The sequence below is a fragment of the Amblyomma maculatum genome, chromosome 6, assembly GCF_055883805.1.
Source record: "Amblyomma maculatum isolate TAMU_Amacu chromosome 6, ASM5588380v1, whole genome shotgun sequence".
NCBI classification, from domain to species: Eukaryota; Metazoa; Arthropoda; class Arachnida; order Ixodida; family Ixodidae; genus Amblyomma; species Amblyomma maculatum.
Window position 1 is genome coordinate 13,181,197 of NC_139349.1, and position 71,801 is coordinate 13,252,997.

Sequence of the window (71,801 nt, forward strand, 5' to 3'; positions counted from 1 at the left end):
ACATAGCTTTCACTGACTACGAGAAAGAACTTGACTCAGTCGATATCTCAGCCTGTCATGCGGGCATTGTGAAATCAAGGTGCACATGAGCTATATGTGAAAGTACTGGTGGATATCTATATTGGCTGCGCTGAAACCATAGTTCTCTATAAAGAAAGTGATAAAATTTTACATAAAGAAAGATGTTAGGCAATGAGAGGCGACCTTCCCAGTACTGTTCACCGCTTGCTTAGAGGAAGTGTTCAAAGACTTGATATTAGGAAGAATATCCCAGAAATCCGTAATATGCCGATGACACTGCATTGCTAAGTAACTCAAGTGACGAATTGTACAGAATGATTAATGACGTGGACTGTAAAAGACGAGAGGTCGGCCTAAAATTAATATGCAAAAGTGTAAGGAAATGTTCAGCAACCTCGGAAAGGAACATCAGTTTACAATAGGTAGCAAAGCACGGAAAGTGGTAGGTGAATACATACTTGCCTACTTAGCACAGGTAGTAGCCGTAGATCCGGAGCACGAAAGGGAAAGAAATAGGCGAATAAAATTGAGATGGAGCTCATTTGGCAAGTGCTCGCAGACCATGACTAGCAGCTTACCGGTGTCGCTTAATCACTTAGGATGAAAGTATATAACAGTTTCATGTTACAGGTGCTTAACGTACAGGCTGAAACGTGGAGGCTAACGAAAGGGTTCGACTTAAATTGAGGGTCACTCTATGGAACAAAAATATGGTAGTTGTACAGTTAAAAAATAAGGAGCGTGCAGAGTGGGTCAGAGAAATACCTCGAGTTAATGATAGCTATATTGGAAATCAAGAAGAAATGGGCATTGGAAGGACATGTAATGGGAAGAGGGGATACCTCCGGTTAGCGGATGGTCCTAACGAAAAAACTTCCGCAAATATCCTCACTAAATTACGTAGGTATTTTTGCAGTACATTATTCTTAACGGAGATTTTTCTCCACAACATAGGTCGTCGCTTTGTTGTTTTCGAAGTTGCTACGACATCCCCAACCATGTAGGCTATATCTTAATTCTATCATCCCTGTGTCTCCGGCAGCCGAATAGCTATCAAACAGTCGTCGAGGTAGGAATCTATGCGTCTGTTTGAAAGTCATTCCAGCGCAATGCATATGGTTGGAGAATTCGAGAAAACAGAACATGTTCTGTTGTCTCTTCAGCTTGCTGGCACATCGCACACATCTGGTCTGTTCGGTCTGCATTCCGTCGGTCGCTCTTCGCCAACCGAAGCTTTGTCCGTAGCACCCCTGCGTGAGCTTCGAAAATCAGTAAGCTTTCGACGCAGTTCTCATATAGAGCTGCTCCTGCTTGATCTCCGTCTTCTCAGGCCGTTACATGCGGAGGGCCGACTTCTTCTCGACTGTCACCTTCCATCGTTGCGCCTCAGCCGCTGAAACTTGTTCACGCAGTTTGTCACTGCTCAGGCTTGTGACCTTCAAGTCGCACAAAGCCGGCAAGGGGACTTCGCTCATGCACTGTCTTCTTCCATCTTGAGAATACTCCGTAGTACAGGAGTCAGTGTTGCACCCGATTCCCTCAGTACTCTTTACCAAGTCCCCAGGACCGGATTTCAAAATCAAGTTTCGCCAGCGCCTCCCTGGCCTCAAGAGGTCTACCCGATGTCTCCTTGCACTACCTCGTTGGATGTCGATCGATGGGCATCCAAAGCCTGTCTGCCTCACGTTGCTGCCGCTCAACAAATTATCGGGTAATCGACGACAGGCACAATTGGTGAAAGTTGAGTCCAGTAACCATCACTGACATTCACAGGCTCCGAACCACTTCTATGCGATTCAAGGCCCGTAAGGCACGTGGCTTGAATACCCGCTGGCATTGCAGTGTTTTTTCACAAGCCCGTTGTTCTAGTGTGATGTAATTATCCCTTGATGTGAGCTGAACTCCCAGGCATCTGTATGACGACACTGATGGTATTACCCGGCACTGCAACGTTAGTGGTTGTCCCTCATCTCTGTCCTGGGGAATTCCCAAGTCATTAGTGCCCTCTTCTTGACACTGAATTGCATTCCCAGATGACCGGATCGTAGGTCACTCACGCGTAGGAGCTGTTGCAGCCCCTCTCTCGAGTCCTCCAAGAGTAAAATATTGTTACGTGGAAACTCGAAGTATTTACAGTGTATTTACAACAGCCTCAACTGGCATAGCAGCAAGCAGTAACGTGGAACCAGTCCCACTTCTTCGTCATCACCTTGTCCCTTCCGCGAGGCAAGATAAGGATATAATCGGCATACAGATGTGGTACCTTGCTCAGAAGCCTCCATGTCGCACTCCTAGTCGCTGAGCATGCAGCATGAACAAAAGTGGGGATAGAGGGCCTCTCTGTTTCAGGCCGCATGCTGTACTCACAGGTTCTGACTGAAGGCCCAACCTCTCTACCACCGCAGACGCCGCTGCGTACAGCGTCCGCAGTCTATACACCACTGTCGAGGGCAGACTCTTTTCAAGTTGTTTCTGCCAAAGAAGAACATGGCTAATTCTATTATATGATTTGTCTAGGTTTAGAAACGCTGATCATAGCTGACATAGTGGGGGCAGTCCGCCTAATGGTGATGGTGGACCTGGGAACAGACGTTCCCAGCTAAAGCAAAGGACGACTGCATGACGCAAGTATAGCAGTGTTCTTCCTCGAACCGACAGGGATAATGGGCACTCGCTGCTGATAGTCCTCAAGAACAAAGCAGCAAGTGACCAACCCTTTAAGGGGGCTCTTTTTGCCAGTAGCATCGACCGCTCCTCATGACATCGTGAGCAGGGTCCTTGCACTTGCTAGCGTGACGTCGCAGGTTATCTTAGATGAACAATGATTCATCGCGGCTGAGTACTGCACCTTGTGAAAATAGGGCGACGCTGTTAATTGGCCGAAGAGCCCATTTTGAGTGGCGTATTCCACTCGGTTGTTGAGTTGTATGCGACTATTTTGGGCCTTGTCCAATGGAAGACTAAGCTTAAAGAACGGCAGGGAAGCCATAATCTCAGCAAGGGGGACCGAAATGCGATATTGAGGGCTATGCGGCGTGCGAAACAACCTCTGTATCTCGCTCGATGACAACATATTAAAACAGAGTGCAATCTTCTTTCGAGTTTTAAGGATAAAATTTTGTGCATTCTTTTTGCCCTTTGAAATTTCATTCGATCGAGTCACAGCTTTTTCTTCGTTGCTGCGCTCACCGGTTACAGTCTGAGGATCCGATTTTAATAGCAGATTTGAGTTGAGGTAACTTAAAGCAGCTGATCTGCCACGACACATGCATCAGGCATGAACTGCCAGGTGCAGTGACCCAGAAAGAAGGCAACAAGCAGAAACTGTGGCATGTATTGAGCGCGCGCTCAATACATGCCATTTAAAACATGTCATTCGACCATTATTAACCAATAGCGTGAACGCCTATGCGCCACACGTATGAAGCAAGACTCAATGGCTGAAAAATTTATCGCTAGATAAGGGAGGGGGATGTGTGGGTGGGATCTCTAGTCTGGGACTCCAGCGGCTACCGCTGTTACGCGCGCGAGTGTCACGTGGGACCTCTGGGCCTCGAGTTCAGAACTGGATAATGCAGCCTCCCACCCCGCAATGCAGACACATTCTAGCGCATATGAACAAGGACGAGAGAGATGTAGACAACACGAGCGCTCTCTTTCGTCCTTGTTCATATGCGCTAGAACGTGTCTGCAATGCACCAACTCGCCCAACAATCTGTGCTCTTGAACCCCGCAATAGTTGGCATTGAGTTTGTGTCATCAGGTGAGTTGTTTGGGCAGGTCCATGCCATGTGGTGCAGGCGTGTCTTCTCCCCGCAAAGTTTGTATTCGAGGTCGCAGTACCCGGGGTGTAGTTGGAAACCCTGGTGAAGCGTCTCCTGGCGGCAATCGGAACATTCTCTATAGCCGAACGTCCCTCTTTCACCCTTATCGTTACGCGTTCCCGAAGGATAGAAGATATACCGCATCTACAGCTCATCAAGCATAGAAACTTGCGCGCACGTCATTTTGAACCAGTGTTTTTGTTAAAAAGGGAAACAACATTTAGTAAAGGAGAACGAAGGCGGGGCGGAAAGGTTTTATGAGCGGAGTTGTAATTTGGTTCTGCAGTATAGAAGGAAGTTCGGTGAGAGAAGGTGCCGGAAACTCCGACGGGCAGACATGTGCGTGTAATTTGCGGCGCCGTTGCTGACTGAAAACTATGATGCTTTTTGTATAAGCGAACACAGCTGACTTTAAGTCGGTCCTTTAGGCAGCTGGTCCCCCTGTTTCGTCTCCTTTACTTATTGATAGTGTTTGACTTGCGTTTAGTGGTGTTTTCATGGAATAAAACGTCTAACGTACATTCTCGAAATGGATATTAGCCCAAATGTTGTGTTAGTCTTGCCAAATATTGTTTCTGCTGCTGTGTTTTATGTCAATCTGCCAAGTTTTAACATGTACAACATTGCAGATATTGAAGACCAGTATGACTACGTTATCGGTGAGTCGCATGAGAATTTTCGGAGTGCGCAACACTGAATAATTTTCTCCTTTTTATAACTAACCAAAACAAATACGACTTGGCAGCTGAAAAAGTATACACGCACTTCCTCGAAGAGTTTTCATTAACAAGTGCCACGCGGCCTTGTGCTTGCATCCACTTGTTCGCACCTGGCAGCTGCGAGTAAGTGACACTGAAAGACAGCAATCTATTGTGCGATGTGCTAAGGTGCTTATGAACATATTATGCAAAATGATAAAATCTTTAATAAGCCTATGAATTCCAACAGTCGGGCAATTAAGTTGCATTTTTAGCACGTGAAAATAAATTGATCGCAGTCGGATCAGTATCACTCGTATCCGACGAGGAGATCGCGTGGGAGACATCTGGATTTCTCAAATTCGGAAAACGTGTTTTCAGCTCCCTAGGAATTTTTTTTCACACAAGCGGTAAAAGTTCTCCATCAGCAGCAGGTACACGTAATGCTCCATGGAAGGCATTTTTATGTGATCAGCTGATGAAAGCATACTTTTTTCCGTATGACTAAGGCAAGACAGGTTTTGTCAGCTGTACTGATCGCGTGCTGACGATTGTTTAAAACTGGCATATTTTTTTCACCACAACAGAGCGCAAAATAACCAACTATTGCGCCATGCTCTGCAGTCTACATTTCATGATGCCTTCAATACAGGCTGGCTTTCGCTCCTGAACGGAAAGCAATGAGCTGCTCACCAGTTGGACTCGTTGGCGATAGTTTGAACCGCAGAGCTTTTTGATCACACCAGTTGGGACGCTCGGCTTCGAAAAGTAGCTTTCGTAGCAATTTTTCGGGTGATTATGGATTATAGCGTCATCTTGAAGCGGTCAATAAAAGTTATCTCCAATTGCTGTGATTTCTTTCCGAAAAATTGATTTTATTCTTTTTTAATTATCTATAGGGCTGTTAGGTTTAACAATTTTTGATATATGCATCTCCTCAAATGCTTTTGTTTGCCAGGTGGTCGTGAACTTATCAGCAGTTTGAAAGTTTGCAATATAGACACAGTTTCCTTTATCGGGCGTCGTCACTGTCCGTAAAAACCCAAATTTCGACTTCGACTGATCAAAATCGCCTTTTTTTATACACAGTCGCAACGGGAAATTTTACAAGTGGTCTTATTAAAGAACTCTGGCTGACCTGCGGTTGTCGCCTTGCCAAACGAGTCTCTGGGCAAGTTGGAAGGCTAGCTGCAACGTGCACTGCACACGCAGGCACTATATTTAGGGCTAGTTTGGTAGGCTCTAGTCGATGCTTCCCTTTTTACATCGAAGTGATAGGAATCCGTCCCTGACCAAAGCTACGGACAACAATGTGTCAGCTATACAAGATTGTAAGACCGCATACACAAGCATTTTATGTCTGACTGAAATTCCGTTGCAGCCTTACAGACGCATATAAAGAAATCTATAGTACTTCGAGTTAAGTTTGCGGGCTTCGCACAGAAGCGAGATTCCGAAGGGGCGACCAAGGTCAAGGGGCAGCTTGACGCGGGCAGATTTATGACGATCGCGCAGACGACCGCTTCTCGGAAGTGAGCCCAGAACACATGGCAGCGGGCGACGCCGCCGGCTCTCTCCGTCCCGTGCCGCGAGGGAGGCAGGACAGTGCAGTTAGAGCGCACAGCATAAGCGCGTGGTTGTGGGTTCGGCGCTAACTGCGGTGTCTCCCGGTTCGAGTGGAGAGGGCGCGGAGGCCATAAATCCCGAAACGCGGCGTAACACGGGCCTTGGGAGAACGCGCTGTTGACACGTCTTCCCGTGAAGACGCCTGTGTGTCCCTTTGAATCCACCGCCCGCGCGCAACCGGCCAAGGGCAGGGATCGGAATGTGTTGGCCTGAGGTTTGCGCGTGTGTGTTTTTATGTATTTCCGGAAGTGTAACCGTCGACGCCGTTAGTCTTTGCGACTGCTTGGCGCCTCTTGCGTGGGAGCGTTGGAGAGTTGGGCTTGGAAGACAGTTGGGCTCGGACGAGAGTGGAGAGCAGACGGGTTGTTCGAGAGGGAGGCTAGGCTGACGGAGGTCTCAAGGGACTCCGGCCTAAAGTGTAGCAGGAGGCCAAGGCCTGATTCTGCTAGCCTCTGACCTCAGATCGTTCACCAGTCGCAGTTAGCCCTCTGTTTGATGTCGCACCCGACGACAATATTGTAAATACTAAGTTGTAAAAAGGTGTAAATAAACGTGTACAGTCCGAGAAGAGAAGTCGTCATCTCCGCACCGCAATGTGTCACTGAGCCACGGACGCAGCGGTGGTCACCAACACCACTCGGTACGAGCGAAGGCAGCAGAAGAAACAGCAAGAACACCTGCCGTATAGGGAAGGCCATCTATCCCCCAAGCCTTCACTGTTTAACTGGCGCAGTCGAGACAGGATCGGCTCAGCGACTTTCTGCGGAGTGGCGAGAGATCGACGACGCCGCGGACTGATGTACACGGAGGGTGGCACACTACCTCGGTGAGCCAATGCCGACCAGGTAGAAGACAGAAGTCGGGGTGCCCCGTGAATCGACGCTACCGGCCCAGAGAGGCAGCGACAGTGAGGCGACATCCAAGTGAGAGGCCTCAGAAGCCAAGGCTTCATTCAGGACAGCGCCGGCGAGCAAGAGGCCGCCGTGAAAGTGAACGGAGCGCTGCGACAGGGAGACGACGGACCCCGTTCTGCGCGGCACCTGCGTGTGGGAACTTCCCAAGCTCCCTGGTTGACAGTGCCGACTGAGTGAGTTTCTCCGCTCTCACTTTACTTGCCTCAGCGTATGCGCATGAGTCGCAGGGTTAATGTAAAGTAACGCATAATGGCTACATTGGGTTGGTGGAGTGATTATGACTGTGCATACGACGCTTGGTATGCGCCGATGTCAGAGGCTGAACGAATTAAGGAAAAAGAGGAAAGGGAGAGAAGGGAGAAAAGAATAGCGCAGATCCACGAACGCCTGCGGGAGTTAGCCATAGCCAAGGAAGAGCTAAGGCAGGAAAGGGAAAGGCTCGAGGAGGAGGAGCGCTTACGGAGGGCAGCGCGTGAACCACCGGAGCCGGTACAAATTCAGGCGTACACTCCCGCAAATGGCACTGATCAAGCGCTGATCGAGGCGGTCGGTAAGGGGAGTGCAGTTGAAGTTCGCGTTGAGGAGACGCGAGTTGTAGAATCAACCGATGTTGAGAGGGAGGAGCAGTCTCATATCCCTGAGGTAGAGGTGTGCTCTACGGAGGCGCCTGTGACATGGAATGTCATTAGCCAAAATGAGCAGGTCAAGTCTTGCGAGGTAGCCGAATGTGCTCACCATGCTAATGACGCGAATGTGAGCAAGGACGCGAAATGCTTGGTTGGCGCGAGCGCTGAACTTCTGTTCCCGACCGAAGCGGCAGAGTGCCAGGCAGGCTGTGTCGAGAGCGCCTCAGTCCAAACAGTGATCGCTACACCAGTAGTAGCGTCCGAGGAGCCAGCAGCCGCAGAGCTGGTTATGCGAAGCGATTCCGAGCCGAAAAACACGGGTTCGTGTGAAGATGTAGATGAGCGCAGTATGAGGCATGGTCTGAGCGATGGCGACGGAAATTGCGTCCCACGCTTAGAAAACCGCAAAATAACATTGTCACATGCAGCGATGGACCATGACCAGCGTTGTGACCTCGGTGCGCATCTGCGTAAAGGAAGGACTGCTAAGGCGGAGCCTCCGGAGAATGGGCTTTTTGAGACAGGCGCAATAGTCTCAGAGGCGCCTTTTGGGGGCATTCTTGTTCGGGCTTCCGAGGAAGCGCGTGTGTCGTGCACGCAGGCAGCTAGCGTCTTATGTGATGCGGGAGGGTGGCACAACCAAAAAGCACGGCGCGTGCCATTATCTTGCATGCTGCGGCCCGTCTGTGCCATGCGAGCCGTCCAGCCATTTGATCCAGGTGGTAAGCGCCGAGCAATGTTCACAGTCTTAACCCACCCTGCCACTGCGAGTTGTGACAGGCGTAAAGATCCCCTGTGGCTCGACCACGCGCTGAGGCAGTGAATGAGAGGGGGAAACGTTGACGCATCACGAGACTTTGAGCACGGAGTGGACAGTCATTCCTGTGCCCGACTATGTGTCTTGTGTGAACTCCGGCTTTGTGCTCTGTCATGCTGTGTTTATTGCCTTGTTTCGTGCTGTATACGCCAAGCAGTGTTACCTTGTATTGCTTTGTGTGGTGTCGTATACGCCACGAGTGTTGTTCGGAGTTTTGGCGCATGCATTACTTACCGTTTGCGAATATGCACACCGGATATTGTCGTTCAGGGCGCGCACGCCTACGTACGGAGCGGTGCACTATTGTTTGCATGCTGCGTTGGTTTGTTTCGTTTGGTGTACGCCACACCCCAATCCCCCCCCCCCCACCCCCCTCTTCCCACCGTTAGAGGAGTTTTATGTTGAGCGTACAGCAAGTGTACGCGCAACATTCTCGATGGGGAGGAGTTAAGTTTGCGGGCTTCGCACAGAAGCGAGATTCCGAAGGGGCGACCAAGGTCAAGGGGCAGCTTGACGCGGGCAGATTTATGACGGTCGCGCAGACGACCGCTTCTCGGAAGTGAGCCCAGAACACATGGCAGCGGGCGACGCCGCCGGCTCTCTCCGTCCCGTGCCGCGAGGGAGGCAGGACAGTGCAGTTAGAGCGCACAGCATAAGCGCGTGGTTGTGGGTTCGGCGCTAACTGCGGTGTCTCCCGGTTCGAGTGGAGAGGGCGCGGAGGCCATAAATCCCGAAACGCGGCGTAACACGGGCCTTGGGAGAACGCGCAGTTGACACGTCTTCCCGTGAAGACGCCTGTGTGTCCCTTTGAATCCACCGCCCGCGCGCAACCGGCCAAGGGCAGGGATCGGAATGTGTTGGCCTGAGGTTTGCGCGTGTGTGTTTTTATGTATTTTCGGAAGTGTAACCGTCGACGCCGTTGGGTTTTGCGACTGCTTGGCGCCTCTTGCGTGGGAGCGTTGGAGAGTTGGGCTTGGAAAACAGTTGGGCTCGGAGCAGAGTTGGGCTCGGACGAGAGTGGAGAGCAGACGGGTTGTTCGAGAGGGAGGCTAGGCTGACGGAGGTCTCAAGGGACTCCGGCCTAAAGTGTAGCAGGAGGCCAAGGCCTGATTCTGCTAGCCTCTGACCTCAGATCGTTCACCAGTCGCAGTTAGCCCTCTGTTTGATGTCGCACCCGACGACAGTATTGTAAATACTAAGTTGTAAAAAGGTGTAAATAAACGTGTACAGTCCGAGAAGAGAAGTCGTCATCTCCGCACCGCAATGTGTCACTGAGCCACGGACGCAGCGGTGGTCACCAACACCACTCGGTACGAGCGAAGGCAGCAGAAGAAACAGCAAGAACACCTGCCGTATAGGGAAGACCATCTATCCCCCAAGCCTTCACTGTTTGAGTTTAACTCTTCGTTTCTGTTCAGTTATTTCAGCGCTATAAGCGCGTAAAAAATAATCATGTCAACAACTACGTAATATATTTGTGGAAACAACTTGGTGAACCTATGAATGACCAATTTTCTGCGTAAAAAAAAGAAGGCATTTTTTTTTTTTTTTACCATAGGACTGAGTCATAAATCAGCGCGCTGGCACGGTTCTCAGGAATGTCAGTTTTCAAATAATAAATGTATGCAGTAGTAATAAGAAAAGCGAGGAGGTGCTACCACTTGTATCGGTTCATGTCCGAGGAATAACCAAGGTCGAATATTTTTAGTTAGAATACCACGGGGACAAGGGTGAGGTTCCGGTGACTTTTCCCGCATATCACACCGTAGCCAGTGACGTTTTCTTGGACGCTGGAGAAGAGCTCGGCTACGAGTAAGGCGACTACAATGGCGAAAATCAGAGATGTAAGTGTTGCTTGGTGGTTTACTGACGTCACCACACAATCCGATGAGCAATGCGTGCCTGTCCATGTCACCTATGCCTTTATGCTTCATTATTTGAAGCATGGTGAAATGCGTATGATGCGAAAATAAAACATGAAGTTATTTCCAGGCACTTTGGTCATTCGATCAACTGTGAATTGGAATGGTCGGGAAACTGAAGGCTGCTAAGCGTCATTAATTAGAATCCCGGACAAACAATACCTGCTTAAGCAAAGACGGAAGAATGAAAATATTGTCACGCGACTGCTTATAATTTGACCTTATTTTACACATTACGAAAAAACAAAAACAAATCGAATCACAGTGAACTTCGTATCCCGCATCTGCTGTTTTAAATGTAATCTGAGCCATCGGACCGCCACGGTGCAAGGATGTACCTGGCTAGCAGAGCTAATACGCGGCGAATACGAAGACGAGCAGTGTGCTGATATTTACCGCGTAGCTGGTGTGTCAGAGAGGTGCAAGGAACTGCGCTGCAAGGAACTTGGCGGGTCGAGGCTTTGGGGTAGCAGATTCCAGGAGCCTGCAACCAGCACCCGAGCTCGGGCCAGTCAGCTGCCCTGCCACTCGCTGTCTCAGCCAAGAAGAAGACCTGCGACCTTTTCTTCGTTAGCAGCGGATGAATTCCCGTCACGCGCAGTGACGCGCGAAGCGCAGTTAGGCACGGCCAATGGGCACGGCAGACTGGGGGCAGCCACTTTCTCTTCATCCCTTCCGCAAGCTCTCGGAGCTGTGCTGTGGAATACTCGCCCACGCCACTTATACAATGCAATGAGGAGACGACGATGGGACAATGACGCTTCTCACGAACTAGATTCAAAACATGAACCGGTAACGAGGCTATGTTGAATAGAAAATATATACCTAGTCGAAAAAAACTACAGAACTGTGTCAAAAATACGACAGAATATTCTGTTGTTTTGTCGTAAACGTCAGATTTTCCTGTAGTTCTGTAGTACTTTTCTGTGGTTCTGTAGTTTTTCTGTAGTATGTTTCTGTTGTCTGTAGTTCTGTCGCACTTTTCTGCTGTAACTGCAGAAAGCTCTGATGTTACTACAGAAAGTTCTTTTGTCACAAAAGGTTTTCTGCCAAAAACTGCACAGAAATTCTGTCGTAACAACAGAAATTTTTCTGTAGTTTTTTTCGACTGATGATGAGTGCCTAATTTTTTTTTCAGCTGTTATCTTTAGCAAGAGGCTACGGAACTCTTATGTGGTGGGTGAGTTTGAGTGCGTTTCTTTGGCGAAAGGAATTTTCCGAAAGTAAAATGCGAAATTCCGGTCATAATTTGTCATTGTTACGCTGCGTGTTCGCCAAACATGACGCGGATGCGTAAAGTTCTGATTGTGCAGGGTTATCTGTATCAGTGGCTACTACGTGATATTTGTTTTTTAATGCATAAGCATTAAGTGGGTATGTTTTCAAGGTTGTGTCCCTAGAAGTTTGTCGACAAGATTACATGTGAACGTAAAAAAAATAAGAAAATGAATGATTGCACTAGACAGAGGATGAAAAAAAAAATATGCCGCATGCGCAGTAATTACTTAAATAATCATGACCAATTAAGTCAATAAGACGTCGGGTATGTCGTGCCACCAGCGGCAGGATTACATTCGAACGAAACGAGTGATAAGAAAACGAAAGGTTTCACTAAAGGAGGATGGAAAAATCTCACAGGGGAAAATATTTGGTGCTTGTAGAGTAATTAATTATTAATTAGAGCCGATTAAGTCAATCATATATCTGGTATGCTCGGTCATCTTTTGTTAACTGATGTTTAGGCTAGGACACATTCATTGTGACGGCCCGATATAAAGGGAAGAGCCCCATCAGCATCGCCGTCGAGAGAACGGAATATCGCAGCACCTGGCACCCAACTTATGAGGCGTTACGTCATAGTGTGACGTCACAAACCCGAAGCCTCTTTTTCTTCTTCCGTGTAATTTCTTTCTTTCACAAAGAATGCTTGCCATTCCAGCACCTCCCGCCCACTAAACCTTATTTTCCCTCTTAGCTATATATATTGTTACTTAGCGCTATTCGCTGGTCGTGCTGAGCCAGCCATGCGCCCAGCAGCAGTTACTCCGACAGAGGTATCTTGACCAAACGCTTCAATGAAGTGGCTAGCACATTTTTTTCACACACATACACTGGGCACACCAATAATATATGGTGCACAGTCTCGGGGATGACACAAGTTGAACATTCCGGGGAGTCTACCTGTCCAATTAAATGCAAGTACGATCACTGCCTTGTCGTGGCGGAGGGGCTTGCGAAACTCGATGAAGTCGTGAGCTCTGCTGTGTAGGGCCACCCAAGATAGACAGGTCACGGCAGAGAGTTCCGACAAAATGTGATTCACTGGAGAAGGTAATGGCAACCCACTCCAGTATTTCCTGCCAAGAAAACCCTATGGCCAGTCACAATACCATTAATGATATGGCGCCGGAAGATGAGCCCCCCAGGTTGGAAGGCGTCCCATATGTTACTGGGGATGAACAAAGGGAGATTCCTAGTAGCTCCAGGACGAATGAAGCGGCTGGGCTAAAGCCAAAAGGACGCTCAGTTGTGGATGTGTCGGGAGGCGACCGGAAAGTCCGATGTTGCAAGGAGATGTATCACATAGCAACATGGAATGTAAGATCTATGACGCAAGGTAAACTGGATATCGTCAAGCGAGAAATGGACAGATTGAACATTGATATCTTGGGTATCAGCGAGCTCAAGTGGATCGGAATGGGAGAATTTAACTCCGGCGACCATTATGTCTTTTATTGTGGGCACGAATCCAAGAGAAGGAATGGGGTCGCTCTCATAGTAAACAGAAGAATGGGCAAAGCAGTGCTAGGATACAATCCCAAAAACGACCGAATGATTTCACTTCGGATCCAAGGTCACCCTTTCAACATAACAGTTATCCAAGTCTATGCACCGACCACTACTGCTGAAGAAGCTGACGTTGAGAGATTTTATGCGGACCTACAATGCCTTTTAGACCGCACCCCACCATCAGACGTCGTTTTTCTCATAGGAGACTGGAATGCTAAGGTAGGGAGTGAAGAAATATCCGGAATTACAGGCAAGTTCGGTCTTGGTGAGCCAAATGAAGCTGGGCAGAGGCTAGTAGAGTTCTGTCAAGAAAACAACCTGACCATAGCGAATACTCATTTTCAACAGCACAAGAGGCGCCTGTACACATGGACTTCGCCGGACGGTCTGTACAGGAATCAGATCGATTATATTATTTGCCGACAGAGATGGAGAAGCGCTATACAAGCAGTAAAAACAAGGCCTGGGGCCGATTGTGGCACCGATCATCAGCTTCTTGTTGCCAAGATTAAGCTTCGATTGAGAAAAACGCAGCAAACTAGAAGGCCTTTCAGGTATAATCTGGATCAAGTTCCATTAGAATATGCTGTGGAAGTGAGGAATCGATTTCAAGAATTAGATCTAGAAGAGAAAGAGCCCCAAGAGATGTGGACTGATGTTCGTGATATAATACAAGAAGTTGCTACTAAGGTAGTTCCAAAGCAAAAGAAATGCAAGAAAGCAAAATGGTTATCTGAAGAGGCTTTGCAAATAGCTGAGGAAAGGAGGATGGCAAAAGTTATGGGGGAAAGAGAAAGATACAAGGTTCTCAATGCGGATTTTCAGAAAATAGCAAGGAGAGATAAGAATACCTTCCTGAACATACAGTGCCAAGCAGTTGAGGACAACAGCCAATTAAGGAACACAAGAGCTCTGTATAAGACAATCAAAGATATCAAAGGAAGCTTCTGTGCTAAGATGGGCGTGATAAAGGACAAACGAGGCAAGGACCTCACTGAAGCCGCAGAGATAAAGAAGACGTGGCAGGAATACACAGAAGAACTGTACAAGAAGGACCCGAATGTGCAAACCCAACATAAGACGGTTGTGGTCACTGATCTCGAGCCGGGCATCCTGAAGAGTGAAGTTGAATGGGCCTTAGCCAGCCTTTGCTAAGAACAAAGCTAGCGGAATTGATACAATTCCAGCTGAGTTGCTTCAAAACCTCAACCATGACGCTGTTAACATTCTGCATACATTATGTCAGAAGATTTGGACAACCCTGCAGTGGCCACAGGATTGGAGGAGGTCAGTTTACATCCCCATTCCAAAGAAAGGCTGTGCCAAAGATTGTTCCAACTACCGCACGATCGCGCTTATTTCGCATGCTAGCAAGGTGATGTTGAAAATCCTCCAAGGTAGGCTGCAGCAGTATGTGGATCGGGAGCTTCCGGACGTGCAAGCTGGGTTTCGCAAGGGCAGAGGAACTAGAGACCAAGTTGCCAACCTTCGCTGCATCATGGAAAAAGCAAGAGAGTTCCAGAAACCCATCTACTTCTGCTTTATTGACTATGCGAAAGCGTTTGACTGCGTAGATCACAGCAGATTGTGGCAAGCTCTCCAAGAGATGGGAGTTCCAATTCACCTCATCTGTCTCCTCAGGAACCTGTATGAAGGGCAAGAGGCCACAGTCAGAACTGGGCATGGTCTTACTGATTGGTTTCCGATTGAGAAATGAGTGAGGCAAGGCTGCATACTGTCGCCCTGCCTATTTAACCTATATGCAGAGTGCATCATGAGGAAGGCTGGTCTGGACGAGTCTTCAGCTGGAGTGAAAATTGCTGGAAAACGTATCAACAACCTTAGATATGCGGATGATACCACTTTAATGGCAGAAAGTGAAGCGGAACTCAAGAGACTTTTGATGCGCGTACAAGAAGAGAGTGAGAAGTTTGGGCTTAAACTGAACATTAAAAAGACAAAGATCATATCTTGCCCTATCAAGTCCTGGAGCATCAAGGGATAAGAAGTGGAAGCTGTGACAGATTTTCTCTTCTTGGGCTCCAAGATTACCTCGGAAGGAGACTGCAGCCATGAAATTAGGAGACGCCTGCTTCTGGGAAAGAGAGCAATGGTTAGCCTTGAGCGCCTAGTAAAGAGCAGAGACATTAGTCTGCCAACCAAGATCCGTATAACTCGTGCTATGGTCTTTCCAGTTGTGATGTATGGATGCGAGAGTTGGACTGTGAAAAAGGCTGACCGCCGAAGAATTGACGCGTTTGAATTGTGGTGCTGGCGAAGACTCTTGAGAGTTCCTTGGACTGCCAGAAGATCAAATCAGTCAATATTGTCGACCATAAACCCTGACTGCTCATTGGAGGGTCAAATTCTAAAGTTAAAGCTCAGCTACTTTGGTCATCTGATGAGAAGAGAGGAGTCGCTGGAGAAAGATTTGATGTTGGGAAAGGTTGAGGGTCGCCGGAGAAGGGGTAGGCAGCGAACGCGATGGTTAGATGGCATCCTCGAGGCACTGCAGATGAAATTATGTGATGTTAGGAAGATAGTGAGAGACCGGAAAGCGTGGCGTGACATGGTCAATAGGGTCACGAAGAGTCGGACACGACTGAGCGACTGAACTGAACTGACATGCGCGTGAAAGCCACGTTTAAACGAAGTTTATGTACCAAGCATGCATGATGACCCAGAATATCACGCGAAACATAAAATTTTCTATGGGGGATTCCCCTAAATATTTGACCGACCAAATTTTCAATGTTCCATAGAGACTTTTAAGACAAATTGTCGGGCGTCAAATCCACCGTGACACCTTAATATATAATGTACTCACCGTAAGCTTGATGCTGTTGGTGAAATTGAGCGTTTACTTTGCTCTAATGTTCTCGCACTACGCTGGTTGCATGCAACCGTGGATGCAATGGGGTCTCCAAGAAACATAGCGTAGATTTTTCTGTCGCTTTCTGTCTCGAGAATGAATGTGTGCTGCGAGAAACAAAAAAAATGAGGACACAGAAAGACTTAAGTTCCGCCTTTGAAGACATGCCGCGAGAGCATTAGTTACACATGCGTCTGCGGCCCCTCTTCAGGATCCTCGATGGCGTACATGCACTTTGTTACTCGCTTAATCACTAATCCCTTAATTTATGCTTATGATATCTCGCAGATACTCCGTACCATACAGTCGTAAACTAGCACCTTATGTAAAAAATTCCAAGTGTTCAACGCTGCTGAACCAAATATTGAGCGAGAGCATTAGCTGCGGGTGACCGAGCGTTCTTCTTCTTCTCTTTTTCTTCTTCCTCAGCCCACATATAATGCCTCGCTTTAACCAAGCCGTATGAACGTACCTTAGTGGCCTATAGGGGTAACGTGAATGCCAGGCTCCTAGCAGGCTGATTCTGACATAAACATCCCATGTGAAACTAGAGACCCAAGTTGGCAGCTCCTACCAGCCCTCATCGCCTAGTGTCACATAGGGTGTGACGTCACAGCGTCGCGTGAGTATGACGTGGCTACCGGCCGCGCTACGCCGAAGGCTCAAAACCTAGAGTAGTATTGCTTTCGCAATAAAATATCCACCACCAGACGTATACACACCACTCCGCTTTGACCGAGCCGCACGAACGTGCGTGACCTAGAAGTAGCTTGACTGACTCGAGATCAGGGTCCCGGAGGATGCATTTTCCATATCACCCACCCACTTCAAAGGAGGCTCCTAAGTTGGAAACTCCTGTCAGCTTGGCCATGCCTCATGGTCTCGTGACCTCACACGACCCGGGGATCAATCAGTGCTCGGTCGTGCCACCTGCCAGCTATCACCTGCCAGCTGCCAGAGGTATGCTCGTGATTTTTCATTAAGAACGGCGGAAACGCCGATGCCGTTTTTTTCTTCTTCAAGAGAACGGAGGATTTAACGACGTCGCGCTAAATGAAATTAATTCACTTAACTTTACGCGTGGGCTGTAATGCGAGGACAGGCATGTTCCACTCCAGATTTTGTCTCTGGTTTGCTCTCAGAAGCACTGAATGCGCTATTAATAATGACACCAGAAATACAACCCTATAAACAAGTTTCGTGCGAATAATAGAGGCACACGTTATAAAAAAATAGAGGCAAGCATTATAGATACACTATAGTAAATGCACGTATCATAAATGATTAGCGATTAAGCGAGTAGTAAAGCGTGTGTACGTGCATGAGGATCTTCAAGGAGCCGCAGACGGAAGCCATTTCTGCTGTTGCGTCAAACTTTTAAGTGTTTTAGCGGCCCCTAAACTTTATGACGTTGCCTGACATTCCCTGCAACACCCGGATAAAAAGTTATGAAGGTCACTTAAAGCAATAAAGGAATAGACATAATAGACATCGTAGATTTGTTGAGTAGTATTTTTAGAATGATGCCCAGGATATTACAAAACAAGATCAAGATGTGATTGAGCGAAAAGGGTAGTAAATAATTCATCACTAAAATCTTCTTTTCTCGCGCAGTTTCGGTCTCGGGTGCATACGCCGAACTATGGTTGTGATGTCCAAGGCGCGTTTAGGCCATATGTGGCGCAAAAAAAAAAAATACAGCAGGATTACTGCTTTGTTCCTTCTAACTTGAAACAACCATTATGACAGCCTGCCAAGAAGTTGAATAGCAAGAAAAAAATTAAGAAGCAGATATCATACGGCAGTTTGTTTTCATATGCCGTCACCTGAACTTGTTCGTGACACCAGAACCAGTCAGAACTCTTGTCGAAATGTTTAAACTGAAACCAGAACTGCATGACAAAAACGATCAATTATAAATTATTTAGTTGGTGCAGGTGAATTCCACATCCTTCTTCATGTACGCTGTTGTCTTGCGCATTATTCGGACAAATAAAAACAACAACAAATAAGCAATTTTGGTGTCTCTACGCCTTGAAAACTGCTTACGTGTTATGAAATAGAAAGCCTGAGGTAGATTTAGAGGGGAAGTTAGGTAGATTAAGAAATAGAATAAGTTGGGTCAAGATAGATTAGTAGCAGTCACGCGCATGTACTGCAATGACTATATATATATATATATATATATATATATATATATATATATATATATATATATATATATATATATATATATATAATGTATGTATAGTCATTAGAAGGCTATTGTAATAGAAGGCTTTCGTCTTAATAAATACAAATTGCAAGGAATGCACCCATTCCGAGATTACGACGTTACCTTGAGGGCTCAATATTAACTCGAAAGTGACAGCCTTCGTAGGTGTTGAAAACATGGCCGAAAATGAATACACTACTGCGGTGGGCGCTGACGTCAACCTAGTTTGTTTTTGTAACAATTCGCTAAGCCTACTGAAAATTAAGAAACACATTTAGCATGCGACGGCGGGCATTAGGCCGCTGGAACGAAGAGAATGTTTCATAATAACACAATCACGCACAAAAAGAGGGGTCCACGAGGCAAGTGAAAAACGACGCTTTCTTGAGAGCTAATAAGGCGTACTAGGCGTAAAAACCAAAACGTTTACTCTAGGAAAGCTAGCGAGCCCTTTCTGTGTTATGCTGCTCTCCCTTTTCTCGGCGCATGTTAGCGCGTAGCCAACGGATGAATAACGAGAGTGCGGCAGTTGGCGGCGGCGTTTTCTGCTGGAGAGAGGGAAGTTGTGTGCAGTAGATGGTGCTCATGGTGGTCAGCCAAGAAGATCTCAGCGAACACTGAGCGCCGGTGATCCGCTGTTGCCTTAAGGTCGAGCCCTCGAGGCGTTAAAACAGGCATTTGCAAAGGTCCGATTTCACGAGACTACCGACACTCACGAGTGCGTCTCAGAGTAGGAGCATTCCTTCACGCACGGGCCGGTGCGTCCCCTCGAGAGCTGTGTTGCTTGTCTAGCGCAGAACGCAGCTCGGCTGACTTTGGGCGCTCCATTGTATTCAAATGCACTGAGGTGGGGGGATTCCCTAGCTGGCCGAGCGCTTTAAGGCGTCAAGGCTACCAACGGCGCCGAGTCCAGTCGGCCGCTCACGCCGCTTGTATACACTGGTGTCGCGCCCCTCGTGTGTGCGCTATGTCTGCCGTGGCCGCCGTCAGCTGGAGCTTCTTCGCGCCCTCACGCTTCGACGCCGCGCTCCTGTCGTCGCTGCCGTGGGTCAGCGTGCTACTGTCATGTGCGCTGCTTACCATGCAATGCCGACGCTGGTTCCACACGTGGAGTGCACTGCGTCCCGTGCCGGGACCCGGCACCGACTGGATGCCGCCGCTCTTCCTGTTGTCGGTGTACTGGAAGTACAGGAGGCACCTGAGCAAAAATTCCACATCGGGTGAGACGGTCCTCTCGGGCCAGTTCCTGGATTGTTTCCGATCCTTAGTTGGGGACGCGCTTGTTGCGTTGCTAGTAAATCGGAGTTATGCTGTTTTCTTGCACTTCGCCCATTTTTCTCGTACCTCTTACGGCAATTAGGTACATCGGTGTCTCATTGCTTACGCTCGTTATCCTCATTTTGACATAGCAACAGTCATACATATTTTTGCAAGGCTAACATTGAATAAGAGACATCATGATTTAGCAGTCTAGAGTTCACTGCTGTTTGCCAGTGAAGTAATTATATGATCGCTCCCACATTTGCCTGCCTACAGTCCTTAAGTAGTAAACTGAACAGATTAAGAAGCAATGAAGTTTCATAGAATGCGAGGTGTGGGAATTAGTGGCGAGAGCCCAGACGAGCAAATTAGTACCAAATATTAGCTTAACAATGCTTATGAATGGCACTGGTGTTTATACATTTCAGAAAGTGTTAGCAGTTAAGTCACTCTTTTGACCTTGTCATGTTTCATAAACCTGCAATGAAAAACCTTTATATTCACATAACCGTTTTTTCATAAGACTATTGGAGTCCATCTTTATTAGTTCATTGCAGAAGAAGGGCAATAACGTCACTTTTTTATTTGAAAGTTTTCAAAACAATCGGTAAAAGGCATGCATTTAGTGAAATACAAATTAAGAAGGGGAATATTTCACGCGCCTTGTGTACAGACATTGTATATGTAAATAGACCAGACACCAGTAATACAGTATAATGCTCAAAATGAAAAATATGCAAGATACTTTTTGTTCTGCAGAAAAAAATGTAAATGAAAAGTAGCCGTTTTCGCCCACAAAAGGAATACGTGAGGAAATTTCATTGCTTAAATATACGCAGAATTCATGATTATTATAAATCACTCTGGTACCCTCTAGAGATCAACCCTTTAAAGCGTAAAAAAAAAAAAGAAGAGTCCTGGAACTAAATAAAGGCTGAGCTTCAACATGCAGACAAAATGACAAGCCTAAAGTACGACAAGAATAAATTTTATTCTACTAGAAGAAGAGTGCAGCTATCATTTTTTCTCGGCCTGTCTTCCGTATCAGTGGCTTTGCGCTACAGGCAGCTGCGTCCTTTGCACAATTAAGCCATCGCGCTGTTCTTGAGGCCTCCCAGCATTGTCTCGGGATCGCAATCACACGAGTCAGTCTCATTTGCGGAGCAACAGAGAGCACTCAGAGACCACTCTTCCTGGTCGGGGGTAGTTTTATGAGCGTGCTTCCTTTTCGCTGCGCCTCTCGGCCACGCCAGTTCATTTGCTTCGATCCGAGCTCGTAGTAATTTCGTAACTACAGCGCTGATTTTGAATGAAAAAAAAAAACAAAAACAAAAACGAGTACACGTGCCAGGTAATCTCGAATAAAAGAGCATAAGAAAAGTAATAAATGGGAATCCGGGCTATGTCTTATATTTTTTTTTTCTGTCGGCTCAAATTATTCGGCCATTGATTTTGTGACAATGCCTATCCTCAGCTCATTAACCCACAGGAATTCGAACTACCTTTTTCATGCATGCGTTAATAGACCTTACCACATCGCCAGGGCACCACTGTTAAGAGGATGCGTTTCAACCTCAAGGTCACAATATCGTCACTACGGCGCACACAATGTCTCCGGAACGGGGGGTTCCTCGTGTGTGCCCAACCTTTGCTGGAATTAATGAGACTGCTAGTTACAAGAAGAGAGGTAGGAAGAACGAAGAAAGAATAGATTTCATAAATGTTTCGCGTACGTTTAAACTGAGCGGAGACCTCACTAAACACATGGACGATGTGGTTTTTGTTTTGCATAGAGCACACTATAACTATGAGCTTAGAGTTGCAAAAACATAATGCACTTTATTAAGTTTTTATATATTTGCAGTGGTTCACAGGGTTATAAACAAAGTATCCAGGATGTACGAAGGCAAAACGTTCAAGGTCTACATAGGAATAAGTCCCGTGATTGTTCTACACACACCGGAGGCAGTAGAGGTAAGCATGGCGGTCCGTAATTGATGAAATGTTTACGTCAGTTTATATAAAGCAGTAAATGAAGTTGACGGCAATAAGCTAATTAGAAATTTTAGGGAAGCAATTTGAGTGTGCGTATCTCGAAATGTGCGTTATTTTTTTGTGAGAGCCACGTAAATGCTGAAAAATGAACATCAGAACCATCTGAGCTGTTTTCATTGATATTCATTTGTTTTGTTATCCATGACTTTGTACGGACCTCAGTTGAAGCCTTCACTCCTTAACCACTATTTTTATAGAAAATTTTTACCCGTAAAAGACAATTTGTGACATGAAGTAGCAGTGTGGTCAGTGAAAGAGAACAAGGCATTAAACTCTGGCAGCAGGCCTGTATTTCATGTTTATGCACAATGCGCAGGTTTTGTTGTCTACGAAAGAAAACACAGGAAAACCAAACTCGTACGCTTTTCTCAAGTCCTGGTTGGGTCCGAATAATTTGCTAACAAGGTGAGTAACGCTCCTACTCTCGCTTCATCTGGGAATAGCACTGCCAAAGACAGCCTTCAGAGTATAGTTTCTGCGATTAATATGATTGGGTGTGTTTCGCCGGTTCCTCACTTAGCTATCCCCGTACAATCACTCCAACCACCAAATGAGATGCTGTCAGAGCAAACACTCATGTGCGCTTTTAGCCCTGTGGTAAGGAAACGTTGCTGTATTTGTGTGTCCCTTACAGCTAAAAGTTGCTTTTCGTTTCGCAATCAAGCTACAGCAAGCTTATAAAGAGGCAGTAAGTGAACAAACATTGAGCCGGCAATAAAGGCATAAAGAGAGATGAAACGGCGGCAAACTGTCCTGGCTATCTGCCCATTTATTCGGTCGCTCTTCTCTTGTATTATCGAATGCGGCCACATGGGTTAGTTCTAGTATAGCATGTTGGTGTGGCAAAGTTGCATTGAAGCTAATGTAGGATTATCAGTCAACAAACGGGCTCAACAATTAGCCAAGACAGACAAGCCTGAAACAACAAAATAATAGCAGGAAGGGTTTTCACGAATGTGCTGAACGTGCTGAGTTTTTCAAAAACTTCTAGCTTTTGTAACAAGAGACCACAACTGTGACTAGGCCGGGGTATGGGTGTTGCTGTCTTACATTTGGGCATGTGGAAGACTCCAGCATTTGCGTGGACAGCATAGGTCGGCCTTTAAAGTCACCAGGAGAGCAGAAAACCCAAACCGAAGAGTAGAAAAATACTAGAGACACACCGGAACATCGCTGAATGGCCCCGAAAAAGCGCCGCACCAGAGTTGAATAATGTTGGCTAATTGCTAGAGTGCCTTCAACCTCCGGGAAAGAAATGCGCTAAGTGCGAACGGGGACGCGTGTGCTCCGAGCGAATTATGCTTTTTTTTTTTTTTTTTCGCTCGACTGTATAGCCAAGGCTTACAGGGCGCACTTCTTGCATCCTGAACACTTAGATGTCTCGCCGGTGTGAAACGTCGACCAAAGTTAGCGAACAATGACCGAATTTGTGAGAACACGTGGTGGGCATTAAGCTAAAGTGCCAGCGACTCTGCGGTGCTCCCTGTTGTTGAAGCCGTAATGGGGCGCTATCCTCCATGTTGTCGCGCATTGCAGAGTTCTAGAATAACACCTCTCGGGCTAGTTGGTTCATCACAAGGCAGAACAGCGCAAGCTAGACAAGGACTAAAAAGGAAAGATGAGAAACAGACAGAAGACGCGACAGCGTTACCTGTCTCGGGTTCCCTTTTTAGTGCTTGTCTAGCTTGCGCTGTTCTGCCTTGGGTAGAGTTCTAGGTTAACTACTTTTGTTCCGCTGTGTTGGGTGGCAACAACTTTACCACTGCATCCGTATTGCCTGGAACAGAGAAAAAAATGCCGTGACTCGAATAGCGCCGCAATTTAGCAAGCATTGGTACAAATCTAGCTTTAATGAGGTGCAACTGTGCAATAATACTGTAACGTACCGTTGGAAAGATATTGATGGGAATGGCGTAGCCCTTTGATATGTAGCCCGTGCTCTCAACGAGCCATTAAGACCAAAGTCATATAAAACTTTCACGAGAATAAATCACTCTCGTAGAAGAAACTGTTGATATATTGCTCGCTATGGTACAACTGTATGCGAGTAAATGGCATTAATAAAAAAAGTTCTAGTTTAAAACCTGCGCTCCTTCAGAGTGTTTGGGTATGTCTTCACCTAGCCGAGTATGACCACTTGCTTTCGCTGTTTATGAAAGTGCTACGTGCTAACTGAAATGCGTTACTAGTGGACGCTACCGCTCAGCCTGCGTTTCTTTCCCATTTTTTTTTTTTTTTTTTTGCGCAAGAAACTGCCTTCATGAGTAAATTTCTAGGACTAAGTTTGAAATATTAGTAGATCAGGATGTGGTGATAAATACAATATAGGCATGACTAATCCAGAGCCTGTCTTCTTCCTTCGTCTGCTCATTTTCGAATCTACTGTTCTGCTGTTGCTGAATCTATTTGGCATCTAACTAATGTCCTGCACTTTTCACCCAGCCGATCGTGGTTTCGGTCTTCCCAAAAGTTATTTACCTTTTCTGTGTCAATTTTGAGCCAGTGAATCAGGTTTAATTACAGTAGCTCCGAACACTACTTTACATTGAGACTTCAAAACTGTCATTGCAGCAAGGGTGAACCATGGAAAGCCAAGGCGAGGCTCTTCAAATCTGCCTTCACCTCTGAGCATTTGGAGACCTGCATGGGGGTGTTCAATGAAAACGGTGACATACTTGAGAGACGCATCGAAGAAATGGCTGCAAACTCGCCCGACCAGCCGATTGTCTGCTACAGGAACATTCAGAAATGCGTCCTCGACATCATAGGACGTAAGTAAAGTATTCTATTTCGTAAGGCAGGGTAAATATTGTGCGGTATGGTGGGTATGGCATGACATGACATAGCATGGGCGGTATGGTGTGGTGTGGTGTGGTGCGGTGCGGTGCGGTATGGGGCGGTAAGCTGTTGCGTAAATGGTGCAGTATGTGAGGTTTAACAGACGAAAGTGTTCATGGGCTGTGAGAGAGGATTCAGTGTAAAACTCTGGATTATATTTAAGTCGAAAGCCTTTAGGCTCATGAGTGTGCGTCGTCCGTCTGCAGAAAGTGTCCCACTCAACCCTGCCAGTCATATGATAGTGAGGTTCTGTTTAACCTTTCAGAAAGAAGTCATCCTTCCCTGGAAAGTTAAGTTCTACCCCTCCGAGAACTAGCCGGGTGCGTTAACCGACTAAGCCACACCTGAAACGCGAGAAACATACCTTAGTTCTTCTTGTCTAGCATTCCTGCCGCCTCCATAGTAACATGACAGGGCAAAAGGGGTGCGCTCGATGTGACGTAACGGCACATCCCAGCAACAACTTGACGCCATGGGAGAGGACGGCGGTGCGATTACGTCATTGGGAAAGTTCAGTGGCGCAATGGGAAAAAAGAAACTATAGAAAGTTCGTATGCGCCACCTCCGCTTCAGGCGCTTCCAGCTTGTGTCAAACTGTCACGTGGCTAGCGGTAGCGACGCCTTACCGCCAATTCTACACTTGAATGTTCACTGCAACGAACGCGCGCGCCAAAGAAAGAAAATTTCCACTGTACTGCACTAACCCTGGCCTTGCTAGCGAAAGCTCTGCAAGGGGCGCGCGGCTATGGCTGGCTATTCATGCTATGGCTGGCATAACATGAATAAATGTTGATTTTCAAAGACCATTAAATATTTTTCATTTAAAATTCGGCAAGCAATTATAGAGGAGTTCATTATTACTTTTAGAAGCCCGACAACACTACTTTGTACAAGTCACCCTGGACTGACGGTGCTGCAATCAAGGTGTTGACCAACAACTTGGGAAATTTTGTTTCAGCGTGAGGAGTTATGACAGTATGAATACTCGCTCAGCAAACGATGACCTTTTACAACCTCGCTATTTCGTTTCTTCGTCGAAAACTCCAGCTTATTCATATAGTCCCGGCGAACACCTGCCTGAAGAGATTTAGGGTTGATTTATGTAATCTTGCGCGTAGTCCCAGAATCTAACGTTTATGTCGTGTCTCAGGAGTCCTCCCAGTCGAAGTGCGGTTAAGAGTGTGCCTAACTGATTTATCGCTTATCGCAAGTGGCACAGCTAAAAGTAATACGGGCATCACTCCATTTAAATTCTGCCACATTGGTTTAAAGATAACAGGGAAGTGGGATTCACGCATTAGCTCGTTCTAGTACCGAACCTCTCAACTGTACTGAAGCAAGTATTATGCAACAATGCGAAAGAGGAACGCATAACACGCCCGAAAGAGCGGGCGCTATAGTGAAACATTTTGTTTTTTATTTCAGGCGCTATGATGGGTATTCACTTGAACCTGCAGAACGGAGAGAGGCCGGAATACTCCCGCTGGTTCAACTAGTGAGTAGGTTTGGCACAGACTTTTGTTGTTGTGCAAGTTTTTATGGCCTCTATGATAATGAAGGCAGCAACTTTGACATCAATGGAATTTCTTGGAACCTCCTGTAATTTTCTGAAATTGGTCAGAAAATTATACAAAAAGCTCCACGTATCTCTAAAATATAAAGGCGAGAGATGTCTCTTGATAAACCGAATCGTCATGAGAACTAATGGCAGTGGTCTGTGGAAAGCTACAGAGCTGGGGTCTACCTTTTGCCCAAAGTCAAAACGTGGGTGCACTATGTCTGAACAAAACATTAACCTACCTTGACACAAAGATGACAGTCAGTAAACTCGATTACAAAGCGAGCCGCCACCTTTACAGCCGCTGCTCGCCAGTGTTATCCACGGCGAGTTTCCAGCCTCCAAGAAGCGCTAATGAGGGAGTTTGCTCCTATGTATGCACACACGTGAGCGCAGCGCACATTCAGCTTATTGCCTTCGAACTAATCCGGCGACCGGAGGGAACGCCTCCACACAGCATTTAACCTGATTTATGCTGAGTCGTTTGCAGCGCATCATATCAAATCGCCCGAAGACAACGTTTGTTTAATTGTATATAAATATAACAAGAAAATTATTTTTTTGTTCCGATTTCTTTCTTTAGCGACCACGACTTGCCTATCCAAGCCAACATCTCTTTACTAGAGTTATCGTCGCCCAAATAGCGGCCAACAAATGACTTTATGGCTAAATATATGCCAAGCAATCCCCTATATTGTTTAGCGTTTGGCACAAGCGGGACCTTCGGTCACCATGTCCTGGAGCGCTCAGCGTATGCGCACCAGATGTCTATAGTCTCTCTGTCAGACACAGGGTATGCGTAATTGCAGATCGCTTATTCGTCTCCGCAGTAAAAACTGAACCCATCGCACTATCATGACATTGTTGACAACATAACATGACTGCCGCTGATAGGATTTGCTTTCCCAATAGTAAAGGGACAGATGCCGCTTTGGTCATTTTTTCTTATTTGACCTCGCGTTTGTTCTCTCGGACTGCTTTCTAAGCTATCTCTTATTATCGTTACTTTCTTCGTTGCTATACAGATTACAACAAAGCAACGTAATGACTGCAAAAAGAGCAGTCGGCGACAGTACCTTTAATAAAAAAAGAAATATTTTGTACTTTCATAACGAGAAGGTGAGAGACTCGCTGAGTTGGTGATGAAATAGAGTAAAATAAGCGGCATGAAAGATGCGGAACAGAATACAATACCTGCTGAGTACAACCGGATATGAATAATTGTTCACTGGAGTGAAAACTGAACTGTTCACTGACGTCACTCCACCGACAGTCCAACTAAATGGGAAATGGTTGCCCCATATAAGGACAGTACTTCTCCCAAAACGCATTTTCGCTGTGAAAATTGATATCTTGTTATCCGAATAAGCGTATGCTCTGCTGCGAGGTTGAAAAACGCGGTAGAACTATTAAGAATGGGGTTTTTCAATACGACAATGCCGCTTTCCCTTGGTAGCCTGAATCTACAAACTCGGATGTTACAAACGATAATGCATTCAGCGGGAAATGGAATTTTGTGGTGGCATTAGGGAGCTTGAAATAAGCTGAGATGCGTTAGTCGTCAAAAAATTGCAGTTTAAGGAAATGAGCTGATTCTCTTTCAGTAAAATACGACTGTTGATATCAATCAGGCATGCCAGCAACTATTTTTTTATTTGCTGATAGCAGCACCGCGATACACAGTGAATCTCTACATTTTCCAAGAAATTAAAGAAATTATGAAGAAACAAGGTTAAACCGCAAAAAACAACAACAATATATTTACAAAACAACTTGAGGGACACTTTAAGGGTATGACGTCATATAGTTAATGGCTCCGTCTATGTCTCCCCTTGCGGATCTTTGTTCGCGTAGATGCATTTTGCTACTCAATCACTCATCCCTTAATTCATGCATCTATTATTTCACACATACTCATTAGCACACAGCCGTAAGCTAAAACATTATGTGAAAGACCAACCGTAATAGTGTTGAAGCCTCGCTATAAAACAGCCACAAATGTGCGGGCGTGGCCTAGGGGCAGTGCATCGGAACCAGGATGCAACGGTCTTGAAGGGCTAGGTTTCAATCTCATACGTACATTTCAAATGATCTGCACAAGCTGACAGCTTCTGCCAACTGAGGCATATCGCGCAGTGTCATGACGTCACACAACTCAGCGACAAATCAGTGTCCGACCAAGCGACCTGCATTAACAACTTGATAAAAACTTGCTCGTGCATTTTCGGTCACAGAAGTAATGACGCCGACGACTGGGGCTTTAATGATTTCGCGTTAAAAGCGGTGTCCGTAGTGACTACCAGCATCAACCGTTCATATGACACTGAGTGCTATTCTAGAGTGCAGTACACTAATTCCACGTGTCTACTCGGATAGCTGCAAGTTAGAACGCTGCACGTCCCGTCGTCGGCTATGAGCTGACTTTGTTGAATAGTTTAAAATATAAATTGCTACCAAAATTGTAGTTATTTTGTCAATATTTTGATTGCAGGGGGAAATATCTATAAGATTCTGCCAACAGTTATGCTCTTCCCGACAGTACAATGTCACTTAATAGACATTTCATTTGATCAGAACCTTGCAACTATGATGCACTATAGAAACATCTCACCGGTGAATTGCAACAGGGCCGAAAAATATACAATTCACCGGTAAGATGTTTCTATAGTGAATCACCTTACTTTCCACACCCTTCTCCTCCAACGTGGCGGGCTTGGTTAGCCTCTAATCAACTGAAAGATTAGCTGGCCTTGGTGTCCCTGGCCCAGGATATTCTCGGCGCTTAATACTACGTTTCAATAAAGTTCTTTCCTTCTCCTGCTCCTCTTGCCGGTGGAATGAGAAACTGATCACGGATTTTTTATTATGAAATTCGCATGAAGCCTGACGTTCCTGATCACCGTGCGGTATTTCCAACCCTGGCTGTGGATACAGGCTCTGTACGACAGGACGGAGGAGGGCAAAGTATGGAAGGACACGGTCCGAAACATAGAGAAGACACACCTTGCGGTAAGAGGTCCATGCAGTCAATGCCTCTCTCCTTTCGGCTCGCAAAAAGCTCATTGGGTTCGAATGAAACCAGAACGTCTTGCGCTGTGCCCAAAGCTTCGACATTAAGCGTTTCTTGCTCTTTAGTGATGACTGCACTGGTCTGAAAATAGGTCGTTGTTTGTGTTTTTGTCAGACGTCACTTGCACTCGCAGAATAAAAAAAAAAAATCATGGCCATACTGCGCTGAGTTTTGTTTTAAAACCTTCGGAGCTGCAAACGGATCAGGTTCACTGGAGCAACTGCACGAGAGCCGTATGCAATTGTTGTTGTTGTTATCTAAATAACATATGACACATACCCACTTAAGGGGATCGGCCAAGAATTGAGGCAGCAAAGAAAGGTTTTGAAGTATGCATACATGTAAAAAGAAAAAGAATAACCCTCACGTTTAGCTGCTACTCTTCTTCTTCCTTAGGAAATGACTGCTCTCTCGCGCTGGGAAATGCACGTCATCGTCTTCATTTTTCATTAGTGCTCAGTGCAACTAGGACACATAGCGATAGCATTGTCTTATTAGGGCGCATTAGGCGGTTTCTAAATTTTACAGTGCGCTACCGCTAATGTACTCCCGCCATCGATTTTGAAAGACCTTTGCCTGAAGCCGGACCTTGAAACCCTAACATCGAACCGAAAGCAAAATGAAACGTGACGAGCTTGTGCAAACACGTCTCAGTAGACCAATTTAGACAATTGTTTGCAATTTTAAAGTCATTTATCGTTCTTGATTAACATAACCTAACCATCGCTTTTTTTTTTATTTTTTTTAATTAGCATGTGTGACCTTCTAGGCAGTATACCTCCCATGTGTTCGTTTATGAGACTTCTTTTTCGTCAACCGTGCACACATAAATCTCAGCCTGCTTATTTGTAACTAAAAGTTTTCACTGCGAGGTCCATAGGGACCTGCTGCAAAAATGCAGTGTTCTAGCTGGTGGTTCGGTTATGGGGGGAATTTTTTCATCATCATGCATCGTCACAGCTGATGAGGAGTAATAGGCTAGCTGTTTCTGTTCCAGCGACAGACTACTAACACAGCACTGGAAGTAACAGGGGCTTTACTCGGACATTCTGAACGAAAAAAAAAAAACAATAACCTGAAAAAGAAGAGAAGACGAAATGTATGCAGATGATTCCTATTGAAAAAAAAAAAAATATGACACAGTATCCTCGCACAGGATTTACCATACCCCATAATTGTTTTGTATGATATAGTATTATAAAACCTGTTGCAGGTTACTGCATCCTACAACCTTTTCAGTAGGGCGTAATCATTTGGTGTTCATTTACAGCGCGAGGGTCACTTGTTCGTTAATTTCGGCTAACGTTTGCGTTACCAACCAATATTGAGATGTATTACCACACTTGTTTTCTTTGCATTACAGAAATGATTAATATAAATAAATAAAAAAACAACTAAGAAATGAGCTGGCAGGGAGTGATGAACCGTACAGTGTGTTGCTGTAGCAGCTTGTGGTACTTGGGCCTTCTGTTCTTCTGCGATTACTTTCAGTGGTGGAGAAACAAATAGTGTTGCCTCAAAACACATGACCTGTCAGTATTGGTTGTGCATTTTGAAAGCTCTGTTGCTTTTGAGCCTCCCACTCATGCGCCATGCCGTAGTAGAGTAAGCCCCGGCGAGTGTTATCATTGCAGCGTCGATATGAGTGAGTGGTGCGTTTCTGCCACGAAAGAACACGAAGTGAGATTTCTGTGTTAGGACTACTTCAAATATAAGGTGAGGTTAGTAACATTTAGTCCAAGGTAAAATGCAATTAAGTCCCTGCAGGAAGTCCCTTATTCTCATAACAACAACGCGCATAGATCATCTTTATGCTTTCCCCGAATCCTTTCGCTTGCTTCGCTAAAGGGATAGGCAATCTCGGCGGCTACGTGCATACCGGATGACGTCGATTTCTCTTCAAGTATAAGCTGTGCCATGCAGTCTACGGGTTTTAAAATGTAGGTTATCCTTCTATAGGCTTGAGACGAACACACTGCAAGACCAGTCGGCGTAATAAGCGGGCCCGGCAAAGTTGCAGGGAAAGAACGCGCACAAGACAGGATACAGCCCGGGCGGAACTCGTTTTGTTGCACCCGTGCCCCATGTCTTAGATGTGTTTTTTTTTTTTTTTCTCGCGCAAATGTACGATGTCTGATGGATCATTTTGTACCATTTGATCACTTTTTTAAACTTAAACCAGAAGTTGCGTGTACACAACCCTATTGAAACTCCCGCCAGTGATGATTGCGCTGCCCAAACAAAGACAAGTCCACTTGTCTAATCGTTGGCTTGGCTTGCGAATGGAGGCTCCCCATCTACCCTTGTTCAATGCTTCTTTCATGTCGCGTAGCCATCTTATTTCTCTCGTTCTACCACGTACCGTGAATAATCATCCAAAAACTCAGACGTAGGCTAACCAGAAACTATACGTCGTCACTTTAGCATTTCCGTTCTACGAACAAAAATACACAAATCAGTTATCTAGAAACATGCTAAGAATTTCATCCAACAAGATATGTAGAGTTGTTATTCCCGGAAAGTATAGTATTTTCTGAAAAGGTAATGAGAGCGTAAAAGAAAGAGTATACTGGTCGTTGCGGATGTAAAAACAGGCAGTTGAAAAAGTTTCCTTTTCAATGTTAGAAGCTAGCTCTGCCCTACGTCACTTTATGCAGATGCCTATTTTTGTCCCTTGTGTTGTATCCCGCTGTTTTTGGGCACACGAAGAAGCAAAGGCAACGATGTCGAAACAAAGAAATGTTTCTCTTTCTGAAAACGAGAAGATTGCGGCCGCAAGTGCTTTGGAGAAGTGCGTTTACGTAACGTCATTGTTTTCAGTCGCACGAGGAAAAGGCAAACAAGAGTGGGTAGCACCGGAGAAAAAAACCACAATTTAGATGTGACTCACGCCTAGACGCAGACACTCGGAGATATAAAAGGATCAGCTTTCTGAAGGCGGCTAGGGGAAAATTGTGCGGCCAAGAAGAAACTGCCACAATAGAAACTGTTTACTCCTGTGGTCAACGTACACGGGCACCCTTGTTGCGAATATGTGTAGTTACGAGGAAATGAAATTTGAAGTCTCGCTGAGTGCACTCATGTGTCGCTGGGTGCACACGTGGAGCCACATGGAGGTGAGCGCTCCAGAATATTAAAGGCGAATTTTATTCATTAAGACGTATCTTGAGACGATCAAGTAGCAATGCTGTAACGTTCAAGCTTGCTTAACGGGATAGCATCAAAGGTCCATTTATCCAGGAAATCTCGCATCGGTGTCGGTGCTGTGATCGAAAAGTCCCTGCCATGTCTCCATCAGGTGGTAGCTGGTGGGTGACGTGGGCGTACCCTGACTGGTTGCAGTGACATGCCACGAGACCACATAACATGGCCTAGTTAAGAACTGCCAAGTCGGGCTTCACCTTTGATATGGGAGGTCGATATCGGAATACAGCCGTCCAGAACACTTCGATCTCGAGTTAAACATGCTGCCCCTATAGGACACGCAGACATGTTCCTATACAGCCTGTTTAAAAGAGGGAATTCAAATTAATTTCGGTTGGTCTTTCTCATAATGTGGTTTCTTACGACTGTATGCTAATGAGTCTTAGTGGGACAGCGCAGGCAGAAATCAAAGATTATCGGCTAAGCGAGAAGCAATGTGAATAAAAGCTATCGAGGATCCGCAATGTTAGGCAGAAAAATGCTGTCCAGCCATGACCTTTTTGGATGACCTTAAGTGTTCCCCCAATTTTGCTTTGTGAGTTTCCTTTAAAGGCTATTAAAAAGATTATGCAAGTGGTAGCGTAATAAACACACTTCAATTGGCTGTTTTCCATGATGATTTACATCGTTTTAGTTGACGCTTTTCTCCTGAAGCCAACTGTCTGACTTCGGCGAACGAAAAAAAAAAAAAAAAAAAAGAAAAGTGCAGGCTACGCCATGCGAATCTCAACAACCTTTGGTTAGTTTCACTGGATTAAAGCACTGAGTCTTTCTAAAAGCTTGGTTGTATTTAGCCAGAGAACCTGTATATGGAAGTGTACGCGAGCGAAATCGCGAAGCTGTTTTCTTCAAAATAATAATAAAACAGCTTCAAATTTCCCCGAAACTTATCATATATTCATATTCACTATTTTTATTCATATGTTTTGTATGTGCTAAACTGCCTGTGCGTTTTGGCGCAAATCAGCACAAATATTGCTAAAAACACCCAGGCTACATGTTTTGCTCCAAATGCATGTTATGGAGTACGTAAGACTTCCCAAAAGATTAAAACGTCTTAAAAGGTCAGAACAAGAACTCACTTGAACTTTACAGAAATTTAAAACTTGAATAGTGGCATATTTAGTTCGGGATACGACCGAAACCAGAGCTTGAACTCTGATTGCTTTTGATAAATACGGTACCTTCTGGCTTCGATCAAAAGGACGAACGAAGGCAAGCGCTAGTTCCCTGAACAGTTTAGATACAAGTCTCATCCTCTTAGACGATGACAAATCCTCGTGCCGAAATGTTGATCCTTTAAGCGGCCTTCTCGCTCGCTGTTTAAGTGTGTGTTTCAAAACCCGCTTTCTTTGCTCTCTTCTGCCGTCGACTTACGTTCAGGCCCAAAATGTTTAACGTATAGTTTTATTAGAAATAAAAACAAAACTAAGGGCCAATGGTTGTGGCAGTCGGCAGAACGATACAGCACTCTTGGCCTTTTGTTATTAGAGGTCTTCCTAAAGCTTTCGCCTCGCACATGGTATGGTGTTATACCCAAAGATGTTGGCCCCATCTAGCCTTTACCTTTAGCTTACATGAACGATGAGGTCGTATGACAGATGCAGCTTTAGACATTGCTGTTCTGCTGCGACAAAAATAAATGTTCCCCCTTTCTTTCTTGTAGCATGTCATGCAAGTAATGATCCTTAAAGGTGCCAGCGTGGATGTCATAACTAAGCCTTAGTCCCTGGAAACTTCTGCTTAGTGTTGGGTGCCAGTCAACATCGTGGCACGGCCGTCTACTCTCATGACGAGACAGTAGTTCCAAGATAGATATTCGTCTCCAGCTCCATATCAACAAAGTTTAATTACTGCCGCTCTTCGCAAAACCAAACATTACGCTTCCCCTAGATGACTGCAATCTGTTCGGCTAGCTTGTGCAGATAGAAAGGGGTTATAAGAATGGCTTACGTAGCATTGCAATGACACAGAGCATAACTTAAGTCACTGCTTCTGTAGTTTTCTTAGCGAATTGTTTGAGAGAAATAAATATACTATTTTCCCTCCTCATGACCCATGCCGTGCTCCGCCTTTCTAATTATTATCTGTAATTTCCAACCATCATGCTAAAAACATTGACTAACCCCCTTATATCCTGACCGCTGCGGCCACATTTCGTTGAAGGTGGGAAGCAAGGCGCCGGTGTGCTGTGCAATGTCAGTGCACCTTAAAGAACCCCAGGTGGTCAAAATTTTCCTCCACTACGGCGTCTCCATATCCTGAGTCACTTTGGAACGTTAAACTCTATAAACTCAACCAAATCCAACAAATTTTCGTGATGTTCGTCTCTTGTAATGAAATGTAGTTCGATAAGATTTAACGACTATTTATATTTACAAGTAACGGCATAAAATGATCGAGACATGGTTGCTATTAGGAGTGTGTAACAGCGTTGAATTTCACTTCGTCGGAGGACAGGGTGACGTCAGAAGCGCTGTTTTAACGCTGCAACCAAACATAATTTTGAGCTGCCGTGAATGTACACGAACAAACAAGAAGTATACACATCCTCGGCGACATAACCACGATGCTTCGAAAGCTTTTCTGCCGGCGTTGCCTTTCCACTTGCATTTCTTCCCTCGTGGCGCGGTTGAGTTGTCCACCCGGACAGCGACAGTTAGCCTCTCCATTTTCCTTCATCCGAAATTTTCACTGATAACTGTGAGACGGAGAGCGAGCTAATCGTGTTTACAGTGGGGCGCGAAATCGTAGAAAAGTTAGTTAGGTACCACTATTTTGGCCCTGGAGATTATCGCGAAAAAAAAAAAAGGCAGTTCCTTTCAGTCATTGGAAAGTCGCGAAACGTACTTTCCTTGTCCGTTTCTATTCTGTACGCAAGGGCTACACACATGATGCGGCGCAAAGGCGCCAAGGTGAAGTGACTAGCAAGGGGAAATACGCTAAAGAAGATCCTCAAAAGGAGACGCAGGCAGGAGCCGTTAATATCGTCTCGTTATATCCTTGAACTTGAGTGACCTCCCCTACTCTCCTTTCCATCACTTTTTTTTCTTTTTTTTTTTTTTTTTTTTTTTTTTTGCAGGTTGTCGAGAAGAGGAAGTCGGCACTGCTGAAAAAGCTTGCTGATGACAAGTGCGCCGACGAGCTGGACGACGAGCTCTCTTTTCCGGCGGCTGTCGACACCGCCCTGAAGAAACACATCACTTCCCCATCGTACACGCTGCAAGAGATTGAGAAGGACACAACATCTGTCATGTTCGCTGTAGGTTTCTTTACTGACAATAGTCCTCAAAAATTTCAGTCCACATATCTGCGACACTTCGGAGGGATGAATAGTTTATTTATTTATTTTTTTACTCATGGCAAAATTCCGTTGTTGTATGGACAAGAACGACAATAGCAGCTTGTCCTTGCCAAAGTTTATCATACGCACGTTAATTTTGATCGTCTCAGACATTTTTTTTTAAGGCGGAATGCATCGAGCATATAACTTGTGCCGTAGTCGATAGATATGCTTACTAGCTTTCCATCTAATGCTTAGATTGATTTATAGGAAGGGAAAGGCGCGGTAACTGTCTCACTTGTTTTCTGTGGACACCTCAACCGCGCCGTAAGGGAAGGAAGGAAGGTGGGAGTGAAAGTGGAAAGAGAGAAAGAGGAGCCGTAGTGGAGGGCTACGGACTAATTTCGACCACCTGGGGATCTTGAACGTGCGCTGACATCGCACAGCACACGACGCCTCTTCGTTTCGCCTCCATCGAAACGCAGCCGCCGAGGTCGGGTTCGAATTCGGGTGCTCCGGCACCGTAGTCGGGCGTCTTACCACTGCACCACCCCGGCGGGGCTGTAATGCTTAGAAAGTGTGCTAGCCCATTCAGATGAGCAGAGTGAAGGTTGTAATTCGACGAAAGCGCTTTTAAGTAACCTACCCAGAGTGCTTTTTTGTGCAGAAACAATAGTTAGCACTGACATACAAGTCGCTAGGGAAAAAAAAGTCAGCTTAAGCTAGAAGGGATGTAGTAGTGCTGTACATTTCTAAAACACTGTGTGCCATTCACAGCGATCTCCGCGGATTGCTTCATGATGACCGTGTACCCATCCCATCGAGAATGCCAAAATATCTTGAGGATAAATAAATAAATAAATAAATAAATAAATAAATAAATAAATAAATAAATAAATAAATAAATAAATAAATAAATAAATAAATAAATAAATAAATAAATAAATAAATAAATAAATAAATAAATAAACAAACGTACAGCAAAAGAGCACATGGTGAGGACACTGAGGGCAATCCAACCAATTATGGTTAGTAAAAATGTTGCAGGATGGCTTATAAGGCTGTTTAAGAGCTGAAAATACGAAAGCCTTTCTCTCTTCCTCTGTTCCAGGAGTGCAATTAAGTCTGGTTAGGTGCAGTCACGTGAAATAATTTTTCGTACTGATGCTGATTCCGTTGCTGCAAGTTCGTTTCTTTATGCCTTCGCCGTGACTGACAAGCGCTTTTCTCTTTAAATAAAGGTAATTTGAAGCTCAAGGCTGATTTGCTGCTCCTTGCCGCACGGGATCGCTGTGCTGTGGTGTTTTGTGTCAGCCTCGCTAGTTGGCACAGCGTATGTTTAACGGGAGATCAATTGTCCGTGTTTTATTTCGAATTTTGCATTTGCAGGTTTTGAAACGCTTTCGTTGCTCAACATAGCCTATGCTTCGGGGAAGGGTTGTTCGATGTTTGTTAATTTTATCTTTTTTTCTTACCTAATGTCCCTGCTGACCTTTCCCTGAGCGCTCTCCGGCGTCCTTACGCTAGACAAGGGGAATTACAAGCGCTTTCTTAGGCAGTAAGCGTGGAGTAGTCGTTTGTGCGATCGGCTGAGCAGTGGAAGTATGGTAGTTCGACTTCCAGCGTCGTGCTGACACATTTTTGGCCGACCCTGCCTATCTACACCAGTCATCAGCCAAGAAAGGCTCTCACCTTTAAATAGGTTCTCTGGGTCTTCCTTCCTACGCATGTGTTTCTTCACCAGCGAGAGACGCGTTTATCACTCTAAGCTTGAATGAACCATTAGAACTTGGTATTGCCACCACTCGATTCAAACCTCATGACATGAAAGTCCGAAGCGAATTCGTTACCACAATTCTGTGGAAATAAAAGGCGGCATATGCTGGTACCTGATCAGGTACCTGATCAGTGTACTGATTTCGTCGCAGCGTTCTTGTGAAACTGAGCGGTGGTGGCGATAAGCGCAATTCCTTTTGTGGCCTGTTCTCGAGAGTCAGTGATAGAACATACCTTCTTTGCCACTCGAAATGCGTAATATATCGAAACACTGACACCTGAATTTGACCTCAGGGTTCATTCAAGAACATTTCTCTGGTTTTTAATCACTACTTAATGTCATAAACCTGGCTGTAAATGAGGCATCGTGCGGGCTTCTCTGATGCAGGCTGCCGATTCAACGTCAGCAGCGATGAGCTGGACTTTGTACCTTCTAGGCCTGAATCAGGACAAGCAGGCCAAGCTGCACAAAGAGTTGGACGACGCATTCGGAAGGGGCGTTGACCACGTCTTCACACTGAGTGACCTCAAGCAACTGCCGTACCTCGAGTGCTGCGTAAAGGTCAGTACATTGCGCGGAGTGACGTGACTTAACTTCCAGCTCCGGTCTTTTCACTTATAATCTTTGTTTTGCGGACCGTGAAACACAAGTGTTTAGAGCAAACAAGAACTAGTGACTAAGTGCAAAGCGTAGGATGGAGATAATAAATACCGATGACTAAATTGTAGTTCAATCAAGGAAGAGGCACAATTTTGCGAGAGCTACAGTTGCATCGCAGCGATAAACAAATGGAGCAGTCGCGATTCATGAAAACAAAAAAAAAAAAAGCTAAGCTCTAATCCCGTCGAATCCTTACATGGGAGGAAGAGGCCGCCTTTCTGATTATGGCGCCAACTCATGGTCATCGACGTTGTGACAGGTTTACTAATCCGCCAACGCTTCATTATCTTCGGGCTGCTGGCTGCGATAAAACAATGGCATGATATGTCCCGGCCTTTTCACCTCATTGGGTGATGCCGTACTATGGCTATGTCACAACGCTCTCGGGAGAACATCCAAAATGGCTTAAATTCCTACGCAGCACCAGGAGATTGCGGCCTGAATCCGCCTTTCAGGTTCTCCTTCAATGAGATCGGGGCATGGCCGCAGGTTTGGCGGCGATGGCTTGAAAATTGCTTATATTGCCATTGTGAAATGACGGCAATAACGCTTGCGTGCGCTTATAAAGCACTCGTAAAAGAGCCACCAAACGGTTCCGCGCACTGCCGATCATTCTTTGACCCGTTTGACGCACTGTTGCAGCGTGCGTCGATATAGCAAAAATTGTCAATAGTGGCAGGGCCGACATTTCTACCCATGAACGTGAAACGAATAAGCTTGAGGAATTATTTTCCAATATGTTCGGCTAGTTGCCACGACATGAGCAAACGCTAGTGTATACTGTTCAACAAAATCCACACCAATAATATACATATTCAGTATATTTTTACAGCTGTTTCAATTGATAAAATAAAAGTCCCAGGATTCCCAAATGTGCCTGCCTGTTCTCGTCGGGTCATCGGGAGAGCCCATAGTTGCTGCTGTAAATTTCTGCTCGCGTGAAATGGGCGGCAAATATATGCGACATATTAAAAAATTACTTTCCATTGCAAGAGAAGCAAACGAGCCATTTTCGAGAATTAACAATTTATCCTCTTTATACAGGCATACAGCAATATACTTTGCACGCATTTATTAAATTTCTTACTTTGCTATTTAAAACCAGCTTAAAAACTATGCCCACATCACCGGTTTCTTAAACAATTGTGCTGTTATTATGCGCAGGAGTCACTTCGTATGTGCCCGCCGTTTCCAATGATCGGCCGAGAGCTGGATGAGGAACTAGTACTCGGTGAGTAGACCGGTGAATCTTTGCGGCAACACTCTTTAATGGATCCGTAGAAATGGAGGCAGCATGCATTTGGTCTTCCCCGGCAGATGGCTACACTGTGCCGGCCGGAACGACGGTCATGATCAACATCTACAGCCTGCACAGGAACAAGGAACAGTACGCCGACCCGGAGAGCTACATTCCCGAGCGCTTCCTTCCGCAGAATTGCGCTAAACTGCATCCGTTCGGCTTCATCCCCTTCTCCGCCGGAGTCAGGGTCTGCCTCGGTGAGCAGTGCCGTGCATTGTACGATTGCAAATGCGGTTCGGGGGAATATGGGGGATTTTTTAAAAACCATGAAATGCTTTTAGCTCCCACTCATTTTTAGCGACCTTGAAGTGACGGCGAGCCAACATCGGGAGAGAGCATCCGGGCACCGAACGAGATTTAATGAGACGAGTTCTATATATAAGGCTTCCGCACCCTCCTCGAGGCTCACGTCACGGTTCTGCCCACTTCCTTCCGACACCGGCGGTCGAGGCGGCAGCAGTTCGGAGCGCGTTCGAGTATTTGGAATCGAGCATTTCACTCTGCTGTGTCGCCAGCCCATGCCGTTTCCCCTTTAGCAGAAATATGTATAGAAGCTCGGAGAGCACATGAACGCGTTCCTTCTACGTTCTTGTAAGGCTTGCAACGCGTCGTGGATACGTGCGCTTCTACAGCGTTCTGCATGCATTCCAACACTACCTTCGTCACAACTGCTTAAGCCGAACAATGGATACTGATTAAATATTAGGTAGGAAGCCCCTTGCAGAAAGCAATCACTTTGCGATTTATACGCTACAGCAGAAGACTGCTCGGCCCTGTCAGCAACATGCCGTCTTGCAGCCATTAACTCCGGATTACGTCTAGACGTTATGTTACGTTACACGTCGAGAAGCAAAATAAAAGGAGCAAGCGACGCTATATTGAAAATCAATTCGACGACTCCCCCCCAGACGAGTATTTTTGACGTTCGATATTTGGAGTCACGCTGTTGAATGAGAGAATTTAAAAACGAGACTTCCTTATGACTTTACAGGCCTTAATTTCATAATATGTCACAATTTAAAACAAGATTACAGAAGTGGACATTTTAGTTATCTGATCACTTAATCATTAAGCTCTATAACATACAGTTGTGAGTAACACAGAGTAACCGAGCGAACCGCTATGGTTACTGTTATTCCCTTCGTTTCGCGTAAAAATGCGCGCCTGACAGACTTTATCAGGTGAGAAGGAAAGCATATCAGCGAAGACATGCTATGCAATGCTCGAAAACAGCCTGTTGACCGGCAGAAAATGCTGGGACGCAGATATGCTGATGCCCGTGGCCTCCGCGTTTGGAAACTATAATGCACTTGCTGTACAAACCACCTGCACAGACCTGAATGAGGTATCTCTCAGAGCTGTTAGGAGTCTGTCCTTAATCGTAAAAGACAAAAAAAAAAAAAAATTGATGGGATTTTTTAAACCTCATTATTTGCCAGTAGCGTGTAAAAAATAGATTACTGACATCTCAAAGCTATCCCGTATCTTATACGTGCCAATTTTCACTATGTGCAAGTTTGGCTAAATACTGCGGGTATAATCTAGAAGTAGGATTCTTGAACTTTCGCGGCCTCTATGCCTTATTTTTTTTTTTATATTTATATTAGGTGTGGTATACTAGTACACGAGATGCGATTGTCGGCTGTACTTCTACAAAAACACCAATATTGTTGCTCGTCTCATGATGACAAATATTATAGGATTTTTATTTTCGCCCTTCTTTGTTGGTTTTTGCTCACCTGAATTAGGCATTTGTTGAACATGTGGCCTTTATTATTTTACTGAGAGATTTAACGTACGCAAAACGAGATGCATGAAAATCAAACACATTTTACGGCAGCAAGTGTTCGCGTAGGGAAGGTGCCGCTGCCTGCTGTTTATAGCGTGCTTGAAAACGTAATATACAAAATGCATGAAGTGTTTTCGGTGCAGCAAAAATCATAAGAGGTTTCATTTCTGCCTTGAAGGAGCTATACGCAGCGCTTGCTGAAAGCTTTTTTGCCGGAAAATAAGTACACAATACACTAAGCGCGCCTGTACCAGGAACATGTATTAGCGAACCTAGCAGAACTTTTATTTACTAATTAAGGAAAACTTCGAAACTGCTAGAACTTTAACTTCTTTTTTTTTTTTTTACAAAATATTGATCAGATATTTGGTTGGGATACCCAGAAGCGGAAATTATCACCGGCGTTCATCTACGCTGTGAACCATTCTGTCGTAAGCGTTACGCATTAGGGCTGCGTGCACACCTAGAAAATTCGAACTCATTTACGAATAAGGCACAGCATGAGCAATACTCAAAAGAGAGGCTGACGAGCACGGGCGCCTGAAGAAAACATATTGAGGAGACACAATTGCCTTCATCAAAAATCATTCGCATGTACTACATGCACGTGTCACTAGCTTTAGATTCCTAGTGACATTGCTTCTCCTCACACGTATTTATAAACGTTCTCTTCTCTTACCAGGTCAGAGATTTGTGCTGGCGGAAGCAAAGGTTTTGTTGGCGAAGCTGCTATCCAAATACAGTGTGGAGTCAACGCAACCGCTCCACGAGGTCAACGCAGCCTATGAAGTTGTTCTTAAGGCGAAGGGAGGACTTCGTGTCTGGTTTAGGAAACGCCACGACTCATCGGGATAGCTTCAGCAGCAGGGAGTGAAAGTGCCACCCTAGGAGCTTGGACAGCCGTGATGGTGTCACTAGCAATTCAACTCTTGTCACCCTAACTGCGTTTCAACGACGCTTTACGTAATGCGTCTAAAAGAAACGAGCGTGAGTAATGAAGTGTTAGTGGGTGATATTTAAATTTCACGATTTCAGATCAAATTCAAAAATTAAAGATCAATTTTGGTGAATTCTTCGTCAAGGAAAAAACCGTTTCGCTTATGCAACGGGCGCACTCGCAGTGAAAGTACATCTTATTTGTGAGTAAAGAGCAGTGTTTTCTGCCTCGTATAACAAACGCACCCCATTCTTTTGGTCGGCAGTCTGCTCATGACGATAGTGATAGTTATCAGGTGCGCTTACGAAAACGTCAAAACTACGAAATTCTAATATTCCCCACATTCTCGAACGTCTACACCTCGTCCACATTGTGGAACAAACAGAAGCGTGTTTCGGCCACGTCAAATAAATTCGGGAAAAGTGCAGTTTTTACGGCAGATTGTTTACGAGTGCAGTTCCTTAGGAAATCGTAATATTGCACTGCAATGATCAATATGTCCGCAGATGCTCCCTGAAGACACTCGTACTTTACAATTGCCAAAAATGCACCCTGTTGGTTTTTATGGCAGTTTCAACTATACTCAGTGCGAGCGCAGAACTAACTTTCGATACGCTTTGGAAAGTTAGCAGTATTATAAAATATCCCCTGGTTGCCTCACGATTAAAAGGAATGTCATGAAAATTTCGACATGCGAGAAATCTGAGAACAAAATGAAACCACATCTGGTCGCAAATGGCTCTCCCTTCGATCTACCAACTCTTAAAAACGTTTCGCGCCAAAAGCTGCAAAGTTATGCGCTCCCTTTGGACGGCACTATGGGGCGCCAAGCGAATTACGCGGATACTTCAAATAAAATGTATTCAGCTTGTCGTGCGAATTTGTTTTATTTAGAAGGTTATAGTCGTATAAGATCAAGCTTCAGTTCTGCCAGCTCGTTTTCTGTCTTACTCTTACCGCTTCTATTCTTTTTTAGATGGTTTACACTTCACCCCCCTCGCTCAAGAAAAAGAAAGAACCAAATGTTTTCTTATGTAACGCAGGACATGTCGCCCGAAGTAGTTGTACAGAAGGTCATGTGACGAGACCTGACGTCACAAATAAAAGTAAATGCGGTAATTAGGGATAAATTGTATGAGGGCGTAGTAAATCGTAACGAGAGTTACTAAGACTGGATATCCCCTCGTAGCTCGTTTGCGTCGCAGTTGCCAGGCGTTGTCCAGTCGCTGAAGCGGCGAGTTGAACAACAGCATGCACAGCAGATAAAGACAACAGCATGCACAGCCGGTCTCAATATTAGCAGCCCATCGCCTTGTGGCGCCCGTATGCAGTGCTTGGTGAGTGATGTAGAGACTTTTGACCCCGTCTGTATATCCCAACAGAGCAAACACGGAATGCATATGCGTACAAATGCGGACTGAGAACAAGAAACAAGACGCTGATACATGAAAATGGGAGCGCTATAAAAAAAGAATAGGTATAGTTATTCATACACAACATCTTTGTCAGTTGAAAAGGCCTTTAGAGCTCTCAGTGCCTTCCAAAGCCATTGTTAGACATTCTACGATTCTAGGCGCTCACTTGTGTACGGGCCCCTGCCTAAGCGCTTGGGTGATAAGACGATTCCAGTACGGGATGATAAACTACAGGTACCACGTTTTCCAAAGAGTGACCGTTCAAGACGATGGATGCTGGGCCGAGGCTATATGACTTGTGCCCTGTGCAGAGGAAAGTTAAAGGTTTAACCAATTAAGCAAATAAGACTGCTAATAGAAGGCGCATCAGAACGCCGTTCGACAAAAACGAAAATAATGCGTTTGATTCGGGAGCTTGCTCCAAATCCCTCAGGGTAATGAGAGCTCACGAACTAATCCGAAGGCTGACTTTTCGGCCTATTTTCGCGACTCCTTCTGTGGATGGATCTATTTCAGGACGCGAACTGCCGCATGCTTTTCGATATACTACACAGTTTTACAGACTTAGCAGGCTGGAATATGCAGAAATACATAGGAAGCTTAGCAGGGAGAAGGAAGCAATATGGATGCCATTGCAGGTAGGCACCTTTCCGAACACAGCCACACTAAGTTGTTGCCGTGCTTTAATGATGAAAAATGTAGGGCCTGAGGAGGACGGATGACCGTAGCTCGTTGGCATACGCAAAATACCACCTTAGTGGGCAGTAAAGAGACGTGGGGGGCTTCGTTAAGTATCCAAGACCTGGAAGAAGAGAAGGTCATCATCAGACAAGCCTTCGAAGCCGCCAGGTGCCAAGGTATCTCAATCATTTGACGGGGACGGGCGAGCAAGTTTGCTTTCGTGACACTTGACCTGAATTAAGTAAATATTTTCTGCTATGCTATGCTACGATATGCTATACTATGCTATGCTGTGCTATGCTATTCTATGATATGCTATGCTATGTTATGCTATGCTATGCTATGAACAAAAGCACAGCTCCTGACATATTCATTTGCCTTATAGAAGCTTGAATCGCTAAAGTGCGGCAAACTACTGTATAGCTGCGGCTAGACAAGCACGGCATCGGCAGCCTCAGCAACATGTTGCCGCGTTAGCCATGTCACGTGGCTGTGTAAATCTATATCTTATTCGGCCTTTGGCCACGGCTTTAGTCAACTGAGAGAGTGAGAAAGAGAAAAAAGGAAGCAGAAAATTGAGTTAGCACGGAGGCAGCGCTGACGTTTAGTACTTGGCTTTTGTGTTCGGGTAGACAAATGCGAAAATGATCGAGTGTGGAAATATAAAACTTAATTCGATATGGAATAAACATACGCGGTCATAGAAACGTACGAACACAAAGGAAATTGGGGAAAACTTCTGAATTTAGTTAACAAGTTCAATGTGCCGGAGGTGGGCGTAGAAAGAGATTCGAGAAAGCAAGAATGAACATTAAGGGCTACTCAAAACGGTTTCCATGTTTGCCAGTTCATCGAATGTACTTCAAACAACTTTTTGCGTCCTCCAAATAAAAGAACGAAAGTTTCAAGACACGGCACAGCTTCAAAGGGCCAATATGAAAAATGAAAACACGCAACAAGATCAGGTGCACAGTCGCGAACAGTGTTTCAAATGGAGGCCGTAATTTTCGGGTGTATATGTAAAAACGCCCCCGGAAAAAACGTCGCCGGAAGAAAAGGCTCTTGAGTAAGCGGCTCTTAGGAAACAACGAGCACGAAGCAAGATTTTACACTCAGAATATAACCTTCCAAAACTCACTTGGAAACATTTGAACATTTTATTGCATTATAGGGTCTGGGTCCTTAAGATGAATTGAGTAACAGCTCGCAAGAGCAAGAGCTACGTAAACACCCTCGCAGATCTGTCAGCGACGAGGGTCAACCGTTTCGGAGGCCATGGTGTAGAACTTTAGATGCATTACCGGTGGTGATGGAGATGCTTTACTATAGGGAGATCAGGATGACCATCCTGAAGCCCCATTTTAAGTATCCACCCCAGAGACGGTGGTTAGCGCACACACAAGACAAAGACGAGGCCACTGTGGGAGTACCATATCATGCCAAGACCATGCAGTGCAGGTCAAATGATGAAACACTACACTACCACTCCAACACACGTCGATCAGTGAAGTAATTGAAGTGGAGACTGATCCAGATACACACTTGTCCTCGATCGTTATCCTCCGCTGCCATCACCTTCTTTGTTGTTGTTGAGAACGCCCTGTATCAGCATATATTATTACTACTCGCCATGTAGGATCACAGCTACGTCACAGCTACGTCTTACACAATGCGGAGTTATAGAGCCCGTGCAACGAGAAAACACGTAAAAAATGAAATCAAGTTCGAGATAAAACCATAAAGGTCGATGCAAGGTCAAATGAGCAAACCGGAGCGACACAAGTGTCCTCTTGTTAATTCATCGAGTAAAAGCGCACTTGCGGCCGTTTTAGAGCGCAGCTCTTTGGCATCCGTTCCTGCGTTTCGCGTAGTCGTCGGCGTAGCCCTTCGTAATCAGCTCCGCATCCGGGGCAGCTCACGCTCCTGCCGCTACCGTTTGCCGTTGCGGTGGAGCAGAGGCGGGTTTACATACGACAAACTCCAGAGGACTAAAGTCAATGGAAATAAAATGCGTAGTTAGAAATTGCGACCCATTAAAAAAATGTGTGCCTTTACGGTAAGGATGAAGGCCGAACGTCCAGGTGCTACGAGAGCACAATAACCACACCAAGAGTTAATAGCGAAAAACACACACAAATGTCGACACTCGCAGCGATTTCCTCTTCTTCCTCCTCAAAGAAAACAATGGGCGCTTGTTAACTCAGGGTGATGAAGGAGGAAGGGAGGGAAAGCGGCCGCTCTCAGGCGGCGGGCAATTACGCATCTCAACTTTCTCTCTTTTGTCACCTCTTAGCTGCGCATGTCTCAGTTTATGACGTCATTATGACTTTCTCAGTATCCTGTTTTTCAATACCCCTCGGCTCCGGGGCACTTGGAAGGCTCTTCTAAGTTTACAACAGCTTATCGGTAACTTTCAAATGGAAAATATATACAATTGATGCATATATGCTGTTATAGTATGCAGGTTAAAACGAAAGTAAATGCGTCACGCATCTTTAGTTCCACCGTATGGGTATTACACGATTGTCTTAATAGGTTCATCCAGTATTAGAGGTGTGTATGGGTCGAAATTTGAGTCCTATGCTACAGACCTGAGCACGGCCCGGTTTAACACTGAAAGGTCCTGAGCCCGGCATGACCCAGCCCGACGGGCAGACTTAAGCGAAATTTCTGTGGAGAAGCGAAATTTCTGTGAACTTCAGACCAAGTCAGAAGTTACATTTTAGAGATGGTTTGGTTTGGTTTGTGGAATTTAACGTCCCAAAGCGACTCAGGCTATGAGGGACGCCGAAGCGGAGGACTCCGGTATTTTCGACCACCTAAGATTTTCTTAACGTGCACCCACATCGCAAAGCCCTGGGGTGCCTTCCAATTGTCTACTCCATCGCAAAACGGCCGCCGCAGCTGGAATTCTATACCGCATCCTTGGGAATAGCAGCCGAGCACCACCGCGGCGGGATATCAAAGACGGACCTTTTTATTCCTAAGGATAGTGCAATACCAGTGCTAATGGTCGTAATAGAGACGGTGTACAGAAAATGGCAGAGTAATGAAGGAATAATTATGACACACATGAAACCCGGGTTGGCAACGCCTGCCACTTAGCGATATCATGTGATCTCGTGACGTCACCCACTGATCAGTCACTGGGTAGCCATGTCATCTGCCAACTGTATCACCTGCCAGAACAATACCAGCAATTTTTCGCTCACAACGCAAGGGCGATGCCGAATTTTCTGGAGCAGGGGGCTTTGGCAGTGTTTCTTTAAAATCCTCCCCAAAAAGTTGGAGGTTTGTTTGGAGGCTTTACTTACATATGCAGTATGGCAGCATCCTTTCCGGATGTACTCGTACGACTTGCAACAAGCAGGATCTGGTCGAAAAGCCTCTCAGAAGCAATAAAAACCCAGTGTAACGAAGACATGCATCTCGGTTGAGTCGAATAAGCAAGGATGTCTACACTGCGTATAACCTCGCACTCAGTCACTTTCAGTCGGCGCTGTGATCGCCGGCATCACGTTTCGAACCATACTGATTATGACTGTACCTATTTTATTTGATCCCTCATGAAGCTCTCATGACCAGTCTGCGGATGTGCATTTCGGGACAGAATGATGAAATAGCATTTGGAAACAACTGTGGTATATAAACCGGGTCGTTTTGGAATTGACATCTTTTTTTTTTTTTTATTTGAAAAGTATGTTTGTTAAATTTGGCAGTGCCGTGTATGCCCGGAAATTAGGCATCTGTATTGGCTTAAAGGTCGCTCCTGTTATAAGTGACAGATGAATTGATTGCCAAAAACTTGCGAGGACTGGGGATAAGAATCTTTCGGTATGTCGACGATTTTCTGGTCTTTTACAAAGGGTGCAATGGGAGCTCAACATCAATAAACATTCTTAAAGTTTTTCAAGAGCAGGGCAGGGTCCGCGATTTACTTTTGAGCGAATGTCACAAGATAATGAACTGAGTTTTATAGACCTCACTTTGAAGTTTTGTGCCCGTCATGTTTGTTGGCGGTATTCACCTAGGAGTGCAAAGCCGCTGCTAGATTATGGTTCGAAATATTCTAAGCTTGTAAAAGATGGCGTCGGTCTGTTCAGCCTAGGGGCAGTCCTGTCCAAATCATGCTTTCATAATATGTGAATTAGCTTTAATGAACAACTAACTAGGCTAGCGAACGCAGTATTTCCTGTTCACGTCATATTAAGAATATGTGGTAAATTGATAAAAAAAAGTAAAACAGTCGTGCGCAGGTTCACGGGAGCAGGAGAGGTCTGGACAGAGAGACGCAAAAAGATATGTGGCTCTGCCATATGTGCATGATCTGTCACACAATTTGAAAAATGAGGCCAGTAGTAATGATGTTAGTGTGGTCTTCTCAGCACCAAATAAACTGTCAAAAATATTTAACATAGTTAAGAACAAAGCTGCGAAAAATGTCCGGGAAAGAAACACGCGTCGAGTGAAGCATGAGTTTGCCTATGTTCCATGTAAAGTAGGAGTGATATACAGGATTCCGTTATCTTGTGATAAAATGTATGTGGGTCAAACAGGCAGGTGTATTAATGTTCGTTTACGAGAGCTCGAGAGATCATTACAGATTGGTGGAGGCTGTAATCTGGTTGCGCATTGTAAGAGGTGTGATGGCTGGCATCCTTTTCTAACACAGACAGATATTTTGGATACCCATCCAGCACATATTAACCGGAAAATAATTGAGGCCAGGCATATCATGCGACCAGGTGAAAAATGTGTTACCGTCAATTACTTTAACAGATAATGAGGTTGGGTTTCTTGAACGTGGTATGTATGCCGGGTCATCATGACTTGGTTTTTTGATTAATGTGTGGATTAGTGCGGCTTGGCTTGCGTTTTTTATATTGTGTGGTTTTTCAATAAACTTCAGTTCCGACTCATCGCCTGCCCGGCTTGCTCCTTTCTCTTTGTCCTAGTCTTTAGCGCTGGTTATTTATAATAGTTTAAAGGTGTTTTAAATCTCACGCCTAAGCTTATGTCGCTGGCTGTAAGTTTCGGCAAGCGTTTGGCCTCTTGTAACGCTTGCATGCGTTAAACCTCGCATCTTTTTTGTAGCGAAGCTATCAAAGCAACATAAGAAAATGACAGAAGTCCGCTGCTTATTCGGAAGCATTACTGCAATGTTCCCCTCAATGCTTTTCTTCGTTTTATTAACTGTGATTCAAACGTGTTATACTGTTGGGAGCAGAAGTGCACAAGTCGTGCCCTAGCAGCTGGCTCAAATGCACCGTTGTGTCCCAAGTCGCCGATACTTCATTTCCCAAGCTGTTTGCAGAAAGATAAGGGTGACGTGGGTTAATCGGGATGGCGCACACTACATGATTGCGCGCGTACGTTTCTGTCGGTGGCAGTGGCATAGTAGAGCACTAGTGCTATGTTGTGCGCGCCATTTGTGTGGGTCACACCGGCCTCGCCTTTCGTAGTGCTGCATCTTGTGTAACAAGCATGCTCGTACGAGAACTCTGCTCCCCTAGGGCCTGGTTAGTGAAGTCAACATGAGTCAATTTGACGCGTCTTCCTATGTCGCCCTTCGAATGGTGTCGGCAACCTGCATCTTTTTTTTTAAATTTTATCAGTAATACTATCTCGCATATCAATCCGAATGAGTGGAACGCCCTTATGGGGACATTCCAAGATCTGCTAGTCTGACAACAGAGACTATGGTTTGGTTTGCTTTTTAAATTTTAATGCTTCGATAGACTTATGAGATACGCTGTAGTGGAGGGCTGTAGAAATTTAGACCATCTAGACTTCTTTGGCGTGCGATGACGTGCATTAGCATCGCACAGCACATGGAAGCCTGTTCATTTCGCCTATAGGACACCACGGCGGTGCCCTGGGGCCGTCGGGTTATTAGGTCATTAAAACGCAGTCATCAGTGTTGCACACATTCGCTTACCACTTGACTAGATATTTCATTCTAAATTTAGAAAGGTGGGGATATTTTCGTGACGATTAAAACGCCAATTTTGCGGAAATAGTTTTATTAATTACACAGCAGAAGACATGTGACTGCTTATGGCAAGTAGAAGCTAGAATATTGTGCAGAATCCTGCATTCAAAATCTAAATTATTAGCACTCAAGTTTGTTCATTCTTATATACAATAGGTGGCATGAATTTGCCGCTTCCTGAGAGTTGCCATTTCATTTCGTTCTTGTGAGATAAAGATACATGATTACACTATAAGCTAAAAATTGTCATGGCACAGTCATCTCTCCCGAACAGCGTTCGTAAACAATTGTACCCCCCACAGCGTCCTACTTGCACATGCACAAGTTTTGCCAGCGACTCTCGGGCAAGCACTTCGTCCCGTTGCTGTACTTGTCCAGTCTTTGAACGAACTCAATCTTTCGACTTGGCTTCACTATTGTTCCGTACACTTCGAAGTGAGCAGTGGGCACCGTGGTCAGTCTCAGGCGGAACATTACCTTGCCGACTACATCGCCACCGAGAATCTCCGCTTCGTCCACAGCCTTCAGAGACCACTGATGACAAAGCTGCGGAAAGTGGGCCTCGGCTTGTTTGTTGATATAAGCCAGGCAAAACTGACCAAGTTCCTTCGCCTGCGCCGTGTTATCCACCGGCTTTCTAGAGCCGAGGCACGCGCAGAAGTGTCCAGGCACGAACGCGTCAGCGCATGTCCTTTGGGGAGGCACAGCACCCAGCAGGCTGATGCCCTTGCTGGTGCGCCTTGTGCTCAAGGATGGGAGGTCGGCGAGGGAGAGCAACGTGGCGTGGAAGTCGTACGCGGTGATGAGGCGGCGCTGGTTTACTTCCAAGTGCACTGCTGCTTGTGGATGCTGACGCAGAAACCATGCCGGAATAGTAAGAAAAGAAAACGGTGTCAGGTCTTCGTGGCGGCCGGCTTCCATCAATCGGGTGGAGCCGTAGCGGACGCCATGGTCGCTGAGGAAGAACAGAGCCGTCCTGTCCATGATACCCAAAGAGACCAACTCGCGAAGGAAGTGCTCCAAGGGATCATCCAAGATGCCCAGCCGAGTATGATCCTCGTGCGGTACGTCGGTGATCCAGACATAGGCAAATATCTTCTCTGTCATGCGGAGCACATCTCTAACGTAGTCCAGGTAGATGACAGTCTTAGGCCGAGAACCCACGCAATTCGCGTACTCTAGCTCCAATGACAGTGTGACTGGTCTCGGATAGTAGTCTGCAGGTGGATTCTTGAAACCGTACAAATTTGGGAACTCAAAGAGACCGGCGTGTGCCATTTCTTCCAGGAACAGAGTGGTGTAGCCTCTTGACTTGAAGGCACTCCAAAGGTGGGGGAGAGAATCAAAGTATGTGTCCTGGTAAATACTGTGTACCGTGGGTCCCGACAGTCCGGACAGTAACGGCATCTGATTCGGGAAAGAGTTGTCCCCCACCTTGTTGTAGCCGAGAAATTCAAACGCGTTCAGCTCTCTCTTCAAGTACAGACGCGTCTTCTTCAAACGACGATAAGAATTTAGCCTTGAAGTGGAATCGAGCCCCAAGACTAAGACGCTCAATTGGCCAGGCGATAAAATAGGACTGACTTTCTTTTTACGGGGAATCAAAAAATATTCTTTAAAAAAGACGGTGGAATTGACTGCGCACGAAACCTGCACGTACTCGCCTCTGAGTGCCTCACCGAAACGAACCGAGAGTTGGGGTCCTTTCTGGTAATTTTTATCTGGATGCATTCCTTCTTGCCTGATGACCTCATGGTAGGAACAAAGAAGTTTTTTGCGTGAGACACCGTATTGCTCGTACAACTGGTGTTCATCCAAAGCGAGTACACTGCCATTCATGTAAACGATTGACGTACCCCGGCAAGACCAGCTGGTTGTAGCCTGTCGCCAGGGGGATAGAAGCCGCAGGGTCCAGTGGGACGCACTGTAGGAAGGGAATTTGCAACCCGGTAAGTCGAGTAGGAAACTGTCGTAGTAGAGGTCAAACCGCGAGAAGATGGCTCGCGAGAAAGACACCTGCAACCTCAGGATAACGAACGCGAAGGCACAGTATGTCACGGCGTAGAAGACTACCCGCACCTTGCACCTCATCTTCTTCTGACAGCAATGAAGTGCAGCGCATGGCAGGTAACTGTATGGCTTCGATTTGTCTTGGTCGCGATTTGGTTCAGTCGCAACTCGTATGCTGCTTTTAAAAAGGTTGTTTTATTGCGAAAGCAATACTCCCATTTTCAGCCCTTCGTGTAGCCACGGTCGGTAGGCAGGTTTGACCTTTAATGACCCCAGATGGCTGTGACGTCATACCAGCTGCGAGAGATCGGCTACTAGGTCGAGTTGTCGGGTGGCGGCGGTCGGTAGGCATGGCGCGCGGCAGCTGGAGCCGCGCTGCTACCGAGTAGAGGCGCTGCTGTCACTTCTTCGGGTCAGTCGGGTCGGCTTTGAGCTCTTCGATTCTTCACCTCTTCTCTTACAGCGTTAAGGATAGGATAGGATAGAAAATACGTTAATTTCTCTAGGAAGGTCTTGTGCTAGTAGCAGAAGAGGTCCATCTTCCGTCTTCTCTTAAGTTAAGCGTTAAGTAACAGGTGGAAAAACACGGAAGGCAAAAATTGGATAAATTCGACGGAAAAGAAACAGTAGGAACTATGCCGAAAGTGGAAAAGGCAGATCAGGAGGGAAGCTTTCTTCGATAACTCAAGAGGCAGTGCTCTACGTTTTGAAGCTAGATCAGGGTGCCTCAGAACACGCAGTTACAAAAAGAAATTTAACAATGAAGATGACGCATGTGCAGTATGTGGTAACTCCACTGAAACAATTGATATTGTTACGTGGTGGCATGAAAGCAATGGAACACGGTGACACAACAGAAACAGAAGGACGTGATGACATGACGATGAAATATGCGTTTTATGGGCAGCGGGACTGGCGCGAGCGCTCCGCTCCGCGCCACTGCCCGCTTCGTCATCTTCGTAGCATTACCCGGGGCCACCGAGCGATCGTCCCGATCGATTGCTAGAAATTCAATGCATGACGTGACGATGAGCACAGACACAGGAGATTGGGACATGAAACGCTGCAGACACCACAATGAATGCAAAAATGGGAAGAATGCTTGCACCGGAGCATCACGTCCAATCTTCACCGTTTGCCGAAGGCCAAGGCTCATGGACGCGCCGAACGGCTTGGGCGGGGGTGCTGTCTTCGCTCGAGGGGTCGTGAGGTCGCTTCGTCGTAGGGTCAGTCGGGTCGGCTTTGGGCTCTTCCTGGTCGTCGTTTGTTGTGGTCAGGGCTGGTGACGAGGCTGGGGATAGCGGCTGGTCGGGTCTGAGCAAAAAGGGCTGGGGCAGAGCTGGGCGGCAATCTCCACGGGCTTTCGGCAGATGGACCCGGCGGACGGTTGGCTTCGACGGTGCAAGGCAAGGATGGGGATGAACCGCACCTCCGACCAAATGTTACGTGGTGGCATGACAGCAATGGAACATGGTGACACAACAGAAACAGAAGGACGTGATGACATGACGATGAAATATGCGTTTTATGGCCAGCGGGACTGGCGCGAGCGCTCCGCCCCGCGCCACTGCCCGCTTCGTCATCTTCGTAGCAATATTATACTCGAATGTAATGGTATTCATCCGGAAGTCGATGCAGGCGCAGTCACTCTTCCTGAAGATCTGGGGTTTAGAGTTGCCGGGTGAATGAGCCTGCGGTGGAAACTAGCAAAAAAGATTGGTGGCTTAAAAGCACAAAGGTGACATGATGTTAGTAATGTAGAATCAAAAATTCAATAAATAGAATGATCGTATAGTTAACCAATCTAAAACAATAATTACGATATAGGCGAGAAAACGAGCATGATAGCAACTGCTACCACCCCGTTTCAAAGAGAACGCTAATATATTCCATCCATCCATCCATCCATCCATCCATCCATCCATCCATCCATCCATCCATCCATCCATCCATCCATCCATCCATCCATCCATCCATCCATCCATCCATCCATCCATCCATCCATCCGTCCGTCCGTCCGTCCGTCCGTCCGTCCGTCCGTCCGTCCGTCCGTCCGTCCGTCCGTCCATCCATCCATCCATCCATCCATCCATCCATCCATCCATCCATCCGTCCGTCCGTCCACCCGTCCACCCGTCCGTCCGTCCACCCGTCCACCCGACCGTCCATCCGTCCGTCCGTCCGTCCGTCCGTCCGTCCGTCCGTCCTTCCGCCCGCCTGCCCGGTTTTCCGTCCGCCCGTCTCTCCGTTCCTCCGTCCGTCCGTTCGTTCGTTCGTTTTTTCTTCATTCATTCATTCGTTCGTTCGTTCGTTCGTTCGTTCGTTCGTTCGTTCGTTCGTTCGTTCGTTCGTCCGTCCGTCCGTCCGTCCGTCCGTCCGTCCGTCCGTCCGTCCGTCCATCCATCCATCCATCCATCCATCCATCCATCCATCCATCCATCCATCCATCCATCCATCCATCCATCCATCCATCCATCCATCCATCCATCCATCCATCCATCCATCCATCCATCCATCCATCCATCCATCCATCCATCCATCCATCCATCCATCCATCTCACAGGGGAGAGGAGGAGGAGGAAAATGACGGGTATATAAATGCTCGCGCTTGCTCAGCTGAGGCACTCGCTATGCATCCTGGTAAAAGGAAATCAGTCACGCCATCTCGATAAAGCGAGGGAACAACAGCGGGCTACAGAGACAGATGAAGAACGGGAACAGCGTCTCACTCGACGGCGAGCTCAAGATGCAGCTACACTTCTCTGCTTCTCTTCTCTTCTCTTGAATGCGCTTGGATGCGCTTCTCTTGAATCGTCCTCAATTGGTGACGACTCCGAATGGAGGCGATGGAGGCGAAAATGATGGAAGCGAAAAGCAAGGCGCCCGTGTGCTGTGCGTTGTCAGTGCACGTTAAAGAACCCCAGGTGGTCGAAATTTCCGGAGTCCTCCACTACGGCGTCTCTCATAGCCTGAGTTGCTTTGGGACGTTAAACCCCACAAACCGACTCCGAATGGAATGTAATGGACGCTTTGAACAGTGAAGAGTCTTTGTCGACGTGTTCACTTAGCAGTCAAGAACGTATGAATGCAAATAGGCTGCAACGACGCGTTCAGGAAACAAAAGAACGCAACGACGGCTTGAAAAGGAGCGTGTTGGTTAATCGCACGGTCAACATGGTACACCACAATTAGCTACACTACGAACTCAACTATATCGTAGCCGGGCTATTATTGTTTTCGCAGCCTACCGGGCTTAACTAAACTTGGCCCCAGTAATTTTATTGTCTGAAGGCATAAAGGATTATCTAAAAAATAAAAGAAGACAATAAATGAAAGAAAAAAGGTTGGCCGTTCCAATAAAGTCCAAGAGGGAAGACGACGAAGCCCCTGCGTCCAACCAATATACGATGAAGGGTTGTTTGGCGAGAAAAACCCACTGCAGTCAGGTGCCGGATTCTCGTCAACTAAAGTCCCGGACAAACCCACAAGTGGTGAATATCTGCCTCACTATACTGGGAGTTAGACAGGACACCCTGGACGTAAATATAACAATCGAAATTGAGGCCGTGTTATAGTCACATTGGGTGTGAGGGCAACTCCGACTCGGATTCTCTGTAGCACAACCTCCTCTGCGCGGGTAAGACTGATGGGAAGGCTTATCGCACACGGAGGGAGAAGAGCACGTGTGCGACGCCGGAGGTGTGATCTTTTCTTGCGAGAAGGTGGATGGCATCATCTATACTGGAGAAGTGTGGAATTGATGAGGGTAGGGTCACCTGGAAGGTTGCAGAATCTGCAGGGCTTACTTGCGTAAGCACTTGTAGTTCAACACGAGGTAAATACTCTGACTGCAGCAGAAACAAATTCCTAAAGTGTACCCTCAGATGTTGAATAGAAGAGAAAGCAGGCATGGCACAGGGCGGCAGTAAGTTAGATGGACAGATGATATTGGGAAGTCTGGGAGGATAATGTAGCGCAGCTGGTGGAGGACCGGGTTGATTGTAGAAATCTGGGATATATATACATTTAACGGCAGCTGCAGTAGGCGTGGCCGTATTCATGGTGGTGGTGATGATGACCAAGTAATACATGCTTGTGTGTTTTTGCCTGCCTCAGAAGGGGCATGGCGAAGAAAAAACAACAGGAAATGCGACAAGCTTTTTCAGAATTGATTACGGCTCAGCGCGCAAGTTAGTGTAAAGCGAATAGGAAAGTACTTATTAATCACTGCACAAAGATAACAATATGACCACGGAGGGCGACATAACTACGCGCACTGTGTACAGCAAATGCGCATTGACACACATATGTTCCTCAGACCTAAAGCGTACGATGTCTCGCATAATCACAAGGCGTACTCGTAGGAGAACAATTACGTTTTAGTTAATCTTACTGACGCGCCCCTTTTGGAGGAGTTCGTTGGCGTAAGAAGAGTTCTCCGCCTTCAGTGGCTCGTTTGTGCTGAACACCGGCGCTGCTCTCAAAGTAGTGTTCGTTACGTGTGCATGGTCCGGGAAGTGTCCTTTGGGCGCCTCGGCGTAGTCATTCAAGTCGTCCTCACCGATGACGGCGGGTGCGAAGATTTCCTGTGAAAAATCTATGCTCGGCTCAGCGCCTCCGACCTTAAGATAGGCCATGGTTTGAATCATCCAGAAACAGAGGAAAAATGAACCAATCATGGCGAGTAGGAGAAACCAGGTACGACACATTTTGACCGAGACGGGCGTCCTCGGAGAAGCCCCTCGGCCTGGCCTAACATTCCCGCCGGCCACCATCATGGCAACTGAGCCGCTTTCAGCTGAATGAAGATCCACTGAAAGCGTGCTCGCTTGCGCTTCCTGTACATTGGGTCCTTCTTCCCTTCCCCTGTTACATCCATTATTCTCGGGAGCGGAGGAGGCCGCCGGGCAGGGGGAGAGGGACAGCGTACTCTGGCCCTCCGTCACTGCTTGCAGAGCACCTGGTTGCGACGAAAGACAGGTGGCGTCCTCGTTCTCGACGTGGATTAGTCTTAACGCATCATTCGCTGCGTCCGAGTCTGCAGCGCACTGACGCCTTTTGGACCCCATGCACAAATTTTTCACGCTTCTGAATTTCAACCGCGGGAACGACGGCAGAGTACTGGCGTTGGTTCGAGTGGGCTGCATCGCGACTCGTAAATCCTTGTTGTTTGAGAATAGGCACTTATCTTTCACGTTACTCTTGCTTGACGTTGATGCTTGGATAAGGCGCCTTTGGACAATACGTCGGAGACTGGTGCTAGTCCGTGATGCTATGTCCTCGGTCTAGGCTTCTTCTTCTTCTTTTTCTTCCTCCTTGATAAATGTCACATACCCATTAAGCGGGATTGGCCATGGTTCGGTGTGTACTGCCAAATGTCCTACAGATGCTGAGTTAGTGTAATAAATTAATTATCAGCTAAACAAAGATCTAATATTTAAGATCACAAAATTGAATGAAAAGAAAAAAATGCGCAGAAAAAATTTGGAAGTTTGTAAATTTGGAATAATATGAGCAAGGAAATCTGTTCGTAGCTATGATGTAGTTATGTAAAGAGAGAGAGAGAAAACTTTTAATGAGCATATAATCAGCAAATATTCGCAGGAGCTGGGTGGTCGGTGCCCCTAGTCCAGGGCTCCGCTGGCAGCAGCTGACTTGCGGACTAGCCGGATAATCCAGGCTTGCTGGTCCAGGTTGTCGCTGGTCAGGGCCGCCTCCCACTGCTCGTGTGTCGGGCATGGCACTATTAACGTTGGGTCAGGTTTGTCCTGGCATTCCCAAGAGATGTGAAAGAGTGTGGGGCTTGCACCGCACCAAGGACAGTAACTCGTGTATTTTGTTGGGCTTATCTTATTTAAAATTTGAAGATTAGGGAATGTGTTTGTTTGTATTTTTCTCCAGTCTATAGCATCCGAGGAAGGAAGGTGTTTGTGTGGTGGTGAGAAAATTCTTCTTTCTAACCATAGGTGTTCCAGCCTGTCGCCGTAGGGTCCTAGGAGAGGGGTGAGGTAGGGATGGGGATCCGCCCGGTTTGTAAGAGCTCGGGCTAGATCATTCGCTACCTCATTTCCTTCTAGGCCTTCGTGTCCAGGTGTCCATGTAATTGTGTGCGTCTGGGAGATGGAACGTAATATTGCACACGCTCTTTTCTGAGGTTTTCCGGCCAGGTAGTCCCTGCAGGCTGGTTGGGAGTCCGTCACTACGTGTGATGACTTCTTTTGGTTGTCTTGTGTTTTTATGGTGATGACTATTGCCAGTGATTCCGCTTCCGCAGGATCCTTGGCATAGATCGAAGCCTGAATAATTGGCCTCTTCTTGTGGTCAACTGCAGCTATTGTGAACTTGCCAGGTTCGCCGTAAGCCCCTATGTCCACGTAGACAACTTCCGCGTCTTTAGACAATTGTTTTTCCAATGATTTGACTCTGGCTTTCCTTCGACCCTTCTGTAACTCATGGTGCATGTGCCTGGGTATCGGGTTCACATAGATGTTGTTTCTTGTGAATGTCGGAATTTGTGATTTGATCTCAGAAGTTCTTAGTGCCTGCCATAGCCCTAGTTTTGACAGGATTTCCCTACCCGCCTGCGTTGTTGTTAGGCGTTGTTTCTGACTCTCTAGAACTGCCTCCTTGAGCTCCTCGAAGTTGTGCACTCCGAGTGCCCAAAGACGTTCCGTTGATGTTGTTGGCGGGAGGTTTAGGGCCGTTTTATAGGCTCCTCTTATGATAGTGTCAATGGCCCTTTTATCAGTTAATCTAATTTCGTGATATGGGAGCCCGTAGGTAATTCTGCTAACGACTAGGGCCTGTACAAGGCGTAGGGTGTCCTCCTCCCTCATCCCTTTCCGGTGGCAGGTCACCCTTCTAATCATTCTGGAAATTTGGTTGACTGTGGTTTTGAGTGTTTTGATTGTATAATCCACTCTCAAATTGCTTTGCAACCACAGCCCCAAAACTCTGATCTTGTCCTTCTCTTGAATTATCTGGTCTCCTAGAGAGAGCTGAATTTCTCCTGGGGACTTGTAATTTCTTCTGTGTAGCCTGATAAGTTCGGATTTTTCTGGGGAGCATTGAAGACCACTCTCCCCGGCAAATTCCTCGACTAGGTCTATAGCGGCTTGCAGAGCTTCTTCTTTTTGCGCCAAGGATCCCTGTGTAGCCCAGATGGTGATGTCGTCCGCGTATAAAGTGAAGCCAACATCAGTGCGGGTCAACAGTTTTTTTGCTAAATTTATCATTGCTATGTTAAATAGCATTGGAGAGATTATTGAACCCTGCGGTGTACCTTTGTTCGGCATGGGTACTTTTGGTGATCGGATCTCTCCAATTCCTATGGTGGCTGTGCGATCTGAGAGGAAAGCCTTCACGTATTTGAAAATTTTCTCTCCGCAGTTGATATTGTTTAATTCTTGCAATATGGTTTAGTGACCAATGTTGTCGAATGCTCCTTTGAGATCTAGTGCCAGAATGAAATTTTCGCCTTTTCGGGGTATGGTGTTGATTACCTCTTCCCTAATCCGGAGGAAAGCATCTTGCGTGCAGAGTCCCTTGCGGAAGCCCAGCATGCAGGAAGGAAAGATGTAGTTTTCGTCGATGTAATTTTGGAGCCTTAGGTGGACTACTTTTTCATAGAGTTTTCCCAGGCAAGAAGTGAGGGAGATAGGACGGAGACTCCACAGCCGGTGGCTTTGTAAATACTGACAAATTTGAGGCAACGCAAATTCTTTCGCCCTCGCACCGAAGGAGAGCAGAAGCGGGACCGACAACTTAAATCTCGATTGTGCTATTGGAATTTCTAAATGCAGCCTCCTTTGATGTGAAAACCTTCGGCAAGCGAGAAGGAAATGTTCAATGTCTGGAAAATTCTTCTTAGTCTTTTGAAGCATATGGCACACACCCACATAGCGGGATTGGCTAAGGTGTCGTGGCATATGCGTGGAAATTTCGACAGGCGATTACGGCAAAAATATTAGCGCCAGGCGGTGATTTTGAAGAATGTATTGACGGGAAGCGACAGAAGAGCATTTAAAATAAAATATCAAACATAATATTTGGTGGAAAACAACTCGAAGAAATTTAAGAATTTAGCTATTCAACCTGCCAGCTGCAGTTATGTAACCAGTGAGAATCTCGCATATTTAACCCAATGCAAATCCTTTGGCGCTCGAATCGAACGATAGTAACACTGGACAAGGGGAGCCCCACCCTAAAGCCAGAAAGGGATCTACACGCCGTCTTTCTTTTCGTAGAGTAGATTACATTTCTCTTAACAATACAAGCGTTTCAAGAACCTGTACGTATTATTTAAGTGCATGTATATAGCTTCAATTTCATGGTTTTAAAAGCAACGACCAGTGTGTGCAGTGCCCGAAGGGATGTTTGTATCCTTTTCGTCCAGGCTCAGAGCACAGACAGAAATGAAAAGTACGAAAAGGGCATATAAACATAAAAACAAAAAACAAAATAAAAAATAAAAAAGCGGGTTGTTACCATAGCTAATTATGAGTGCTCCTGTCGACCAACGGGCCCCAAGAGCAACAGAGAGAATTAGTTGGTTTGTTATAAAGGAGTTAAGGGCGTGCTTGCCACGGAGTTCCAAAATCAAACACGTCACCCTCGAAAATCGGAACTTGCAGTACCTCCATGCCCTGATGGTAATGTATTGCGCTTCACAAAAGTTTGTAGTGAGAACTAAAAAGCGAGTAAATAATTACGTCGCCTGGAGTATATGGACAAAGTTAAATAATGCAAAGCAATAAATAAAACTCTTGCGGAATGCAAATGAGTAAAAACTACTTTGCCAGCTAAATGTTACTAAGGTTTTAGAGTATAAGGCGAGCCCTAGCCTCAATCAAACCAACTAACAGCTGTTGAGCGTCGGCTCTGCTAATCTGCAGTACGTTGTTGTCCATCAAAATTGGTTAGTAAAGTATAATTGCCTATCTTTAATTATTGTCTTGATAGAAAAGTGTCAACGCAAAAGTTATAGATCTCAAAAGATGGCTATCTACATTGTTTCTATTAAGATAGCATTTGCATAAAGTGAGTTCTTTTTTATCGGTTGAAAACTATAATGAACTTAATAGGACATCTCGGGCTAGATGGTTGATCACAAGGCAGTTGCAGTAGCCTTGTTCGCCTTGCGTTGTTCTGCCTTGCAAAAAATATACCTGGCGTAAAAAAGAAAAAACAAATCTTCCTCGTGAGTGCAGCACTTCAAACCCCCAAGACACATCCCAGATAATTGGTTCACAGGAAGGGAAAGGCGTAGTATTTGTCACACACCTGAACCGTGCCGTGGGAGGAAGGTGGGAGTTAAAGTGGAAAGAGAGAAAGAAGAGTCGTAGTGGATGGCTACGGAGCAATTTAGAAATCTGTTTTCCCCCGCAGTGCTCTCTCCAATGAATCTATAGGTGGTGTACGCACTTGGCGAATGATTTGAAATAACAGCTAGTCACGTAAAAACACTTTTTGAAGGCATATAAACAGAGCTGCGTAAGTCGTAGCGCGATGGACGCAAAGGAGCTAACCGTTTTGGATGCAACCTAGCTACAACTTTTGCCCTGACGCTTTTTCCTCAAGGCAATGCGGAGTTGGAGTACTGTTAACTCTGATCCCTTGAGTTGGGAAGGTGAAATAAGATTCAACCTTCCAATGTGTTAGTTTTTGCTCGCGTAAATTCACTCGTTTTTCGCATCTTGTGGTAAAAACTGTCCCTAGCTTTTTACACAGCGATTTTCTGGCATCCCCAATAGCTGCTACATTTAACCATCCATGTGGTACAGAGGTATGTATCAAGTGTACATGTGGTGTACATGTGTCACTTAATCCATATTTTCTTTTCCATTCAATTGCTCTTCCCCTATCACATGTATTTCTTGATTTTAATTTTGCCCGCACACCGCACTTACTGCAGAGGGACAGGGCCTCGTCAGACATTGAGGCCTTTAGCATTTGCCTTGCAGCAGTCCCTGTACATCTGCTCAAATAAATTAGAATCCGTGCTAAACGGAGCTCCGCAGTGATCAGCTACAAATTCCTGCTGAAGTTGGAAGCTTGAACACTTAATGATCATGCTGTAATTAAGCAGATTCAATCATTGTTGCTTGCATCTTTGAGGCTGTAGCTTAACTCTGTGAGGTATATCACTAATCATAATTTGATGCGGACAAAACTAGGCTTTTCTTTTCTTTGCCAGATGCATGCAATTGTAGAACAGGTTGCAGTGACGCACCTTTCTTTCCTTGTTGCCTGTAGACCCTGATTTCAAGTCGATGTCTTTTCGCTGTTTTGTCGTTGGTTCGCCTCGCATGTTCGTTTGCCGTTTTACATGGAAAGTGGGGCAGCCTTGCAGTTTGCTTTGAGGCTGGCAGCTGTAATGCTGGTAGACTCCAGAAATGAGGTTGCAGGCCCCTAAAGCGACTACAGTGACGACTAGTTGCATTTCCTCAACAGCCCAATCCCCAGAGCCGCCCCACTAGGAAGCAATATGGCTATGCAAGTTAACGAGAAATGATACGTATGTAGCGCTAGAAAATGTGTCGGTGTAAAGCGTATATTTTCTCAAGTTTTCAAAATAAAACATGGTCATGGTGCGTTCAAACCTTAATCGCATTAGAATGCGTGGAATACAGTAGCGGTGCTCCTTGGTTTCTGAGACATTTTAACGAATTGCACTGGAAAATCCCGTGTAGCAGCAAGCGACTGAAAGTTGAATGGAACCACATTTGTTGTAAGGTTATTCAAAACGCCCGTGTTTGCACATGTAAAAATGAACCTGAGTTCTCTGGTGAACATCTTTAGCCGAGTTCGCTTTCAGATAGCAAGAAAAAATTTGGATATTCATAGTATGTACACGGCATAAAAATTAGATCAACAAGAAAGTTAGAAATAAAAAAATGGCAGAGGTTTGGATACTAAAAATTATGAAACTTGAGCACAGCTCTTCGGGTATTTTGGTTTTGCCATATTCTGAGGTGAAGAGTTTGAAAGCAGCATGTATACATACATGTACCTTTAAGCACTGTATGCTTTTTTTCTTCCCACACATCATCACTATTCAGCTGACACTCCTTTCCCAGTTCTGGATTGTTGAAAAGCAAGCCTGTGATCTGAAAAGCGGCAGATGTTTTGCAGGCGCCGGACCAACCTTTGGTTTTGAAAGGCGAAGTCTATCAATATGTGAAGCAGTCACAGCAATAGAGGAGTTTCCGTCCCGTCAGCCTCATCTCCAGCGGCTCGTGGGCAGCGTGGGAACTAGTGGGCACGTTTCTCTTCTGCGTGCTTATATTTCACTAGAGCCCATTACGCATCAGGCGACGCCAGGCTCCCTAGACGACTCGAACAGAGCCTGAACCCTTCACCTGCCCCTGTCGTAATCTCCTGCTCCTCTTTGGCCTCTATTCTTCCTCTTTGACCACTATTCTTTCTCATTGGCCACTATTTATTTCACGGCTGAAATTGTCATGGAACTTTTGTTTGTACTGTCGCATAAACCATGCTGAAAAACCTGGAGTGCGGTTGCCAATCAAAGTGCTTTGGTGAAACTACAGATAAGAGGTGCCTATATGGGATGTCTGTTGGTTCTGTTGCGCTACACTCGCATTAACTCTTCTTGTAAGTTCTATTCTTCGTTGAGAGCTTTTGCTGGGGTTGTTGAAGAACCGAGATGCCGTAGTGAGTCCTAGGGTGCGGGGATGGCTTCTTTAAAAGTTGATGTCATAGTATTGATGTTGCGTTGTTGCTAGGTGATAGACTTAATCAGCTGGTAATCAGTAGTGCTCGTTAGCAGTGTCAGCTAGGCAGTAGGGTTAAGTTGTAGTGCTGGTTAGCAGTGCTAAGTGGTAGACCTAAATGGTACGTGCTCCATATCATAGGGCTACTTAGTAATACTAATTAATGGTCTCGAATTAAGCTGCAATGAAACGTGTGGTTGCCGCCATCTCTACAGGATGCGGTGATCATACAAGGTCTCCAAACTATCGCGCTATCCAGCTGGCGAGCTAAATAGCAGTGGTTCGTTTTCCCACTTCTGGCCTTTTTTTCCCACATTCAGAGGCGCTTATTGACGCTGTCTAGCTGGGGTTGCAACTTTAAGAGAAACTTTCTACAGAACCCCATGCAAAGGCACACGCCTACTCGAACACGTCACATGATCTCGTGACGTCACACATCTTGCCAAGTAACTAGCACTAGGCCCCGTCACTTGCTCTTTGTCATAGCACCTGCCAACTCGGGCACAAAATTTTAGGCATGTGAATGCCAGAGGGTCACGTGACTTTCTTGAGCTTGATCGAAGTCACAAGACTACGCGATCTCTCTCGAGCAATGGCCTTTTTTAGGGACAGGCATGGACACGTTTTCTGGAGAACTGTAAATTAGTGCTATCGCACTGTATACAGTATAATCACGTAAAAAGCACGGTGCTGGTGAGAGCCACAAAACTCACGCCCACATAGAACGGAGGTTCAAAGCTGACTGCTTGTTGTTGTGGCTATAGGAAGGACGAAAAGAAAGTGTACGAGCCTGCTACTGGCTCTGTAGCTGAGTCACCTCCGCTGCCTCATGCAGACAGAACAGAGAAAGTAGAGAAAAAAGAAAAAGAAGAGGGAGAGGAAGAGCGCGCCGCAACAGCCGTCGTCCACCACCTAAGCGGTGGCGGGTCCATTGACGGCCTACAACAGATAAAAATTCGGTGGCTGGCTAGCCCCCGCCGCAAGCGGCGTTGACCTACCGTCCCAGCCCCGCAGGGCCAGGAACAACCACCCTTCACCTCCTCCAAAGCGTCAGCTGACTGCTTGATTGATTGATTGATAGGAAGGGAAAGGCGCGGTAACGGTCTCACTTGTTTTCTGTGGACACCTCAGTCGCGAGCTGACTGCTTAATAATTGGTTCACTGGAAGGGAAAGGCGCTGTAACTGTCTCACTCGTTTTCTGTGGACAGCGAAGGAGAGCGTGGAAGCGGAGAACCGGACAGAGAGTGTGTTCGTAATCTGGAGCCGTCCCCGCCGGGGTGGTGCAGTGGTAAGACGCCCGACTACTGTGCCGGAGTTCCCGGGTTCGAACCCGACCGCGGCGGCTGCGTTTCGATGGAGGCGAAACGAAGAGGCGTCGTGTGCTGTGCGCTGTCAGCGCACGTTAAAGATCCCCAGGTGGTCGAAATTACTCCGTAGCCCTCCACTACGGCTCCTCTTTCTCACTTTCCACTTTAACTCCCACCTTCCTCCCTTCCTTACGGCGCGGTTCGGGTGTCCACAGAGCAAGTGTGACAGTTACTGCGCCTTTCCCTTCCTGTGAACCAATTTAACTTAATCTGGAGCCCGTGGAGATCCACGCTCCGAGCAGCCGCGGGGGACGCCTCGAATGTCCGGCTAGAGAGAGCGGCGCGGGGCTGAGAGACCCCAGCAGATGCTTTGATCTGCCGGCCAACCGGCGCCGTAGCGTTGCCTCTTGTTCCTCTGCTTCTGTAGGCCACGACGCTTCTTCCGCGCCCGCAGAAGCGGAAGCGACTGTGACCCTGTTTCGGCGGCTCGCACGCGAGGGTCCCTGACACAGTTGATGCTGCGTCCCAACTTTTGCAATGGGTTTTGCAATAGTGTCAAGCACACTTCTGAGCCCTTGACAAGGAGTTCAGTAGCATGAGCCCTTCATGCAATCTCATACAACAGCACAGCAAGTAAACGGCACTGCCATCGAGTTTTTATTGACTAGTGACAGGCGTGTTTCGACTAATCACCATGACGGGCTATTTTCTGAAGTGTTGGAGCGAAACAAGGACTCCTTGGAAGTGTCCTTTGCATGAACAGAATGAAAGCTCGAACTTTTATGGGTAGCGACGGTTATATGCTAGCAATATGAGGGAGTAGACAGCGTTAATAAGTAACTTTGACAAAGGCGGTGAAAAGGGTATTGCTCAGTTCGTAAGGTCAACCTCGTTAGACGAGCTTCATGTCTATAGCCGTCTATCACGGAATCTTGGCAGTATCGCATACGTGCTGCTGCCTTAACGGCTTAGGTTCACACATAATAGAGCGGATAAAAAAATTGAGATGAAAAATTCAACACAAAACATGAAAGATGAAAAATTCAAAACTGAGCTCAGGCGTGAGTTCACGAATAAATGCAGAAGCGTTGACAAGCACACTTTGTCACTCGCGAGTTCTTGACATTTCTATAGTCGCCCTAGAAACCACTGCTTCCGGATTGTAATCGTGCTTTACAATGATAGCCACATGTCGTTTAAACAAGACTTATATTGCAGCAGCTATTTTGTTTCTGAATCGGCCCAGCTAGACTACTAGGTAACATTCGTTCTATGCATTCTTTCACAGCGTCTAGATGCATATGGTAAAAAAAAATTATATGCGCAAATGTCGTCCTTAACGAACTATTTCAAATATAGGTATTAAAATGGTCGACGTCTACAGAATATCTCAAACACAGATTTAACAGTTTATAAGTGGTCATCGGTATTTTACTGTATGCTAGGTCCACCGCTGAGCACGTGTGTGCTTCGATGACCTAGACTGCTCAAGCGTATAAGAAAAAAATAAATAAAACTATCCGTGCAAAAACGACAATAAGGTTAAAGGTCCGAGAAACCGCCGGCGGGGGCGCAGTGTCGGGTGGCGGTCAGCTGTCACCCCTGGACCCGATGCGACGCAGGGCCGCCGCTGCCACTCGGCGTCTTCGGGCGGGCCCGTGTCGCCGGTGGTCGCCCTGGCCTTGGTTATCGCGCACTGCGGCCGCTTCGGCCGCCAGCTCGTCAGGCTCCGCGTCGAGAAAGTTCACCAGGCCCAATGCGCGTATCTGCGCCACAGAGCTCACCGGTATAAAATTCTAGATAAGCCAACACACGTATTTTTTGCACCTTGCAAAAGCTCGGTTGCCAAGACCCCTGCGGTTGCGTGAATGCGGGCGTGCGCGCATTGTAGTTTTTTCTGTTACACACAAATTCGATACTTGAGCCCATAACTGCGATTGTAGGGCGTCATCGCCATTCCGCTGTTCAGGAGTTTGCTTAAATTCGCACGAAAAAGAAAGTTGCCTAAAGGCGTATGGGAACAAAGCTGAAAAATGAATTCGTATAGTGCCCTTATCAAAGAACAATTACGAGATCGAGTATATTGAACGATGACAAAGCGTGGCGCGGTGTTTGATGAAGAGGCTGATAATGAGGGTAGGCCTGCTGGGATCTGTCCATTTTTCAGTATTAGCGGAATTCAGCAAACTGTATGAGGAGGGCTCAGTTTTTTTTTTTTTTTTGTTGCTGACATAAAAGAAAAATGATACAAGCCATGGTTGGTAATGCAACTGAGATAAAAAGAAATGCCTTATGCCCAATTCACCTAAGGGCAACCCGCGGTGGCCGCGTTTCGATGGAGGCGAAAAGCAAGGCTCCCGTGTGCTGTGCGTTGTCAGGACACGTTAAATAAACCCAGGTGGTTGAAATCTTTGGAGCCCTCCACTACTGCGTCTGCCAGGGACTGAGTCGCTTTGGGACGTTAAACCGCATAAACCATAAACTTAAGGGCAACAATTCGACGCTCGGCGCGGTCACGCATAACAAAGGTTCTTTTTGCCGTCTTCCCCTATGCTGCAAAAATGAGAACGGTCTTATAGGCATGCTTGCGAACCTCAGTGCCCCGTGTTGAGATATGACAGTTTGTGCTTGTTGATAAAACAGGCCACAGCTCTGACCTCCAGTCATTTGACGTGACTGCACATCGGGGTGACATGAAAATTTAGCGTTCATAGCTGTGTACTCCCTCTCTCTGAAAATGGGCTGTATTTGGGAAGGCATAACCGATGTATACACATTAGGACCCGGATTTACGGTTGTAAGGATTGTTCCTGAGTAGAGCCCACTAAGCTCTGGATATACGTTCGATAACAAGAGCTTCTGATCCGAAGATACGGTGACTCCGGCTATACCTTTTGCAAATCTGGCCCATTTTACGGTAGGAGAGGCATAATATGTGATTTATGCTGTGTAGAGTGTAACTGACCAGAATAAAACCGATGGTGAGCAGCGCCACCAGGGTGAGCGCTCCGGCCAGCAGGAACACCACCAGCATCTCCGTGTACAGGAACAACTCTGCAGGCGAAGTACAATTTTAACTGCCGACATGGACAAACCGCCGTTATGTATAATATACTTGACAGTAAAGGTCCCCTGCACCATGAGTGCGGAAGAAGATCGACAGTTAGCTGCGGTGAAAAAATTTCCCCCTCTAATTCTACCTAAAACATCTGAGCATCAAATTGTAATGGCGCGCAAAATGGCAATCGACCGGCTATGATTTGGACAAATATTTTAAGCCACGCAGATCGCGTGTAGAGCAAGCTCTTAGACTATATTTTACCCTTTTCATTTCGCTTTTGTTTGTGTGGCTGTTCGAAATTGGTCGCTGCACCCCGTAGGCAGTGGGAGCGAGATCGTTTAATTCGGTGAGCCCTATTGAAAAGAACTGAAATAAAGATTCCAGGCCCGCGCCACGGATCTATAATAAACTTACGGGAGATGACGCCATAACGTTTTTAGCAGAAGCCTGCTCATGACGCTACTTGATTTAATTAACGCGACCAATTATCTCGCTGTATTGGCAAATCGGGTAAAGACGAACGTAGTACGATGCCGGACGGTCGTCATCTCCGCTACCCAGATCTCGGGAAAGGAAGTTGGGCTATAGAGAAACATACTACGCAAATAGCGGACGCTAGCGCAGGGCCGTTCGGTCGAGCTACTACACTGCCTGCAGCGCCCCGAGCGGCTGATTAAACCACTAATTTTGTCCTCCGAGGTTTTAGGAGTGGGATTTTGCTCTGTATCAGTTTTGGTTTCGACTGCAATGCTTCCGATTCTGATCTTCCTTTGACTATTAAAATATTCAACTATATCGTCTATAGTGGAACGCAAGGGTTTTAATACTTCTTGCTAAGCATGTACATACAGACGTAATAAAGTGGCGGAAAGAAACCTTTTTACTGGAAATACCGCCAAGCTTCTCGAAGGACCAAAGGGCGGCTGACTTAGTTCATGCACGTTGGAGTAACGCCGCTGTTATTAATTTTTTCGTTGCCGTTATTGAGCCGCTTTTATCAGTGGCAGACAATAGGAGGCAATGGTTCTTCATAAAAAAAGTTTATTTTTCTTGTTTACATCTTGAATTCCATAGAAATAATACTGGATCACACACTTTATAAAATGCGCCATATTACGAAGACAAAGAAGAAAAAAAGAAAGAATACAAGAAAGAAAAAAAAAAAGAAGAGAGGAACGGTGCATAGTGTCACAAAGAAAAAAAACTGTGCATATCCACTGCGTGTTTTTACTCTGGAACATCACCTGTGAGAACAATTATAAGTAGTTGCGAATGGCTACATACAGTTAAGGAGGAAAAGATGCACATATAGCCCGCGCGGAATTTCTACAACATCAGCCTTGACCAATAGGCTTTTCAGAAATTTAAACACAACATAATGAATACATATCAGTACCAGAATACTATGATCGCGATATAAACTACTGGCTGCCCGTGAGACAAAAGTATTACAGGGAGCCTGCTGTATGTGACTAATAGCAGCAGATGTCCTTAAAAATGCCGGTCACGAACAGGCAGCAGTGCTTTTTCGACCTCAACGGGAATTTTTCGGCCATGAGAAGGAATGCAACATGTAAAAATGGTGCTTACGAATCAGCATTGTGCACATACAGTGAGGCAAACATAATTCAGAAAACGATCCCAAATGATCAATAAACTGTTCTTGTAATACCAGATAAATGTTTGGGGTATGGTACGGGTGAACCATTGATAAATTTGCTCTGTTTTAAACCGTATGTGCTGCTAGTGACTTTTAGAAAATTACGCATTGGATGCAATGCACATGTTCTTCAGAAAAATACGACCCAAAAACAAACAGCGGCTGCACGGAAAAAGTGCGTCACGGCTCACATGCTATGTTACACGAGCAAGATACGTTCACACAGTATAACAAACGACTAGCTTACAGCGTTTTCAGTTCAAGAAACGCCGAAATCATTTTTGCAAACAAAAGAAAACAAGTTACCGGCAAAACGAGGCGACACGTTTAAAAGCGCGGGGAGGTGGGCGTAACCGGCGGCACATGACCGGCGCCGTTTCAACATATATATGAAAATGGGATGCTTAGATGCAACTCGGTGTATATACGATAAGCTGTCCATCTTTGAGGTGAAGTGGAAGCACACATCGCTACGCCGCCTCGCGGGTGGTCAGACCCATGCTCGCTCGGCCGCAAAACGGCTCGAGTGTCCGCTCTTTACACGAGTATCTTTCTCTGTGGTTGGGCGACAAACCAGCGGAACATGTTTCCTGCGACTCGAGCGCACTGAACGCGGCAGCAGCAAAAGCGACGGCCCGAGACCGCCTGAGTTTATTTTGCTTCGCTATAGTTATGGAAATGACACTACATCCAAATAAAAAGAGAAAAGAAAAGCACTAAAAATGTAGCCTGGGATCTGCAGCGAAATTGTGGGGAGTGACTGGCTGACAAAGGAAAAGAAAATTGAGAGCACTGTGGAATCTACACTGCAGAAATGCGAAAGCTGGAGTTTTGGTGCTGCATACAGTGCATTACGTTTGCTCTCATCATTATTATCAACTAAATGCACCGCCATTATCAATACTACTGACATACAGCTGTATAACGTCACAACACCTGCGGCGCTCCTGACGGAGAGAGCGGGAGTTAGGCCGCCGTTCATGCGCACCGCCGTCTCTCACGGACGGCGCGAGTTGGTCGCCCAGCTTTGAGGCGTGACGTCACACAGAGGTCATGCGAAAGGTGATTTCATGTGCATCGCCGTCGTACCGCAAAGGCTTGAAAGTGAAAGTAGTATTGCTTTTGCAATAATAAACACTCGGCGCCGATTCACGCGTTGAAGAAAGGCAGTGAGCGTCAAACGCACCCAGAAAATTGCAAGCGTGGAACAATGGGCTTAGTTGGTAGTTCATATTTAGAAAAGGATTCCTGAATTCATCATTTAGCTCTTAGCTGTCTTTTGGCATTGGTTGTTTTCGTGTTTCTGTTTTTAATGGCCTTTTTCGCTTTGTGAGTGCATTTAATCTTGATTATACATTTAACGGCCTATACTTTTCTAGGCCGGATTTTTACGGATTATACTTTTTACAGCAAAGACATATAGTCGCACGAGTTGACTCTCATTAAAAACTCATGCATGATCATAAACGGAGAGGGGAGGGGTGCACAGTGCCTCACCAAAGCTGAGCCGATTTCTGCGGGAGGCCAGGGAAGGCACACTGAAGAGCACGTCCGAGCCGTTGGGGTCGCCTCGGTAAGTGCGCAAATTGTACGTGTACCTGCAAGCGGCAAACGTAAAACACACCTTGACGCTATGAAATACTCCTGGGTTCTGGCGTAGGACAGGTTTCGAGTGCTAAGTGCTCTGCTCGGAGTATTCTTAGCTGCGAAGACACTGTATAACTTCTAAGTTGCAATGCTATTTCCGATTATTTTCAGGTTTATGTTATTGGGAAACGTTAGGCGACGCTCCAGCTAAGGTGAACAGCTGGTTTTCAGTAAAGCGGCCGAATAAATAGAAATAGGATTATGTAAAAAAAAAAAAAGAAGAAACGTGTTGCATCCGC

At 46.1% G+C, this 71,801-nt stretch overlaps 3 protein-coding genes across 3 annotated transcripts in view; 1 reads left to right on the forward strand and 2 right to left on the reverse strand.

Moving 5' to 3' along the window:
- The first annotated feature begins 19,292 nt into the window (after nt 1-19,292).
- Nucleotides 19,293-42,851, forward strand: LOC146185116 (cytochrome P450 4V2-like). Its single transcript, XM_084605473.1, has 11 exons — nt 19,293-19,545; nt 21,450-21,559; nt 21,957-22,045; nt 24,212-24,411; nt 25,904-25,973; nt 28,919-29,045; nt 35,393-35,572; nt 37,758-37,931; nt 39,195-39,261; nt 39,348-39,527; nt 41,802-42,851. Exons 1-11 carry the CDS (start codon nt 19,293-19,295, stop codon nt 41,972-41,974), a joined length of 1,623 nt encoding a protein of 540 aa, XP_084461599.1. The 3' UTR covers nt 41,975-42,851.
- A 7,599-nt stretch (nt 42,852-50,450) lies between these two features.
- On the reverse strand, nt 50,451-51,551 carry LOC146185117 (uncharacterized). Its single transcript, XM_084605878.1, has one exon. It carries the CDS (start codon nt 51,549-51,551, stop codon nt 50,451-50,453), a length of 1,101 nt encoding a protein of 366 aa, XP_084462004.1.
- Nucleotides 51,552-65,850: 14,299 nt separating this feature from the next.
- LOC146185118 (uncharacterized) overlaps nt 65,851-71,801 on the reverse strand; it is a 22,656-nt gene continuing 16,705 nt past the window's right edge. The window contains exons 8-10 of the mRNA XM_084605879.1: nt 71,413-71,513; nt 68,160-68,248; nt 65,851-66,960 (exon numbers count right to left, since the gene is read on the reverse strand). Coding sequence (XP_084462005.1) covers nt 66,784-66,960; nt 68,160-68,248; nt 71,413-71,513 — 367 coding nt within the window. The 3' untranslated portion in view covers nt 65,851-66,783. The remainder of the gene's footprint in view (nt 66,961-68,159; nt 68,249-71,412; nt 71,514-71,801) is intronic.

Bases quoted from the DNA above. Each gene is read 5' to 3' on its own strand.
- LOC146185117 (XM_084605878.1), bottom strand. From the start codon at position 51,551: ATGCCGTTACTGTCCGGACTGTCGGGACCCACGGTACACAGTATTTAC.
- LOC146185116 (XM_084605473.1), top strand. From the start codon at position 19,293: ATGTCTGCCGTGGCCGCCGTCAGCTGGAGCTTCTTCGCGCCCTCACGC. The intron at 19,546-21,449 runs GTGAGACGGTCC...ATATATTTGCAG, and splicing joins GAGCAAAAATTCCACATCGG to TGGTTCACAGGGTTATAAAC. The intron at 35,573-37,757 runs GTAGGTTTCTTT...TCTCTGATGCAG, and splicing joins CAACATCTGTCATGTTCGCT to GCTGCCGATTCAACGTCAGC.